Consider the following 72,089-nt stretch of genomic DNA (forward strand, 5'->3'; position numbering starts at 1 on the left):
GGTCCAAGGATAGATCCCTGAGACACTCCCGCATTTATATCATATTGTTTAGATGTACGACCATCGAGGACAACCTGGATTTTTCTCTTATCTAAGAAGGATTTAATTATGTTAAGTATTCTACCAGTGATACCATATGATCTAATTTTCCTGAGGAGACCCTCATGCCATACCCTGTCAAAAGCCTCAGATATATCTAGAGCTACCGCTCTGCCTTCACCCGCTTTGTCCAGTGAATAGTATATACGTTCAGAGATTACAGTTAGGATGCCTAAATCCATATTGTTGGTCAGTCAGAAGTTTAGCATCTGTAAGGTGATGGACTAGATCATGGTTAATTAAGGTCTCAAATATTTTGGCAAAACGTGGGAGGAGGCTAATGGGGTGATAATTTGATGGGTCAGTTCTTTCACTAGAATTCTTGAATACTGGTACCACAGAAGCAGTTTTCCAACAGCCTGGAAAGCAAGATTCATTAAGGCATTTGTCGTAGAGTTTGGAGAGAACTGGAGCTACTTCGGCTGAGCACTTTTTTAATAGCCCAGCTGGGATGAGATCCGGTCCACATGCTTTTGAAGTGTCAAGGTTTTTTATGATAGCATGCACCTGGGCAGGGGTGATTTGTAGATCGTCTAGCATGGCATCAGTCCGCAAAGGAAATTCAGGTAGGACGTGTTTGGAAGGGTCCAGTGTGGAGTTTGAGGCAAACCAATTGGCAAGCATGTTAGCCTTCTCGGTTGCTGAGCTAACAACCTCTTGATTTTTGGTTAGTGAAGGAATTGTTGATTGCCCATTATTTACTACACTGTTGTAGATTTTCCAGAAGTCACGAGTTTCTAGTTTTTGTGCTTCGATGCGTTTTTTAGTGGTTTCCGTAAATTCTCTCTTAGCTGTCGCTATTTCTTCCTTAATGTTACTTCTAGCTTCTATGTACTTCTGTCTGTTTGAACTGGACTTATGTCGGTTAAATCTGCGGTATGCATGCTGCCTTTGAGCAATGGCAGTTGCGCAAGTCGAAGTAAACCATTAGGGAGAGTGGGGCTTGCTATAAAATTTCTGCATGGGAACATGCGCTTTGATTTCAGTTTTGAACCATTTAGTGGTCTTGTTTGCGCACTGTTCAGCAGGAAGAGAAAAAATATTTTCCCATGGGGCATCTCTGATAAGTCAGCCTTTTTATAATATCTCGTTGTTTTGAGCACTGGCTCTTCAGTTTTGGCTCTAGAGTTTAGGGCGATTTCAGCCATTATCACTGTATGATCAGCGTTCCCAAGTGGGCTGTCGGCATTCGTTATACAATCATCGGGAACTGTGGTCAAAAACAGATCTAGAAGTGATGCTTGTTGTTCTTGTTGGTCAGAGAAACGGGTTGGAAACAAAACAATTTGTGATAGGGAGTGAGATATAGAAAAGCTATGAGTTGTTCTGCCCACTGCATCTGTGTGAGTAGAGAATCCAAGCCAGTTTTTGTGGTGGACATTAAAGTCACCAAATACATGTACTTGTGCGCTAGTGTCGAGGGAGAGTGCTATGTCTATGCTGTCAGAGACTTTGTTTTTTTATGGTGCAGTCCTGAGTCGAGTAGAGAAAATAAAAGTAACTAATGTTGTGTTGCATGTTTAGTCTAAAGCACATAAAGGCTTGATCATCCGATTCTAGGTTTGTTTCTCTAGTCAAGGGAAGGGTATTACGAATGTATACTCCAAGTCCATATATGTGTCTGTCAGAGTCCTTACAGCAGAGTGGGAGATATCCAGGCATGTTAACGTAGTTAGAGGGGATGGAGGAGTGTAGGTTAGTCTCACTTAGTGCTAAGATATCCGAGGTATTTGTTAGGAGAAATGCTTCAACATCAGCTAAATTAGTTCTAAGCTCATGGATATTTGTGAATGCAAGCTTCAAGGGAGGAGGCAAGTTGGTTTTGTTTGACCCTAAGCCTGGTTTAAGCATAATTTTAGATTGTACTGTCGTCATATTTTTTAAAGAGTTTCAGTGTAGGTAAGGGGGAGCTGAACAAGAGGTTATGCAGAGCATCAGACATGCATCACAAGTAGACTATCAACTGACCTTTCTTCAATTAGGATTGTGGCCTCAGGAAAGCCCACCGAGGATGAGTGCAGGGTCCCTTTCCATGCACGACATCCCAATATTTTACAACTGTTGATGGAGCAGCCGCTCCAAGCGCTACCAAAGAGTTAGGGCTCCTGTACAATCAGTTGGAAACAGCAGCCAGGAGCTGTCAATCCGGTATCTTCAACCCATCAGAGGAAGGTCAACCCAATCTAATTGCTCAGGCATATATGGTACTCAAGCACTCTTAAGTGCCCAGTTTTAGGGGTGAGGTGTGTCGGGAGTGGGGAAAACGGCGTTCATTGCCCTAGACAAGAAACAAGATCTACCACTGGGTGTTTCTGTCGAATCACTGTGATAGTGTCTCTGGCTGACTAATATGCAAAGAAGGAGTATGGAAGCCAGGCGATAGACAGAGCCTATCTACTCCTTAAGCAGTTTAGGTTTGCACACCGGTAATTTGTTTGAGTCACCAGCTCTAGGAAGGTTGTCATCCAAGACTGAAGAGGCCTCCCTCCCCTTTGGTTTAGCTTCAGAGTTTTCCTTCTCCTAGACCGATGATCTGGGAAGATCTACTAGGTCCGTCAGCACTGAGAGAGTTTGCTCCGCACCTGGGTTCTAATCCAGGTATTTCTGTGACCCCGCGGGGTTAGTTAATATTAGTGGGTTAGTTTGTAGAGGTTATATATCTGCTGAATAGTTACACTCCTCAAAGTGAATTAGGGGCATTGCTATTTCATTGGTACTGAATAGAGGGGGTAAGTAGAGTCATGCAGTGTAAGCAACTATGATTGTAAGAAGGCTTGTTAGAAAGGAGATAATGTGGTTTGAGGCTTTCCCTTTATATATTTTTTTTATTTTATTCATGTTAGCTTAGGTCTAGGATAACGTTACAGTATGAGTAAGCATTAAGAATTGAACTACGAGTTGTGCCCAAACTATATTTTAGATGACAGGAGGGTTGAGATGTGAGTGCAATATAGTACGGATAAAACAGTAAGTTTTGAGTCATGTATAATTAGGTAAATAGATATATGGGCAAGTTTTCAGTAGATGCGAATAAAGTTGAAGTTGTAGGTATAAAATGTGTTTCTATTATTGAAGGAAGATAATTTCGGCTTTCAAGTAAGAGTCATGAACATTTAGCATAACAAGGAGTATCGGTTCAGTTTCGTATTAATCGTTGCAAAACTATCTAGGAGGAGACATAGTTATGTAATGCAGATCGCTTTGCTTCCGAGTACATACTTTGGTTGTTAAATACCTAACTGGATAGGAATGAACTCCAACGCATGTCTAAAGGGTAGAAATGTATAGATGTTTAGTGATGACTAAGCAGTTAGCATGTGAGGGTTAGGGGCTGGAAGTTAAAGATTCCACTACAAATGGTGTGCAATATAAAAGTTAAGTGGCGGCTTGGTGAGAAGGAGCAGATTGTTAGCGTTCAAGAGACAGGGTTTATTTACTTACAAATAACAGTAGATCTCCATTAGGATTAGGGTTTCAGGTAAGGTTAAGTTTGAAGAAAAAAGGAAAAAAATTTTTTTTTTTTTTTTTTGGCATGCAGGTTAGACAGAAGTAGTCGTCTTGGAGGTAAAATGTATATTGGGATTTCGGTGCTAGCTGTTAGGTAGTTTTTTTTCCAGTTATAAAAATGGGCGAATGGTGGCTTTGTAGAGGTACAGGATACTTTCAGGCGTAAGTAACTTCCTAGCACGGTAGAGAGAGCCCACCTTCTTTGCAGCAGCCTTAGTAATGATCTCAATGTATCTATTCCAACTCATGTTTCCTGTGAACGTTAAGCCAAAGAGCTTGAAAGAAGTGCTCTCAGGTAAAATATCTCTAGCCATAGCTATTGGTGGTTGGTAAGGTTTCATGTAATTATTAAAGGAAATGAGCTTTGTCTTGGCAGCGTTGAACGTTACCATCCATTTTTTTTTATCCCATTCCACTACAGACTGAAGATCTTCCTCTAGGGTTTCAGCCATTACCTTAGATAGGTGCTCATTAGTTTTCCCCACGTGCCTGCTATAGAGCATAGTGTCGTCGGCAAATATATCCATCTCAGAGACAATTTTATCAGGTAAATCATTTATGAATATCAGAAATAATAAAGGTCCCAGGATCGATCCCTGAGGTACACCCGCATTTATATCAAATCTTTTGGACGTATGCCCATCGAGGACAACCTGGATTCTTCTCTCATTTAAGAAGCATCTAATTATGCTAAGTATTCGTCCAGTAATACCATAGGATTTTATTTTAATGAGAAGACCATCATGCCATACCCTGTCAAAAGCCTTAGACATATCTAGGGCTACTGCCCCCCCCCCTCCCGTGCCTTATCCAGTGCTTGGTATAAACGTCCAGAGATTACAGTTAGAATATCTGCAGTAGAACGGCTTGCCTAAATCCATATTGGTGGTCTGACAGAAGTTTAGCAGCTGTAAGGTGATGGACTAGTGCTTATTAAATAAGGACTCAAATATTTTGGCAAAAAGAGGGAGGAGGCTAATTGGGGGATAGTTTAATGGGTCAGTTCTTTCGCCAGAGTTTTTGTAAACTGGTACCATAGAAGCAGTTTTCCAGCAGCCAGGAAAGCAAGAATCGTTAGGGAATGGCTTGCTGAGTCCAAGGTAGAGTTTGAGGCAAACTGACGGGCAAGCATGTTAGCTTTCTCAGTTGCTGTGCAAACAACCTCGTGATTGTTTGATAGTGGGGGTATTGTTGATTGCCCATTATTTACTACACTGTTGTAAAATTTCCAGAAATCATGAATTCCTAATTGTTGCACTTCAATGCATTTCCTGGTGGTTTCAGCATATTTACTCTTAGCTGTTGCTATTTCTTTCTTGCAATTATTTCTAGCTTCTATATCTTTTGTCTGTTTGTACAGGACTTATACTAGATAAATCTACGGTATGCATGTTGCCTCTGAGCAATGGCAGCTGCGTATGTAGAAGTAAACCATTGAAACTTTTCACTAAGTGACCCTACCCCTAAATCAGCCCGCCCTGCTCCCTCCTAAATAGATTAGCATCTCGGTATCACAAACGCCATTCGACCGGGTCAGGGGAATCGACCAGCATGCTTTATGTCCAAGCCATAAAAAGCTAAGTAAAAATTTAATCCGTTTCGCATTAAGCAAATCTGTTTCTTGTTTCCTTATGTTTTTTATTCTTCTCAAGTTTCTATCTTAATTCTTTACAGTCCCAGGCATATTTTACTGATAATTTTCTCCACTTAAAATAGAATTATAAACAGCAAAATAGTCTATTCACCGTGCTTAAATAATAAACCATGGCTATAGTAAAAGAAGAATCGCTAAAAAAAGGTTATGCTAATTTAGTTAGAAGACAGTAGAACATTATTTCAAAACCATTTCCTCCTTGGTATAGATTCAGACTTGTTGCGTGTCGAAATATGCATATATTAAAAAAACCAAAAAAAAACCCTTTAAATATGAATTAGACTGATTGAAATTGCCAATTTATCGCAGTCCTTCCTTAAAGGCGGTTAAAACTAATTTTCACGGTGAATATCACTCAAATTCTTTCTTCAAGCTATACTCATATTAACGAAATTTTGGGTGCGTCACCAAAATCCGTTTTTCAAGGAAAAATAAAAGGGGGGGAAAAGCATTTATGGCAAATTTCTCGGAAAGAGTAACTAGTGGAAATGAGCAAAAGAAATACAAAAAACCCGAATAAGTTTAAAATGATCCAAGTTTATTAAAACAAAAAGTTATCGATTGCCTTTATTTCCCAAGGCTGGGGTTAAAAAACCCTTAAGGAAACATTTAAAAATACATTTAAAAAAAATGCAAAAAAAAGACGTCAATCCTTACTTGCAAGAAAGACTGAAAGAAAAGAACATATAAAAAACGGAAAACAGTCCTTGTTTAGAATTCAATCCTTTTCACAAAATTTTCAGTCTTTCTTTGACAAAATGTTCTTTTTTTTTCTTTTCTGAAAGGACAAACAAAAAGTTTCTTTGACCTAAAATGGGAGAAAGAAGTAATTTCCCTTTGTGAAGGCCCATGTGCCTTTTAATTCAAAGAGGAGAGAAGACCATAAAGCCGCTTTGGTAGGCTTTATGTGTACAAATACGGAGTAAATTCTTGAATTATGGAAGATTTCCTTTCTGTAGGAAACTTCGGTTGAAAAATCTTTCAAAGAGGGGATTTCCTTTCTAGGGGCGATATTCTGCTCGTCTCGTCGGCGAAATTAAATTTTGTTCTTCTTAGAAAAGAACTCCTCAACACACGGTAGTTTCCTTCGTTAGTCCTTTTAGAATAATAATTTACCAGTTGTAAGACTCGATTGTCTTTTAATAACCGGTATTAATCTTCCAGTCGTAAGACCTTGCTGTCTTATAATGACTGAGAATAAAATAACGTTAATAGTTTAGTACCAATCTATGGAGTTCTAAACAAACGTTTTTCTCTAAAGCAGAAAAATTAGGAAAATTAATTTGAACGTCAAGACCCTTTGACGGAGAATGAAAATAGCCTCCTTCTTCTTGGCCGGCTCGGTTCGAACATACGAAAACGGGCAAAAACCCTTTCCTCCTCCTCCCCTCCAGAGGGTAGGAGTGGGGCTGGCTGCTAGAAAGCGAACTATACCGATGCTGATGGTAATGGAAGTGACCTGCCGGTCAAGGAAAACGATATATGCATGTAAAGAAAGCAAAATTTAGTAAAAATATGTCATTGTGAATAGTCGTACAAAATACGCCTTTTTTCCTAGTACTAAGCCTAAGTCTGGGCGGTAATATGGAAAAGCGATGACGAGTGGTTTTATGACATAGTCGGTCAGACTTAAGATTAGTGGTAAAATATTTGCTTATCTAAAAGTTAAAATGATCCTTTTATGCTTAATTTATATGTACAACTCAAGCCACTCTAAATTCTACAATGATTATTTGTTTTATTTTTCGGTGTATTCACACAGAAAGGTAAAAACTCAGTGAGGAGGTGACTTTAAATATCTTTTTTTTTTTAATTTGATAAATTTCTAAACGTTCATCCTTTTATGTATCTTATCCCCAGTTTTAATTAATTGATTATGAGATTTTTTTTTTCATTTGTGGCATATAAAAAAATAAAAAAATAAATAAATGCAATAAAATGTACGATTATTTTAAAGATGGCCATTCCAGACAACACAGACCAGGTCAGCACAAGAAAAATTAAAAATAGAGCTTTCAGGGGTGGCTTAACTCTTTTCATTTAATTGTGAACTTTGAGGGGTAACGTATCGACTTTTATCACCTAGGTGCTAAAATAAGTGTGAGCATTTCAAAAGGTTTCCTAACGCAATAAAAGTAAGCGAACACTTTATCATTTACTTTGTATGTCATAATTTAACACTAAAATAATTAAATTGGACATAGAAATCCTGGTTCAGTGTCTCTTATTTTCATGTTAAAAATAAATACATCTGTGTTTGTTTCCTTATAATTTACGGAGTTGAGTTAGTGCTTTTTGGGCACTCCCTAATAAAATAAATAATTCATCACAAGCTACTAGATAAACGAACAAACAGCTTCGTAAAACTTAACAAGGAAAAGGTTGATTGAAGCGAGTCAGCGTAAGATGCCAAAAAGATATAACTCGGGTAAAACTTGTCTGCCTTTGCCCGGTAATTATTCCCAAGTGTGAATCGTCGATACAGGTGTAGGCAGAGAGGGAGAGTGAGGAAACAGGTACGCTCTCTTTGGCGTCTGGCTGGAAAAGGAGGAGTTTTTCTTGTCCGGGACGGAAGCAGTTATAGTTCCTTAAGGGGTAAGGAAGATCCCTGCGCTATGCCTCTGATTGGTCAGTATGTGCCATATCGCACAGTCAGGGGAGGCACTGACGCACAAGAAAAGAGTTCTATTTGTTTCTGCTACATAACCCCCTGCTTAGGTTGAAAGCCGACAGAGAAAAAGGTCGCAGAATAAATAGCAAAAAAAAAAAATTAAATAAAAATGTCAATTTATTTAAGTTATTCTTTTGTTTATATGAAAAAAAAATGTTCTCAGTTTTCTGTAAAAAGTTGGGGAATATTTGCGTTTTTTTTATTTTTTATTTTTTTTTAAATAAAACGTTCTTTTTTGTAGAAAGGAGATAAAGAAAAGTTTCTTTTTTAACAGAAATATACAGTTTTACATAGTTTCTTTGGCCAATGTACTCGTCGGCCACTACATGTAGTGGTCACATAACTGTTCTCACGTGGAGCATTTACCTCAGGTATATGATGATGCTGTGTGTATGTTGGAGGAATGTGTGGCTCATGTATTAATGTGTCCAGAAAGGCTCTTTTTACCCTATCTATGGAAACTGTTTCTTTTTTACTACTAATGTCAAAGATAAAAGTTTTATCAGTGCGTGAAAGCATGCGATAAGGGCCAGTGTAGGGTAAAGTTAGGGGAGCTTTTACTGCATCCTTTCTAAGGAACACGTGAGTTCATGTTGATGTCTCCTTCGGGACCAAAGATTTTATCGTCTGTTCCCTAGGGTGCATCAGTGGAAGTTTACTGAGATAGGCTCATAGTCTGTTGACATACAGAGTTGAGTCAGTTGTTGTTTCCTCTATCGGGGTCAGCATCTGACTTGGCAACAATAGAGGTGCTCCATAGACTAGTTCGGCTGCAGAATATTCAAGTCCTCTTTGATTGAGGCATGAAAGCCAAGAAGGATGACCGGTAAGTACTCGCTCCATCGCTGTTGGTCAGAGTAAGCACGTAATGCTGCTTTCAATTGGCGATGGAAGTGTTCTATCATCCCGTTGGAAGCTGGGTGATAGCTCGTTGTCCGAATGCATGTGATCCCTAGGATTCTGGACAGTTCCCGGAATAGGTGGGATTCGAATTGTACACCACAATCAGTGGTGATGGTGGTGGGAACTCTGTAATGTGATATCCAGCCTGATATAAGGGCTCGTGCTACAGATTCAGCCGAAATGTCATTTAGGGAAATAGCTTCAGGCCACTGTGTGAAACGGTCTATGCAGGTCAGGAGATAAGTAAATCCCTGACTGACCGGCGATGGTCCAACCAAGTCTATGTGAACATGGCTAAACCGAGCATCTGGGGTGCCGAATGTTCCCAGAGGTACACGGATATGCTCGTGCACCTTTGACTTTTGGCAGGATACTCAGGAACGTGTCCAGGCAGTGATATCACGCCTCATATTTGGCCAGAAAAATCTAGCTGTAATCAGCTTCACTGTGGCTTTGCATCCGGGGTGTGCCAGGTTGTGTAAAATGTCAAAAACAACTCAACGATGAGTCTTTGGAACAAATGGTCGAGGTGAATCCGTTGAGGTGTAACAGATGATCTGCATGTCCGAGGTAGGTACGGGCAGATATGTGAAAACTGGGCATCGGGTACAGGATGTGCAAGTAGAGATGTTGTCGCTAGTTTTGTTTTCACTTCATTGAAAGCTTTGAGCTGGACCTCATTAAGTGAGATTTCCTCATTTTTCTTCTTTCTGTTACGTAACAGGTCGGAAAGAGGAGCTAGAAGACCCGCACAGAAGACCCGTACAGTGTGGGATAAAGCATCTGTAGTAGTTCAACAGACCGAGGAAGTGCCTTAGTTGGCGAAGTAAAGTAGGTGGTTGAAGGTCTTGCAAAGCCTTCACCTTTTCCGGTAATGGAGACATACCGTCTGAGCTGATAATGTGGCCCAGGAAAACTAGTGACGAAGCACCGAAAACGCATTTACCAGGGTTAATCCTCACCTGGTATTGCTGAAACCGTTCGAACAGTAGGCGGAGGTGAGTGATGTGTTCCTCAGGTGAGGCACCTGCCACAAGAATGTTGTCTATATAGTTATAAACGAAGTCCAAATCACGCACTACTTTGTCCATGAAGCGCTGAAATGTACTAGCGGCATTACGTAAACCGAAAGGCATAGTTAAAAATTCAAACGCTCCGAATGGGGTTTTTACTGCCGTCTTTGGTATGTGAGCCGGAATTATTGGGATTTGATGGAAAGCCTTGACCAAATCTAGTTTGGAAAAGGTCTTACAACCATGCAACGAGGAAGCAAAATCCTGTATATGTGGGATTGGGTAATGATCAGGTACTGTCATGGCATTGAGTCGTCGGTAGTCCCCAGTTGGACGCCAATCTCCGTCACATTTTGGGACCATATGCAAAGGGGAAGCCCATGGACTGGACGAGGGGCGTATTATTCCCAACTGTAGCATATGATTGAATTCAGCCTTCGCTGCTTTAAGTTTATCAGCAGGGAGGCGACGAGGACGTGAGAACACAGGAGCACCTGTGATCTCGATGTGGTGTTTTGTGGTGTGTGTGGGTTTGCTCACCACAAAATTTAGGTTTGTTAATTCCGTAGGAGTGTAGCAACTCGTGTTAAGGATCATTTGAAGCGGCAATGAAAAGTACCGGGCTGATAGATGGGACATTTGGTATTATGCCAGGGATGGAAAGTTCCGTACTAGCATCTATCAGCCGGTGTCTGCGCATGTCTACCATTAAATTAAAATGATGCAGGAAGTCCATGCCTAGGATGGGATAAGGTAAATCCGCTACAATAAACACGCATGTAAAATCTCTCCGTAATTCCAAGTCCAGAAAACGTTAAATTTGACCGTACATTGGAATGGGAGAATGATTTACCGCTTGCAGTGTGATAAGCGACACTAGTGGCATCTCTTTAATGAGTTTCAGTGGCCAGATACTGCAAGCTGCACCTGTACCAACCAAACAACGTGCTTGGGATTGAGTGTCCATAACAAAATAGGCATGGTTGTTAGAATTTTGGGGAAAGCTTGTCGTGTTCGTCTTCCCACCATCTAGTTTCCCTGGTTAGGAAAAGAACAGGGCATTTTGCATTTTCGTGCCTCAGCGCCATAACGACTATGGTAAAAACATAGTCCTGGCATGTTTGAACGGCGATGGTGGTGTGGAGAAGGTGAGCGGCTTTTGAAGTGGCGTCAGGGCGAATGTGACCTGCCCATGTTCAGCTTACTCACCTCTCTGGTGAGGCGTTCGATGGCTGTAAGTATAGCCACCGATGTTACTTCCTGTGTTAAATTTCTATCCGCCGCAGGGCCGTGGGTACTTCAACCTGTTACTGAGGGATCGCTGCGGTGGTAGGCCCTCTCACAAAATCCATTACTTTATCCACCGACGCTGCTACTACGTTGACGGAATGCTTCTCAATCATAGGCGCTAGTATTGCCTTTACTTGCGCTGGCAGCCTTGAAAAGAAAAGCTGCTTCATTAGGGTACTGTCAGGGGGGACATCTTCTACCAGTTCCCTCATTCTGTGGAGTAACTCTGTTGGCCTGCAGTCCCCTAAATGTTCATCATGGACCAACGTTTCAAAACGTTTTTCTGCCGAGATTGACGTCCGAAGCAGTACCTCCCGCTTTATGCTGTCATATGTAGCGTTAAGAGGGGTGTCAGTTATTAAGACAACAGGAGTCAAAGACGTGGGATTATTTACTATCTTTAAATTTCCTGTGATTACATGTTTTATCTCATTATTACAGAACGGAGAGGAATTACATTCACATTCTGGAATATTTATAATATTATACTTTATATTTATATGTTCTACCGTTTTTTTATAATTGAAAATCTTATTGCGTATTGTTGGCCCTAGTTTATATGTAACTATTGGTTTTTGATCTTTTGTCTGTAACTCATTTGGTAGTAATTGTATAGTTTTTTGTTTATTAAATATTTTAGGTAAATTTACATCATCAAAACCAATCTAGTTTTTGTGACCATATTTAAAAGTTATTTGATAATTATTTTTGTATTTTATCAGAAAAAAAACTTTAGTACCTTTGGTACCAGAAAAGTATCTAAATAAGAGGAAGGGAACCTAGCCATACATATATATATATATATATATATATATACGTTATATATATATATATATATATATATATATATATATATACGTTATATATATATATATATATATATATATATACGTTATATATATATATATATATACGTTATATATATATATATATATATATACGTTATATATATATATATATATATACGTTATATATATATATATATATACGTTATATATATATATATATATATATATACGTTATATATATATATATATATATATACGTTATATATATATATATATATACGTTATATATATATATATATATATATATATATACGTTATATATATATATATATATATACGTTATATATATATATATATATACGTTATATATATATATATATATATATATACGTTATATATATATATATATATATATACGTTATATATATATATATATATATATATATATACGTTATATATATATATATATATATATACGTTATATATATATATATATATATATATATATATATACGTTATATATATATATATATATATATACGTTATATATATATATATACGTTATATATATATATATATATATACGTTATATATATATATATACGTTATATATATATATATATATACGTTATATATATATATATATACGTTATATATATATATATATATATACGTTATATATATATATATATACGTTATATATATATATATATATACGTTATATATATATATATATATATACGTTATATATATATATATATATATATATATATATATATATATATATATATATGGTACCAGAAAAGTATCTAGATAAGAGGAAGGGAACCTAGCCATACATATATATATATATATATATATATATATATATATATATATATATATATACACACACGTTATATATATATATATATATATATATATATACGTTATATATATATATATATACGTTATAAGTATATATACGTTATATATATATATATATATATATATATATATACGTTATATATATATATATATATATATATACGTTATATTTTTTTATTTATTTTTTTTTATTAAATTTTCACCCCAAACAAGGCACAGTGCCACTTTGAAGCAGGGGGCTACCATTAGGGACTTAATTAGCGGGGTCATTATGAAGGGAGATGAGTAGAAAGATGTTTGTTAACATTACACTTGAACTTCTGCATATCATTGCAGTTGGGAAAGCAGAATCCTGGAAGGGAGTTCCAAAGACCCGCAGTTCTGGGGAAGAAACTATTGGAGTAAAAGGCTTTCTTGCACCTAGGGATATCTACTGTAAAGGGATGAGACTTAGTAGCTTGTCGGGTTTGTCGGGGGTTGTTACATCGGGGAGGTGCAAGTGTTTGCAGTTCGTCAGAGCATTCACCATTAAAGTATTTGTAGAACAGGCAGAGGGATGCAACATCTCGTCGATGGGACAGAGGCTGAAGCCTAGATGACAGTTCAGGACCTATCAGGTTGGCGACTCTCTTTTGAACCCTGTCCAGGAGCGAGAGACAAGCAGCAGATGCACCAGCCCAAATGTGACAACAGTACTCCATACATGGGCGAATGGTTGCCTTATAGAGGTATAGGATACTGTCAGGCGTAAGTAGTTTTCTAGCACGGTAGAAGGAGCCAAACTTCCTTGCAGTAGCCTTGGCAATGCTCTCAATGTATCTATTCCAGTTCATATTCCTTGTAAACGTTAGGCCGAGGAGTTTAAAGGAAGTACCTTCAGGCAATGTGTTCTTGGCCATTGCTATTGGTGGTAGAAAAGGTTTCTTGTAGTTATTGAAGGAAACAAGCTTAGTCTTAGCAGCATTGAATGTGACCAACCATTTTTGTCCCCATTCCACTACGGATTGGAGGTCATCCTCTAGTGTTTCTGCCATTTCCTTGGATATGTGTTCATTTGTTTTCCCCTCATATCTGTTATAGAGAGTGGTGTCATTGGCAAATATACCCATCTCCGAAACAATTTTATCAGGGAGGTCATTTATGAATATCAGGAATAATAGAGGTCCAAGGATAGACCCCTGAGGCACTCCCGCATTTATGTCATATTGTTTGGATGTACGACCGTCAAAGACAACTTTGATTTTTCTATTACTTAAGAAGGATTTAATTACATTATGAATTCTTCCAGTGATTCTATATGATCTAATTTTCCTTAGAAGACCATCGTGCCATACCCTGTCAAAAGCCTTAGATATATCAAGGGCCACCGCTCTACCCTCCCCTGTTTTATCCAATGAACGGTATATACGTTCAGAAACTACAGTTAAGATATCTGCTGTTGAACGGGCTTGCCTGAATCCATATTGTTTGTCAGTCAGGAGTTTAGCAGCTGTTAGATGCTGGACTAGGGCTTGATTAACTATGGACTCAAATATTTTGGTGAAAAGCAGGAGGAGGCTTATGGGGCGATAATTTAGTGGGTCAGTTCTTTCACCAGAATTCTTGAAGACTAGTACCACAGAGGCGGTTTTCCAGCAGTCGGGAAAACAAGATTCGTTAAGGCATTTATTGTAAAGTTTGGAGAGAACTGGAGCAACCTCGGCAGAGCATTTTTTTAATAGCACAGCCGGGATGAGATCTGGTCCACATGCTTTTGAGGTGTCTAGGTTTTTTATAATAGCATGTGTCGAGAATAGGAACGACTATTAAGACAGGACACACAAAAGAGTGACACCGTCGTCTGATTAGTAGTATATATAGAGCACGCACACACGCACCGAAAGAAGAACGACGACTACGACGATAGTCGACTCGGAAACCTTACATGGCGCTACGAACAGGATTTATTTTTCAACATAATTTCTTTTGCACGATTTTTGGAGTATAATGGCGTCAGGACAACACGAGGACGGCCAATACATGCAGTTGACTTAACAAATAATAAATCTGCAAAGAGAAAACAATGAGCTTCGCGGAGGGAGTGCCTCGAGTCGGTCTAACACCAAGAAACCAGACCGGCCACGTATCGAACATGGATTCACCGATGCGGACTGGGCGCTTTTCATCAACTCGTGGGCCCGATACAAGCAAATGTGCGGCCTTACCGACCCCGTGGAAATCCGCAATGAACTAAGGACAGCCTGCTCAAATGAGGTAAATAAACTTTTATTTGACTTAGTTGGGCCTGAAACCCTCAATTCTGTCACAGAGGAACAACTCTTAAGGCATATACAGTTCATTGCGGTGAAAGGTCTACACCCGGAGGTGCATAGACATAAATTTCATAACATCAGACAACAGACGGGGGAGGGACCCGCACAGTTCTTGGAAAAGCTTCGGTCCCAGGCACGGTTTTGCAATTTCACGGTTCTGTGCCCCAACGAGAACTGCCGGCAAGCCGTAAACTATTCGGAGGACATCGTAGCTGGCCAACTCGTAGCCGGTCTGGCAAATGCGGAGTACCAGTGTAAATTGCTGGCCGAAGCAAATATTCTAACCACTGTGGAGCAGAAGCTTCACAGGCTGGTTAGTTTAGAAACTACAGAGACGTCTGCTCCTCAGTTGCAACGAGACTCAGAGGGACACTCAACTTTTGGCCTACTAACAACCGAAAAAAAACCATCTCGGAAGGAGCAGCCGCTCAAAACCCCTCAGAATAGTCCTTGTGAAGGGTGTGGGAGGACCTCACTCCCCAGTGGGTTAAAAGGGCAGAAGAACTGCCCGGCGAGGGGGCTAAAATGTTTTAATTGTGGCGTCACAGGCCACTTACAAAGAGTGTGCCGGAAACAGGAGAGGTCAATGGCGGAGTCAACAAACGATGCCACACGTCAATCGAATATTTTCGGCAGCAGAATGGAGGGGGCACCGGCATGTTACAATCAAAAAGGTAGAATAGCAGCAGTGCCACACCTTGCATGGAGCAGTGGTGGGTTCAGGAGAAGTCCCCCTGAGCCACCACCCTCATTTATGGTCGATGTGTCCCTGATACCAGAGTCCCAGGCTAAATTCGGGTGCGCTTTGGATAAGGGAGTAAGCCGTCGAAAACACCGCATCCAGGCCATTGCAGATACCGGTGCCCAGACGTGTTCGAGTGGCCCAGAAATATTGAAAATATTAGGGTGCACCAGCAGGATTCTGATACCTACCATCCACAGGATACGGGGAATCACAGACGAACCCCTAGATATCAAGGGGGTGGTCCTGACTCAGATTAAGCTCGGTCAGAAGGAAACGCGACAAGTGGTCTACGTTTCAGAAAACACGTCAGGATTCTACTTGTCAGAATCGGCCCTCAAAGACCTAGGAGTAATCAATCGCGACTTCCCGCATCGAGTATCAAAGGCCGATTTATCGGCTTCAGAAAGTGGGACAGCACCGTGTGGATGTCCGAAAAGAGAATCCGTCCCGGACAAGCCAGCGAGGATCCCGTTCACCCCCACTGGAGATAATAGGGAACGGTTAGAGAAGTGGTTACGTGAACACTTTAAGTCCAGCGCATTCAACACCTGCCCCCATCAACCGTTACAAGTCATGTTAGGGAGGCCGCTGGATATAACTTTTACCCCGGGGGCGAAACCATCGGCCATACACACACCCATTCCAGTCCCTCATCACTGGAAGAAAAGGGTAAAGGATGATTTGGATCGAGATGTTGCATTGGGTATTATCGAACCGGTACCAGCAGGCACACCTACGATCTGGTGTTCGAGGATGGTAGTCGCTCCAAAGAAAGACGGGTCACCAAGAAGGACGGTAGACCTACAAAAATTGAATGCAGCAACGATGAGAGAGACTCATCACACACCGTCCCCTTTTAATCAGGTGTCCGTGGTGCCTGCCCAAACCAAAAAGACTGTCTTGGACGCATGGAATGGGTACCATAGTCTGCCACTCTCCCCAAAAGCCCTGGACGCAACCACGTTCATAACGGAATGGGGTCGTTATCGGTATCTCGGGGCTCCCCAGGGTTTTCACGCATCCGGGGACGGGTACATGCGCCGGTTCGATGACATCACAGTTGACAGGCCTCGAAAGACCCGGTGTATAGACGACACACTCCTATGGGACAGGTCCTTAGAATTGGCTTTCTGGCATACTGTGGACTATATTACCCATTGTGGTAAAAGTGGGATAGTCTTTAACCCTGACAAATTTCAATTTGCTGACGATGAAGTTGAATTTGCCGGCTTTGTGATAACCTTGGACGGCGTGAAGCCAACTAAAAAAATGACGGAGGCTATTCTCAATTTCCCGACCCCAACGAGCATTACTGGTATCAGGTCCTGGTTTGGTTTAGTTAACCAGGTGTCGTATACATTTGCACAGGCCGATATAATGGCCCCTTTTCGAGAGTTGCTGCGGACAAAGAACCGTAAATTTTACTGGGATGACACATTGAATAGACTTTTCGAAGAGTCGAAGAGGAATATCGTTCAGAAAATCGAAGAAGGGGTGAAAACCTTCGATATGAACAGAGCGACCTGCCTTTCAACCGACTTCAGTAAGGTTGGCATTGGGTATTTTCTGTTCCAGAAGCATTGCCAATGCCCAACGGAATTAGGTCCCAACTGTGGTAAGGACCACTGGAAGATGATTTTGGCCGGGTCTCGCTTCACGAAAGATGCAGAATCTCGTTATTCCCCTATAAAGGGGGAGGCTCTAGCGCTGATTTATGGCTTGGAGTCTTGTAGGATGTTCATCCTGGGATCCCCAGACCTATTGGTCACCGTGGACCACCAGCCCCTAGTGAAAATTTTCTCGGATCAGATCCTGGAGAATATAAAAAATCCCCGCCTGTTCTCATTCAAGGAGCGGTCGTTGATGTACAGGTTCCAGATTAGGCATGTTCCTGGGAAACTCAACGCAGCACCGGACTGCACATCCCGATACCCGGCGCCGTCAAGACACAGCAGACTAAAGGGCACTGACACTTCCCAGCAAATCGAGGGGAGTATACAAGCATCCATCATAGCTGCATACGCACATGACCCCAAGTTCCGAGCGATCACCTGGGATAGGATAGTCGCAGCTGCAGCCACCGATGAGGAGTGCCGAACGTTGGCGTCATACATTCAAGACGGGTTCCCAAGGTCACGCCACGAACTACCACCAGAAATCCGGCAATTCTGGCCGATGGCAGACCAACTATATTGTCTGGAAGGGGTACCCATAAAAGGGGACAAAATTTTGATACCAAAACGGCTTAGAGCCGAGGTGTTAGAGGCATTACTCTCCGCCCATCAAGGGGCGAATGGTATGTTGGCTAACGCCAGACAACGGTTATTTTGGCCTGGTTTAGACGCCAGCATCCGACAAACAAGGGCGCAATGTCGGAGTTGCAATTTGATCGCCCCATCCCAGCCTAGGGAACCACTAATGCCACCCATAAACCCGGAATTCCCATTTCAAAAGACAGTCACTGACTTGCTAGATATGCACGGGAAAAGTTACATGGTATACGCGGACCGATATACCGGTTGGATTGAGGTTGCACCACTACCATCAGGAAGGGCTGCAGCGGTGTGTAACGCCCTGAGGGTTTGGTTTTGCACGTATGGTGCGCCGGAGGAAATATCATCCGATGGAGGGCCACCATTCGATTCACTAGAATACAAATCGTTCCTAGAAGACTGGGGCGTAAAAAGGCGCATATCATCTGCACATTACCCCCAGAGTAATGGCCGAGCTGAACTGGCCATAAAAACGGCCAAAAGAATGCTGATGGACTGCGTTGATGGCTACGGACACCTACATCATGATCGGGCAGCACGGGCGATGATAACTCATAGGAATACGCCCAGTCAGAACCTTGGATTGTCGCCGGCGGGAATACTATATGGTCGAACAGTAAGGGGCCATCTCCCCGCACTTCGCAAAAAATACTGCATCCACAAGCGTTGGACGGAGACCAAAGATTTGAGAGAGAGGGCGATGGCGAAAAGGCACGTACTTAACAAAGAACAGTACGACATACACAGCCGCCCCCTCCAACAGCTCCGAGTCGGCGAGTCTGTGCAGGTACAGAATCAGGAGGGACCAAATCCATGACGATGGGCGAAAACTGGGAGAGTCGTCGAGACAATGGGTAACAGGCAGTACAGGATACGGTTGGATGGTAGCGGCAGGATCATATTACGCAATCGCCGTTTCCTCAGGAAAATCAAACCGGTCATGGATACGCCGGAGTATCCACCCACTCAACAACCCCATCAACCACCTCCCCAAACACCAAGAAGGGAGGACAGCAAACCACCGTGCAACATGCATGAGATGATGAAGGTGGAAGAAGCTGATTGTGACACATCAGAAACAGATATGGAGGTGGACCAAGATCCGATCAACCACAAGCCAATGCAGACGAGTCCGGTTCCACGACGCAGCATGAGGGTAACACGAGCACCAAGGCCACTTTCCCCTCAAATGCAAGGACCAACTCACTACTACATGGAATTCTCCAGTCAAATGACCACAAAACGACGGTAGTGTGGTCACATGGTGGGGGGAGGGCATGTAGAGAATAGGAACGACCATTAAGACGGGACACACAAAAGAGTGACACCGTCGTCTGATTAGCAGTATATATAGAGCACGCACGCACGCACCGGAAGAAGAACGACGACTACGACGATAGTCGACTCGGAAACCTTACAGCATGTACCTGAGAAGGGGTGATTTTCAAACCGTCTAGCGTGGCGTCTGTTCGCAGAGGAAAATCAGGGAGTGAGTGGTGTACCGAGTTCAGTGTGGAGTTTGAGGCAAACCGACTGGCAACCAGATTAACCTTGTCAGTTGCCGTGCAAGCAACCTCATGATTGTCTGTTAGTGGGGGAATAGTTGACTGTCCATTATTAACTACGCTGTTGTAGATTTTCCAAAAATCTCGGGTTCCTAATTTCTGTGCTTCGATGCGCTTTCTGGTGGTTTCAGAGTAACCTGTCTTAGCTGTCTCTATCACTCTCTTACAATTATTTCTAGCTTCTATAAACTTCTGTTTATTTGAGCTGGACTTATGTTGGTTGAATCTGCGGAATGCATGCTGCCTTTGACATATGGCAGCTGCACAAGCAGAAGTAAACCGTTGGGGAGAGTGGGGCTTGCTATAGAATTTCCGTGCGGGAACATGTGCTTCAATAGCAGTTTTGAACCATTCAGTGGTTTCATTTGCACACTGTTCCGCTGGAAGAGTAAAGATATTTTGCCATGGGGCATCTCTGATGAGCTCCCTAATGGCTTCCCAATCAGCTTTTTTGTAATACCTTGTTGTTTTGAGTAGTGGGTCTTCAGTTTTAGAGCGAGAATTTAGGCTGATTTCTACCATTATCACAGCGTGATCAGCATTCCCGAGTGGGCTGTGGGCATTTGTTGTACAGTCATTAGGAACCGTTGTCAGAAAGAAATCAAGAAGTGAGGCATGTTGATCGTGCTGGTCTGGGAAACGTGTCGGAAATGTAACCAGCTGAGATAGGGAATGGGATATAGAGAAGCTATGTGTTGCGCTACCAGCTACGTCTGTGTGATTAGAGAATCCTAGCCAGTTACTGTGGTGGACATTGAAGTCACCAAATACATGTATTTGTGCGCTAGTATCGAGGGAGAGTGCTATATCTATGCTGTCTGAGACTTTGTTTATTAGGGTACAGTCTTGGTTTGAGGGAGAGCGGTAGAGAAAATACAAGTAGCTAATATTGTGTTGCATATTTAGTCTGAAGCACATAAAGGCCTGGTCCTCTGATTCTAGTTTTATTTCTCTAGTCAGGGGGAGGGTGTTTCGAATATAGACTCCAAGTCCATGCATATGTCTGTCCGAGTCCTTACGGTAGAGTGAGAGATAACCAGGCATGTTAAAGTGGTTAGAGGGAATGGAGGAGTGAAGGTTAGTTTCACTTAATGCTAAGATATCCGGGGTATTTACAAGGAGAAATGACTCAACATCATCTAAGTTAGTTCTAAGCCTGCGGATATTAGTAAATTCAAGCCTCAAGGGAGGAGGCAGGTTGGTTTTCTTGGAGTTTGGCTCTGGTTTAAACGTAACTTTTGCTTGAGCTGTCATTTCATTTATTTTATTTAAAAGTTTCAGTTAGGGTGAGTGAGTGAGGGGGTGCTGGACAAGTAGTTGTGCAGAATACCAGACATGCAATACAAGTAGACCATCAGCTGTCCTCACCCACAGGATTGGAAAATTCAAAATGGCGGCCGACTGTCTCTTTAACACGGTAAGTTTGGGAAAAGATGTTATAAATAATAAACTAGACAAAATACTATTAAAAAACAACCGAATATATGTCAACTTATGTCACGGTAACATATATTGAGCGAATTTCTAACAGTATTTTTTCTAGTTTATTATTTATAATACCTTTTCCCAAACTTACCCTCTCCGAGAGAGAGTCGGCCGCCATTTTGAATTTTCCAATACAGCGGTAAACACTGCATGTTTTTCGAGCTGAATAAACATGTTACACTGAATAAAAACACAAAAAATATATCCAGTTAGGTAGAAAAGTAACTTATCTTGCTTTTGATAACTTTTATTCGTCATATATTTGTTTTTTGACAACTTTTTCGAATCTATGTGTACAGTAATACAAACCAAATATTTGTTTTTCTTGTGAGAAACATGACTTTTCTGTGTAGCTTACTTGGCAAACTACTCCTATACTCTACCCATGTATTAACCACTGTTGAAGTAAATGCATATTTCTGAGTTTATATAAAAAAATATTTTTTAGGTATATATATGTATACTAGCATTTCAGCTCGGCGTTGCCCGGGTGTTTGGAAGTGTGTGTTGGCCAAAAAAAAAAAAAAATTTTTAAAGTATGGTCTTTAACATAGTGTTGAGTTTAAGGGGTATATGTTTTAGGGTTGAATTGGGGGTGTATTGTTGCTGCGTGGTAATTTATTTTAACAGTTTGTGGGGTGTCTATTATCTATGGAGTGGTATTTTTGACAGATGCAACCTAAACGGCAAATGGCCGCTATAAAATCGCTTATAATTGTTTTTGGGAGGGGGGGGGGTTATGCAAGGTTGTAATATTGATTAGGTAATATGCGGCAATATTTTGAAGTTTCTTCTGTTATGATATAGGAAGAAGGCAGGCTTGAACCCGTACCACGAAGGAGGAAAGGAACGGGAAAAAAAACATGACGTCTTTGCTGTTACGACAAACGCCAAACTGGAAGTGACATAGGTTTTAATTAAGGGTAGACAATCGAAAAGAGGGAATGACTTTCGAAAATATCGGCGAAAAAAGCGACCCCTTCCTGTTGAAAAGTGCCCGTTCAGGGTGAAGAAATTAATGTTTTTAGCCAATTTTTCGGTATTTGTCGTCTGAAGGGTTAAGCTTCAATACGATACTGATCTTGTGAACATCTGCCGCATCGGGCGAAAGTTTTAGGCAGGCATGCAAACAGACATACATACATTTATATATTGGTAACTAAACATTTTCGACCCAAACCGATTAAAAAGCTTGCCCTATCTCTGAATACCCTTTATGTGAAATTTCAAATGTTTAGACCAGAAATTGTCTGAGTAATTTGGTAGAGATCGCAGAGGTCAAATTTTATTTTTTAACTTTGACCCCTATTATGACCCCTTAACATTTATTGTTTGGGGCTCAAATAAAGTTATAAAGTTAGATCCATGTCCAAGGAACCTATATCTAAGATTTCAAGTGTTTAGACCCCAAATTGTCGGAAGAATTTGGTAGAGTTCTCAAAGGTAAAATCGTTGAACTTTGACCCCTTAACAGCCAAATTTCTGGCCGAAAACCGATCACATTGATTTTCCCAAATCTCAGTATCCTGTATATTAAATTTAGAGTCTGTAGACTAAAAATTGACAGAGTTATTGCATAGGGAAACGTACACAGATAGACAGACACACACACAGACACGTTCACTTTTATAGATATACTAGCATTTCAGCCCGGCGTTGCCCGGGTGTTTAGATGTATATGTTGAGCAAAAAAAAAAAGTGGTAGTAGGAAGACAGGCTCGAACTGTACCGCAAAGGAGGAAAAGAACGGGGAAGAAAACCTGACGTCTTTGCGGTTACGACCATCGCCAAAGCTGAATGACATGTTTACATTAAGGCTAAACAATCTAAAGGAGAGGATATCTTTCAAAAATATCGGCGAAAAAAGCGCCCCCCCCCCGTAAAAAATAGTGCTTAGTTGATGGTGAAGATGTTAACGTTTTTAGCCAATTTTTCGATATTTGTCGTATGAAAGGTCGAACTTCAAAACGATACTGATCTTGGTAAAATCCGTCCCGTCTGTCGAAAGTTTTAGGCAGACATGCAAACATACATACATTTATATATTGGTACCTAAAAATTTTCGACCCAAACCGATTAAAAAGCTTGCCCTATCTCTGAATACCCTTTATGTAAAATTTCAAATGTTTAGATCAGAAATTGTCTGAGTAATTAGGTAGAGACCGCAAAGGTCATTTTTTTTTTTTTTTTAACTTTGACCCCTATTATGACCCCCTTAACATTTATTGTTTTGGGCTCAAATCAAGTTATTAAGTTAGATACATGTCCAAGTAACCTATATCTAAATATTTAGACCAAAAATTGTCGGAGTTTGTGTTACATGATAAAAGGCTGTCCCCTTTTCATGGAAGTAAAAAAATAGGGAATTAGTTAAATGTAAATATGAAATAGGATAGTCAAGGATTCGAACGTGTGAAGCTAGATTTGGAATTGAGAATTCCAATCATAAGTTAAAATAAATACAGAATGTTATTGAAATAAGGAATTGCAATTGTTTAGCTTACATATCTGTTTATTGGGAAAGGAATGTAATGATGAAATTTGTTCCGTTATAAAAATGGAAATTAAAATAAGGAATTTGATCATCAAATGAAATTGTAAACATATTATTTGAAAAATAAGTTAGTGAAATCAGGGTCATGTCAAGTTTGGCAACGTGACGCATGTCATCCAACACGCTTTATGAGCATATGTTTAATCATGCGATGATGTGACGAGTTCTCAAAATAGGGAGTTTTAGATGCAGTCTGGAAGAAGATTCGGAGAGAAGCAGAGAGGTTCAGACCGATTCTCCGTTAGAATGAAGGCACCCTCTAGAAGTGAGAGGGTTTTAGAAATAACTATGTAACAACTTTGAATCCCGAGATAAAATCATGTCCCACCGGTCGAGGATGAAATAAAGGACGTCAACATGTGTTTTTGTATCTGCGTCTCCGTGTTGTTATTCAACAGAAAAGGTATTGTCCATTTATATTAGAAGAACTTTGTGAAAATCATCATCTCAAAAATAGGTAAGAAATATATGTATCAATATTTATAGAAACACTCCCGTTCATATAAGAACTGTCAAACGTATAAATGCCAAACGCACAAACTCTCGGTCTATCTATCTATATATCAAATCTCCTCTCATTGTGTATTACAAGCCATCAGCTCTCGAGTATTAACATGTGCCACAAACAGGAACATCTTAAGACATATAAACACTAAACACATGAACACTCGCTCCTAAGACTCTAATCTCTCACTAACTCTCCTAAGATGAACAAGAACAACAATACAGAATATACGTTATAAAAATAACACAAATATGTAATATATCTAAATATGTCGTCTGGAGAATGGAGGAGAACATGACCAAGAACCCAACATCAGGACGGTATTCAAGAGCGAGTCAACACTCAGACGATACCTGGTACGAGTGAAGCCCCGCATGGAGGAGAACATGACCAAGACCTGCATATACTCCATCCCATGCAGTTGCAGAAAGGTCTACAAGGGTGAAACATACCGCCTCCTCAAAGTATGGGTGGAAGAACACCGAAAAGCGGTAACTAAAGGGGAGACAGAAAAATTGGGTATAGCCAACCATTTCTGGATGGAGAGGGGGGACCATCGCCCCCTATGGGATGAAGTAAAAATAATAAACAGAGACCCACTGGAAAGTGAGAAAATTTAAAGAAACAACTCACATGCTCGGACATAACAACCTACTGAGCAAACTAAGCATAGAGCTGAATGCAATTTGGACACCTCTAATAGAGAGAGAAAACCTTGAATAACAACATAGGTTTAACATTAACAAAAACCAACTAAGAAATGGCCGAGTGGTCCTAGACGTTGTATCAAAGTTTACAGTTACCCAAAGGCGCTGAGTTCAATCCTGAATGAAGGCAGTGAAAAGTAACATTCAAAGAGGTACCCCCGTAATAATAATAAAGGGTTGGGTTTGAGACTCCTAACAAACGGTTCCCCAGTTCAATACAAAACACCTGATGAAGGCCGGAGGGCAAAACGGCCGAAATGTTGTGACTATAACAACCAAGATGGGGAAGTCAGTCCGACAGTCTCAATAAAGGTTTCTGGTTGTAGTTGTACTCCCCAAACCATTTCACAATCAGTTTATCTCGCTGCCCAGAGAAGCGATGTTGCAAGTGCCACTTAATTGATCCCAATGAACTGTATACGATATTTGAATGTGAACTCCACGTTAAAAAACGACCCTGGTGTCTCACTCTGTCCCGTGGGGAGGTATTGTATATAGGTACCATCAAAATGGCTTTTTGATAATGTTGCACCACAACAGCAGTATGAAGTAAAGGAAGCAACAATTCAACTCTTTTGTGTTCGATGTAGTAAAACAATTTAACGTCATTGTCGTAACAAATATAGAATATGTCTAAGTAGTATGATTGAGATTGTTGGACTGACTTCCTCATCTTGGTTGTTATAGTCACAACGTTTCGGCCGTTTTGCCCTCCGACCTTCATCAGGTGTTTTGTATCGAACTGGGGAACCGTTTGTTAGGAGTCTCGAACCCAACCCTTTATTATTATTACGGGGGTACCGTGTTCGGACTCCAGCTAGGCTCTGGGACATAGTTGCTGATTCTCTGTTTTGAATGATACTTTTCACTGCCTTCGTTCAGGATTGAACTCAGCACCTTTGAGTAACTGTAAACTTTGATACAACGTCTAGGACCACTCGGCCATATGTCACTAAAATACAGACAATTACAGTTTAAGTATTATATACTGTGGGTATTTCCCAGAGTTTCAATTCTGTGATTGTGTACTTTGGGTACATTGTTTTGGACATAATTCCAAGGGTTTCCAGCATTTTCATAGCATAAACACCATGAAAAGTGCACTTTTCAGAAAATTTGACCTGGATGATAAATTAATGTGTAGTGTGAATTTCAATCTTAATAAAATAAAAAATGGCTCAAATAAATTGTCATAAATATCGGTAAGAAACTTTTCTATGAGTTGGATTTTTTTATTTAAACTTATTTAGAGCCTGTGATTTAATTTATCAAAAAAAAAAAATTATTTTTGGCTTCAAAAGTCAACATTCTCTGTGGGCCTTTAGAGCTAAAAAATGTCAAATTTGGAAAAAATTGGAAAAAAATTTGTCACAGACGAAAATGGGCATTCTTGTATAAAGCAGTTTATTTATTTTTATTTTTTTGCTGAATTCAATCTACATATAGTACTTTCTTGCTTGAATGCCTTATTTTGTGTCTTGAGTAAGTGAAATTTGAAATAAGACTTTTTTCCTGACAGCCTTTAAAATTTTTGTCACAAATTTAAGCCCATTTTTTGCTCATTTTTTCACACAAATGCTGCTCTAGCGCGAAAAATGTAAGTTAAAATTAGGTAAACCCTCTATGATTTTGAAAGCTAAACTTATTGGCTACAGACCTAACCACATGCCAAGGTCTGTGCTTGTGAAGGGTGGCTGAAAATAATTTTGGCTTCATGTGAGAAAAACTTCTACATGGAGACTTGAATAGTGTTCTAGATATGTGTAAGGTGGGTAGAGGTGAATATTTTTAAATATAGATAAAGAATAACAACAACAACAGCCACTCCTGAGGATGATCAGAAGTACTGATGGAAAGCACTAGAAAATATGGCTGAACAACAACCACTGGGCGCCATACTATATAACATACTAGCAGAAACAAAAAAGATTGCTCGGCCAATAAAAAATATTACCAGCAAAATTGGAAAAAAGATGAACTCAGTCATGTTTAATCAGACATGCATAAATAATGACTTGCTGCCAAAGTATACAAAGTAAAGTACATATATATTTTTTCACAGTTGAATTTCGGCGCGGTTTTCTTGATCTGTGTTGGTTAATAGAAATTCTTGTGTGCGGGACGTTTGCTCAGTTGGTAGAGTGCTTACCTCGCATGCAAGAGGCTCGGGCTTCGAATCCTAAGTTCGGATGTGTCTAACTGATGAGCCCAAATGAGGGCGAAACTCGAGTCTTGGACTTCCGGTTCTTTGACTGTCATGGCTCTTGTGGGCTGCAACGTTGTTTGGCTGTGGAATTTATTATATACAAAGTCTCACATTCTGAAAATCATATGTATATATACTTGCAAAAGTACCTGTCGTTGACTGGGTTCAAAAACAGCCTACAAAAAATGGACTCTGATTTATGAAAGTATGATAGCTTATGAAAAGGAAGGGTTGTAAAGAGATAGCTTCGAATTTGGGAGTTTCAAAACTAAAGCAAAATATGATGGAAGTAAAAATAAAATAGATAAACCCCATAATTTATTATATCATACCTGTTCACACTGAAACGCTTATCACAATATTCTGTGGATCTATATTAAAAAACCTTGTTAAACTTTGTGACATATTTCCATTCTATTGAGGTCAGGCGCGAATAAACACCCCATAGTTTTATTATACCATATTTCTTCAAACTGAAACATAATTATCAAAGTATACTTACGCATATAGATATGAAAAGTCTTTATTAAAGTTTGTGTCTATTTCCATTCTATAGAGGCCAGGCGCGAACGCAGACCCCGCAATTTTATTATACCATCCCTATATTTAAGTTGAAACATACTTATAAATGTACATAAGAATACTTTGATATCAAAAACACTTGTAAATGTTTTTTTTTAATTTAAAAATTTTTTATTTCCATACTTTGGGGGCCATGCGCGTATGCAGACCCCACAGTTTTTATGAACCACCGTTCAGCCAGATCAAACATACCCATACCTGTGTCTCGATCTATCATTATATGTAATCACTTTTTTAAAATAGTCAACCATATAGGAGCCTATTCGTGACCACACACACACATTCAAATTTATATTATAGAAAATTATATATATATATATATATATATATAAACAAATGATTAATAAAACATGTTAAAAGACATCTTGAAAAAGACTTAAAAACATATTTAATTTTAAAAAAGGAAACACAAGATAAGTGGATAGTCCTTAATCCGCGGAGTTTCGAAGAAATACTCTCCTTCTCATCAGAGGGCAGGAATTAGCAAAATGCAGCATCGGATTTTGCATATAAAAGTATTTAATGAAACTACAAGTAAGTCACAGATTTTACTTGGTTAAAAAAAAGGTGAGGTAAGGGGAACAGGAGGTAAAAGAAAAATGATAAAAAGATTTCACATGAATGGACAGTCCGGTGGAGGGTAAAAATCCAAAAATGGTAAAATCCAAAACGGTCGAATTTAATACATATATATAAACAATTATTTTTAATACCTGCAGACATTTTTCATTTTCATGTTTCATTTTTCCAGATTCATCATTACCGTAATAGTAGTATTATTAATAATCTGAAAAAAATGTGACTGTTGGCTTGGACACTAAGATTGGCCTCAGAGAGAATTGCTAACCAAGTGCTCCAAGATAGAAAAAGAAGAGTAAGACGAAAAATTAACTTTAAGCAGACAATCAAGAAAGATTTGTTTGCAATGGGAATAAGCTGGATGTATGCTGTGAATTTTCAGATCAAAAACGATGCTATAGTTAGACTGTCTAATCTATCATAAATTTTAAATCTGATTCCTTTTTTCAAGTTTTCCAATAAGTGTTTTGAAGTGTGTATTTCATTGAGTCATAATTACATTATTAATTTTAAATTAATTCTAAACAGTTGCGATCAAGTGTAAAATTAGTCCTCGTGCGAAAGACACAAAATGTTTTAAATAATAATAGAATAAGAAAGACTTTCGTTGGCGAGGACTACTATTGAGCGTAACCAGTTATACAATCCTTTTGAAATTTTCATCTCTATTTTTCTCCTTATGTACTGAATATTTGTTAATGAAACCGATATGAAATATGTTCCTTATTAAATTTTAAATATTTTCTATTCTGAAAGATGTTTAAAAGATTTAATCCAAAAAATTTATTTTAAAGTTTTTGTTAAGAAAAATTCAGATTTTCTCATTATTCAGACCTGTATTACAAAGAGGGGGCTGCAAAAATGCGTTGTGGTGTGAGGAGAAATACAAACTGAAACACAGAGAATATTCAGACCTGTAATAATACAAAGAGGGGGTTGCAAAAATGAGTTGTGTGAGGAGAAATACAAACTGAAATAGAGAGGAGAGTTTTAAAATATAATCTTAAAAAGATAAGATACAGGTTAGAAAAGCATTTCATCCAAGGCATGAAAACTGTTAAACAAAATGTTTTTATAATAGGCTTTAAAAATAAAGGTACAAGATTCAATTTAAAATTTATTTATCTTCAAAGTGCACTTTTATAAATTTTACATAGTAAGGTATAAAAATTTAAATTAAATTGAATCAAAATATTACGTTGGATTTATTTTATGTAATGTACATTTTGTTGCACTTTAAAAACATTATCTTTCATCTAGCAATTAATGATATAGATATAAAATTTTCATTGATTTTTTTTTTAAAGTGCAAGATTAGGATTTTTATCTGATTTGGATTCACATGATTCACATGCCTGAGTATAATCACATACAAATTAAGGCTTTTGGTTTCTCGATTTTCTATCTTTTAATTTTTGCTGAGGATAAAGCGTCCTATCAGATACCAAACATTCATCCAGTATTTAAGAAACTGGGACCGAGAGATCTAGAAATAAAACTGTACCTTTATGATCAATTGTTTGTATGTTTTGCATTTGGTATATTCACCAGATGGTTCCTAAATTATTTTTCATGAGTGCCGATGATTACTGGAATGGAGATCTTCTTGAGATGCCAGGTTCTTTACATTTCATGTCATTGGATGTAACAATAATGATGATGATGTTGATGATGATGAAAAAACATTAAGAAAGGTGTCCTAGTATTGATTTAACACACAATTATTTGTGAATAAAATTAATTGATAAAAGAGAAATCAGTCTTCTTCCATGGTAATTAGGGTTGACACCAACAACTATTAAAAACACACCAGTTGAAAAAGTGGACGTTTTGGATTATAAAGATATCTCAAAAAAAAAAAAAAAAAAAAAAAAATGTCAGAGATGGTGCCTTTTGGTGATTTGACAAGTTCCATCTCAATACCACCCTTGTTAAGAAAAGCAGTTATCCTTGTTTCTTGAGTGGTCAAGTTATCACCCAAAATATATGTCAGATGTTGTGTGTTTCCTTGGATAGGAAAAATAAGATGGTGGACATGAATTTAAGTGGGTTTTTTTTTTATACAATCAGCCCAGTTATCAATTTGTCATACTTTTCTTCTTTTGGTTTGAATTGACCTCTACTTTCCAGTGATGTTGAGAGACCAGAGCTGAACGGATTGCACACTATCAAAAGAAATGTGAGATCTTTTTATCAACCAGGACCCTTGTCAAAGAAACAGCCTAACCCAGCGACCAAACGAGACCCAGAGCAGACAAACCTGATGACATCACTCACTGGATGTTGTTTGGAGAGAAAGGGGCACACAAATCCATACAATCTTGATATTTCGTTATCTTCTCTCAACCTCAACCAGCATTAGTTCTTTTCTCCTGCATGTGTATGCGCATGCCTAACTGGACTTGAATTCCGAGAACAAGAATATCCACATAGTTTACAAGAATATGGTTTTTCTTTTTTTTATTTTATCAAGGGGCTCCAACCTGGAGCTAACACTTAATTTCATTATGATATGAATCTATATTCAAGGGCACTTTTAAGAATAGAAGCTCTTCCCTTTATAGCTGCTGTCCGTATTTCGTAATAGCTTGATCTTCCAGGGATTATTTCCAAGTATTTTTTAAGTTGCTCCTATCATTACCGCTATAATGTGTATTTCTTTCAGAAATCATGTTTTTTAAATCAATTTTTAGGTCTAATATTTTTTTATTTTTTGCATTCAGCTCTATTAAAGGCCATGGTCATTTGGGATGGTGACATCAAGAATGAGCACAGTTCTTTCAGGCTTGTTCCATATTACAATTTGGACAGAATTTTGAATGGAACTCTTTTTTTCCACATGGAGGTAGCATACTCTTGTTTCATCAGCCATGACTAGATAAAGGTCTTAAGTAATTTGCAATCGTATTTTTTGGTTGACTACACTGGGAATTGAACCTTCAACTTTCAGGAGAATATCGCTCATGCAAGAACCCGGGGTGAAGTGGTTAGAGTAATCAGAAAAATTAATTGTAAAAGGGATATTCTCATGAATGTTGAAGGTTCAATTTTCAGTGTGGGTGACTGAAAAATCTATCCTGAAGAAGGTTGGAGGTTACATCGACTGAAATGTTGTGAAAATGACACTCAAGATGAGAACAGTAGTCCGATGAATTCACATATGGTATGTTTACAAGAGTGTGTATTTCTAAAAGTACAAAACAGTATGTTACCAAAAGACTGCACTCAAATGGTGTTATAATCTCCATGCAAAAGTTCATATATTCAGAAAATAGAAGAAATCTCATCACACCACACTTTTAGTCTTGCTCCGTATGAAGTCAATATTTTTTCTTTTAGGGTCAATTTCAGTGCAGTCAATAATCTTATGCTTTCTTTTTGATCTTTTTTGTTCAGAAGCTGTGGGATTGTTATCTCAAGTCAAATACAACATGTATGAATTTGTTCTGTGAACTCTTATTGTTTCCTCATCTGATACATGCATCTTGTGCGCATAATGTTGGCTTCTTTTACCATGTAAATCATGTTTCCAATTTCTTTACTATCCCTATTTATCAGTAAGATTTATTGTTTTCAAACATCTGATAACATCTTTTTCTCCAACTTTGAAGCATCTCTTCATAACTTTTTTCATGTATCAGTAGCTAGACAATAGTCTGTCAATCAATTTTAATCTGTATTGCAAACATTGCTTTTGCTGGCATCATAAAAGCTGGAAAATTAACCCAATTTAGCTGTGAAATGAGTTCCAGCAGTTATCCAAGTCTAAGTTATGTAAACGCCATAATTTTACTGATCTTTAAGATAGAGCAAAGTTACAAAACAATTAACAGAGCAACGAGAATGTGAATACCATGCAATCAAAGTACAGAGCAAACCAGAAGATGTGAGCTACATATAAAGTTCATGTAAGTGTTATATAAATGTTTAGAGATACAGAATTTATATATAGTTTAAAATATAATGGGCGGAAGTCTCTCGAGAGCTCTTTCAGCTATCATCTCATCAGGAGAAAATCAATAGCGTAAAATAATAATGTCGAAATGTCGATAATATATATAAAATTCATGTAAATGTTAATATGAACAAGTCTAACCAAGTGAATTGAATAAAGGATTCAGTTTGAAATTCACAAATTTTAATTAATTTTGAAAAGATGTTGAATTATTTTATGCTTGTTGTAGTAGTGAAGGAAGTATTTTTTCCGCAAATTTTTGTAAAAAAAAAAAAAAAAAAAAAAAAGAAATCAGTTAAAACTATAACCTGAAGCAAGGTTACAAAAAATACTTCCTTTCTATCTCTCTTCTCAGGTCTTTTAACAACATGTAACAAAGTGGATAGTAACTTTCCACTAGTGAGGAACCTTCCTCCACTAGTGGAACCTTCCTCTACTAGTGGAATCCATTGTTCAGCTTGGACGTTAGAAGAGTCTCCTCTACCCCAGCAGCTACAATTTGTATGCTGTTTTATTTGTATTTCAGATGTTTCTGTTTATTATTGAATATTTTTATATTTCTATATGTTATTGGATTTGTATATGTTATTGGATTGCTGTGCTAAAGCCAACATTTTCTCTTCGAATTTACCCTATGTACCAATGTGATGAGCTGGCTATAATGGCTTCATATCCAGCATAACCATTTTTGGTATTTCCTGTAAGTTTAGTTTTATATTTTAATGATTAGAGTATTGTCCAATTTTAATGATTAGAGTACTGACCCGATGTTATCCAGGAAAGAATGATGATCAACAAAACTTCCATAATTTTATTGTTTTCAAAATCGGTGAAAGCATCCATTTTTAATCGAATCAATTTCAACTTAACACATAAACTAGTTAATAGACTGTTCGTGAAACTTAATTAAATTTAATTTTTAATTAGAAGATGTATATTTCAAGCAACAGTCTTTCCTTTAACATGTTTCATTAAATAACACAGGCAATTTCTTGTCTACATATTTTGGTTTTGATCCTCTAATTTTTTTTTAATTTTCTTGTTTCAAGCAAGAAATGGCTGATGTACGTACCATAGTCACTGTCTGAATTCATCATCACCAAACTGATTTTAGAATATTATAGTAGTGTTAGATGTATATATAGCTCCCACTCTTCACACACACAATTTACTTTTTTCATCGTTCTAGTTAATGCATATCGGATTACCAAGCTTAATCATCAATACATTTGAAAAGATGAAAAACAATGATTTTTTACTTCCCCAAGGAATTGTTAAATATTTTAGGTGGAAACTTGATAGCTTTAATAAAAAAGACCAAAATATTTTTACATTTGAAACACAAATGTAACTTTGTTAATTGCCAAATAACTTGTGAAATTTTTTCTGATAAGTATGTGGCACGTATTTTCATAATTTACTAACTCTAATCATGTATTGAGCACTGTTGATGTAAATACTGAAAATTGATACACAAAACATCTCCTTATAAAATTTTATATGAATACATAAACACACAAATACATATGTTACTTTTTCCTGCTTACGGTAGCAACAAAAAATAAATAAATAAGTCAGAAAATGTCATATTTATTTTTAATTTAATGAAAAACAACTAAATTTTGAATCAAGAAATTTCGAAGGACTCTCCATAAACTTGGAACATGTCCAAGAATTAAAATTGTCCTAATTGTAGTTCAACTGCTGCTTCTAAAATTTTTATAAAGCCGATGTAGATTTGCCAGTTCTATTTTACAAAATAAATTTGGAAAAAAAAAGTCATATTTCACATTTTCAGGTGTTCAAAGAAAAATTCCATTTTTACTTGCTGTTAAACACTAACATAATGGATAAAAGCACTTAAAAGTTATGTGTTTAGCAAGATTATTTCCTTGTCTTTTTAACAATCTAAGTAGTTTTAGGATTAATACTTACTTGTTGGGGTATGAAAAAAATTAAAAAGAAAAATGTTTGAAACTAAAATTGAAATCTTATTTCGAACACAACAACAAAAAGGAATGGGATAGTTTATTTTGTATCCCAAACAAGATTAAAGGCAACGTTTCTAATTGGTTTCCAAATTTCATCATAAAATTACTCATAGAAGAGTGATAACAAACTTTTAAAAGAACAGAGATGTCCTTAAACATGTAACAAAAATGGTTGTTTAGTGGCAATAACATTTTTTTTGCTTAAAACTCTTCCAATGAACCATGGATATTATTACTGATTAATCCATGTGGAAGGATATTCATTTCTGAACAAATGCTGATATTTAAAAAAACTTAAGGTGGCTTGGTTTTTAAAATGTTTTAGTAGAACACCCTTGAAATTTGCACTCATCCAAAGTGCTTTACAGCCAGTGAATATTGTTATTAACATAACTCTGATTTTATTTGTGTTTTGTAATGCAAGATTTTTCAAACTGCTTTGCTTCTTGAATATGTAAAAATATGACAACCATGGAAGTCACCTTGGCTCAAAGTCCTGTATGGAAAAATCATAATAATCAAAAAAAAAAAAATATATATTATGGTCTTGATTAACTAATTCTTTTTGTCAAAATTGCTGCTTCATCCTGCTTGTTCTTTTTCAGGGTACGCTCCAAATGAGATGTTTAAAGATGCTGTCTGTAATCAGATTAATGAAGAATTTGTAGTGAGCAGATTCATCTCTATTTATTAGGATATTGTCGTGTTTTGTCTGAGGGTTGTAGCGTCTTTTACTAAGATTTTAATTTTTTTCATACTTTACTGTTCTTATACATAAGAATAAAGTTCATTTAGACGAGAATATTATAAGAATGCAACTATTCTTCTTTATTTTAATTCTGTTTGTCTTAACAGATCCAGGTACTCCCTCCTGAGGCAACCACTTGATTTCTTCAAGAGTTAAATTTAAATCTAAGTTTTCTTTTATGAATAGTTGTTGCTTTTAGGATTGCTATCTGTATTTTGTGACTGCTTGGTCTTCCCAAGTATTTAAACAAAATTTATTTGTTAGGTCATTCCTCTCTACTACATTCGATATAATGGTTATTTTCTATAGAGACCATGTTGTTTAAAAGTCTTTCTTGATGTCCTTATATTTTGTTATATTTTCACATTCGTCTCTATTAAAGCCATGCAGACATAGGTGACTTTACCAATGCGGCTGCATATGCTCCCCACTAACCTTAACCTGTCTCTATTAAAGCCATTCAGATTCAGGCAGTTTCATCAATGCAATTGCATATGTTTGGTTAAACTTGCTTGAACAGAACAAGAATATTCACATAACTTACAAGCATATGGTTTTTCTGTAGTATGCAATCGCATATGTTTGAGTAAATTTGCTTTTTGCGAACACGAATATAAACATAAATTACAAGAATATGGTTTTTCTCCTGTGTGTATTGGCAAATGTTTCATTAGATTCGATTTCTGAGAAAACGAATGATTACAGATTTTACAAGTATATGGTTTTTCACCTGTGTGCGTTCGAATATGGCTGACTAAATGCGAATGCCGAGAAAAAGAATTTGCACATACATTGCAAGAATATGGTTTCACACCCGTGTGTATTCGCAAATGTTGAACCAAACATGATTGCACAGAACATGAATAGCCACAAACGTTGCACTCATACGGCTTTTCACCCGTATGAGTTCGAATATGTTTGATTAAATCTGATTTTCGAGCACAAGAATATTCACAGATTTGACAAGAAAATGACTTTTCCCCAGTGTGTGTTTTCATATGTATTGCAAGGTTTGCCTTTAACGAACAGGAATAATTACAGATTTCACAGTGATACGGATTATTTTTTATCTGTTTTTTCATGGGTTGTGCTAAAGTTGATTCAAACAAAAAAGAATCACCTTCACAAGAATATGACTCCGCTTCTGTGTGTGTTTTCATGTGTGTTGCAAGGTTTGCCTTATACGAACAAGAATAATCACACATTTCACATTTATATGACTTATCTTTGATTGGTGTTGCTATGGGCTGTGCTAAAGTTGAATCATATGAAATAGAATCACCTTCACAAATATATGGCTCCTTTTTGGTGTGTGTTTTCATGTGGGTTGCAAGGCTTGCCTTATGTGAACAAGAATAATCACACATTTCACATTTATATGAATTATCTTTGATTGGTGTTGCTATGGGTTGTGCCAAAGTTGAATCATATGACAAAGAATCACCTTCACAAACATATGGCTCCTTTTTGGTGTGTGTTTTCATGTGGGTTGCAAGGCTTGCCTTATGTGAACAAGAATAATCACATATTTCACATTTATATGAATTATCTTCGATCGGTGTTTCTATGGGTTGTGCCAAAGTTGAATCATATGAAAAAGAATCACCTTCTTCACATGAATATGCCTCATCTTCAGTGTGTGTTTTCATGTGTGTTGTAAGGTTTGCCTTATACAAACAAGAATAATCACATATTTCACATTTATACGAATTATCTTTGATCCCTGTTTCTATGGGTTGTGCCAAAGTTGATTCATATGAAAAAGAATCACCTTCTTCACATGAATATGATTCCTCTTCAGTGTGTGTTTTCATGTGTGCTGCAAGGTTTGCCTTATATGAACAAGAATAATCACATATTTCACATTTATACGAATTATCTTTGATCTCTGTTTCTATGGGTTGTGTCAAAGTTGATTCATATGAAAAAGAATCTTCTTCATATGAATATGATTCCTCTTTAGTTTGTATTTCCATCACTTGTTTCGAGTTTGTTGCAAATGAATCAGATTTGTTATAAAAATATTTTTTTCCACGGCGGAGGTTCAAACCTTTAAGTATGCTTGAAGATCAGATATTTTTAATGATGGAGTTTGATCTTGTATTCAAATATAAGAAAATATGTAAATCACAAAGAAAATGGTGAACCATCCAAATTCATGAAACGCTTTAAAGCAGGAACATCTGAAAATAAAAAAAATTTTAGTTATTACTTTACACTTCAATTTGATTATCCTCATTATTGCATTGAATTCACAATTTCTCACTAGAATTCATTAGGATATACATATTAAAAAATGATAAAAATGTGTCTACTTTTTTACAATAGCTTAAAAACAGATATTCTAAAATTCTTTCATTTGAGAAGAATTGTTCAGAAATCAAAGATGATAGGGTCTGTTAGAAGTTGGATTTCTAGAAAGCTTTCCTTTAAATGTAGAACTTAAATGTGCACTACATATGTCTTTCTTTTTATTCTTTACTGATGGGCTGTACTTTCTCTGCCTGCAATCTGCCAGTCAACTCACACATGTCTGCTCTTCTCACTTCTGTGGTAAATGAAAGAGTCACTAGTCCATACTCAATATACAAATAAAGACATGCCAAGAGACTACAGGTGAAAATGATCTTTCTTAACATCACTCCTGACCACTTGGCTGAATGTTGACAGAGACCAATGGGTCAAACACTGTTCTTCAATGAATGCTGCACTGTGCACAGCTTGCCACTGATGTCCAGTAATCATGCATAATCTAAAAAAACTTGTATCCACTCTGGGTTAGAAAACACTGGATCCACTCAGAAAGTGGCTGATATTGTCAGAGAAGGAAAGGATTTACTCTAAATGAAGTTAGGTGAGAAGCCAAAGTCATCTCAATAATTCTAAGTTTTGTCTGACATGTGTTACTCCCACCTGACAGATTTTTCTTAGAGCTGGATAAGTTAACAACTCTTTGTCCAGGTGATAAGTTAACTCTGAGCCCACCTTCTTCAACTGTACTAAGTTTTATGACTTCTCAAAATGTCACCTTGCTGACAGCTCACCCCATCCAAAGTTTGGTATGTCTGGCTGTAGTATTCATTGTCTGTAATTCATATCATTTGTGGCTCAGAGAATTGAATAGTATTTCTCCTTTGATTTGACTTTTGGCAGTATTCACCCAAGATAGGTAGAGCTGGCTTCTCCCAAAGAACACACAGCATCCTGAATGAATGCAGACTATGCACGGCAGTCCAGTCATCACGATAGTTATAGGCAGCCAGTTTTGTCAAACATCCTTAGTGGATTGCTCATCCATATTGGAATAAGCAAGGCTTCTGAAACCTATTTGATAGTCTAATGCAATATTGTTCGGATGTTTGTGGTTGCTTAAGCCTTGAAATATCAAACTGTGTGTGGCTCCAAATTTGCTTTTTGATTTTGAATTACAGGTGTAATTTTGTACGAACCATGCATGGTCAGAGCCAGTTCTATTGCCAGTTTCTATAAGTACAGCAGTCAAAAGACACTGTAGGACAATCTGGTTTTAACAAGGATGCATTGCTAATGTAAATACAAGTTTTTGTTTGTTGAAACTTTTTAAAAAAATTCTTACAGTTTATTTTAGGATTCTTTTGAATGGTACAAAAATGATAAAATTAACCTATAGCATTAAAGTTACATTGTATTATATACAGAAGGGGAAATTCTAGAATGGACTTTGGCCATAACATCAAATGTTTTTCTGCTGACTACCAGCTACCAATGACGTCAGTATCACCAGTTTCCTTGTTTTTTCATTTTCTTTTTGTATCATTGGTGCAATAAATACAATCTGCATCCTTTACAGCATCCATCCAAGTTTGTCATCTATTCTTTGACATAGGCAGTCAGTTTTATCCGTGTTTTCTTAGTTTCTTTTCATTAACCCATTACCACCAAATTGTACTTTCAGTTGCTTTTTGAAAAAAAAACAAAAAAACAATAATTCTTACTCTTATGTCCTGTCAGCCCAACCGGTCTTCAAAGTACATGTTTATGCAGGGTTCAATAAGTGAATGAGGGGTTTGTTTATGTTTGTGCATCAGTTGCACGTTAACTTCTGTTACATGTGAGTTTCGTGATGAAAACATTTATTTACTGCATAAAACAAATTCTAGTGGTTAAGGGTTAATCGGCACCTACAACAGATGTACTCAGTAATTCAGTGTGAGGGGAAGTATATGACATTTATATTCAACTAAATTTTAGTACGAGAGATGTTCAACAAGTAATGCTGAAATTTTACATGTGCAATGGTTTATATCTCTATGGGTTATTTGCAAATTACAGCTCTGAATTGTAGTTTCTGATTGCATATGAATTAAGTCACATGTGAAATGGAGTCTATTGTGCAATGATCTGGTTTTTGCATTTAAAGATGCACATCACAGACTTCATGCTCTATAATATGACCTTGTAAAACGTTGGCACTGTGTGGAAACAATTCCAAGAGCTGATCACCCTCCCCCCAACTTCTTCCATCAATGAGGCATCTGTCAGTCAATTGAGGCTGCCATTTTAGAAGATTGATGCATCATAATTCACTAAATAGCCCAAGAGTTCAAGATTAGTACAAGAGTATCATTAAAGACTATATACAGATAGTGTCTATCAGATTCTTGGGTTGCTGAAACCTTTCTAGAAATGAAAACATATTGAGTGCAAGAGAATGAATTTGATGTGCCCAGAAGATGAGTTAAAGGTTTTGCAAGATTGATTAGACAGGATGAAACGTGGGATAACCCACTATGATCCAGAGATCAAAGTGCAATTGATGCAGTGGAAGCACTTGGACTCACCATCTCTAAAGAAGGTAAGGGTGTAGTCCTCTGCTGGCAAGGTGATGCACACAATCTTTTGGTACGAGAAGGGAGTAGTGATGATAGATTTTCTGGCAAAAAGGCACCACAATTACAGGAACTTATTATGCTTCACTTTTGAGGAAATTAAGAGAAGTTATTAATCAAAAGGCGGGGTAAGATCAGAAAAAGTATTTTCCTTCTGCAAGACAATGCCCCGGTCCACAATGTACATATCAACAAATGAGAAGCACGGATGTGTGGTTATGTAATCCTTCCCAATCCATCCTACACTCCTCACCTTGCACCCTGTACCTTCACCCCTTCTCAGCCATGAACTTGTTTTTGAAAGGAAAGAGTTTCCTAGATGATGCAGCCTTGATTTTCCAGATCACGTGATTAGAGGACCAACCTTAGGTGTTCTCCAAAAACGGTCTCCAAAGTTGCAGAGAAATGTTTAACTGTGTTGTTCCTATGTAGAGAAAGACTAATAACTATGCCAAGTTTCGACATTCAGTTATGAGAAGTGCATCAGGGGCATTACTTATTGAATGCCGCTCGTATATGGATTTAAGTTTAGGAGCACAGATGAACAATAATACTTGACTTTTATGTTTAAACTTTAATTTAATCAAGAAACCAATCCCCTTTTACCAGTTTGACAATATAAAAATTACTTCTCAAATTTTGTAGTCATAATACACAATTTATATAAATAAAGCAGATGTATGTGCATGTGTGTGACAATATTTAACTGATAAACTCTTAAACTACTGGTCACATAACACTGAAATTAAGAAATAGTAATCATACACCAAAGATGGTTTATAGCTAGTAAAATCTTTGTTTGGATCAATGGATAATGCGTACAGAAATGTCTACAAGCTGAAATGCAAAAATTTCAACTTACCAATAAATTTCTATTACTTTTGCACATGTGCAAATTCATTCATAGCTTAAAGTGGTTTGGTTTTAAATCTTTTTTACCTATCTGCCAATAGTTCCAACAGTAGAGAACGTGGTTGGAATGCTAAATGTTTTGGTTTTGATAATGATGATACCAAAGTCATTTTTTTTAAAAATTCGAAATCAGTACTATATATTAGGTAGAAAATAATATTCAATATAGAATTGGCTCTGTAATAATAAATACAAAATTTGCATAAATTAAAATATATTTAATTCAGGTTATAAAATTAGGAAATAATTTTTAATCATCTACATCATAATTCAGATTATAAAATTAAAAATAAATATTTTTTAATCATCTACATCATAATTCAGGTTATAAAATTAACAATAAATATTTTTTAATCATCTACATCATAATTCAGGTTATAAAATTAAGAAATAAATATTTTTTAATCATCAACATCAAAATTGAGGTTATAAAATTAAAAATAAATATTTTTAATCATCTACATCAAAATTGAGGTTATAAAATTAAAAATAAATATTTTTAATCATCTACATAATAATTCAGATTATAAAATTAAAAATAAATATTTTTTAATCATCTACATCCTAATTCAGGTTATAAAATTAAAAATAAATATTTTTTAATAATCTACATCCTAATTCAGGTTATAAAATTAATAAATATTTTTTAATCCTCTACATCATAATTCAGATAATAAAATTAAAGATGAATATTTTTTAATCCTCTACATCATAATTCAGATTATAAAATTAAAAATAAATATTTTTTAATCATCTACATCTTAATTCAGGTTATAAAATTAACAATAAATATTTTTAATCCTCTACATCATAATTCAGATTATAAAATTAAAGATAAATAATTTTTAATCCTCTACATCATAATTCAGGTGATAAAATTAAGAAATATTTTAAAATCCTCTACATCATAATTCAGATTATAAAATTAAAAATAAATATTTTTAATCCTCTACATCATAATTCAGGTTATAACAATAAAAATGAATATTTTTTTAATCATCTACATCATAATTCAGGTTATAAAATTAAAAAATAAATATTTTTTAATAATATACATCATAATTAAGGTTATAAAATTAAAAATAAATATTTTTTAATCATCTACATCATAATTCAGGTTATAAAATTAAACATAAATATTTTTTAATCCTCTACATCATAATTCAGGTTATAAAATTAAAAATAAATATTTTTTAATCATCTACATCATAATTCAGATTATAAAATTAAGAAATAAATATTTTTTAATCCTCTACATCATAATTCAGGTTATAAAATTAAAAATAAATATTTTTTAATAATCTACATCATGATTCAGGTTATAAAATTAAAAATAAATATTTTTAATCATCAACATCATAATTCAGATTATAAAATTAAGAAATAAATAATTTTGTAATCCCCTACATCAAAATTGAGGTTATAAAATTAAAAATAAATATTTTTAATCATCTACATCAAAATTGAGGTTATAAAATTAAAAATAAATATTTTTAATCATCTACATCATAATTCAGATTATAAAATTAAAAATAAATATTTTTTAATCCTCTACATCAAAATTGAGGTTATAAAATTAAAAATAAATATTTTTAATCATCTACATCATAATTCAGGTTATAAAATTAAAAATAAATATTTTTAATCATCTACATAATAATTCAGATTATAAAATTAAAAATAAATATTTTTTAATCATCTACATCTTAATTCAGGTTATAAAATTAAAAATAAATATTTTTAATCCTCTACATCATAATTCAGATTATAAAATTAAAGATAAATAATTTTTAATCCTCTACATCATAATTCAGGTGATAAAATTAAGAAATATTTTTAAATCCTCTACATCATAATTCAGATAAAATTAAAGATAAATATTTTTTAATAATCAACATCATAATTCAGGTTATAAAATTATAAATGAATATTTTTTAATCATCTAAATCATAATTCAGGTTATAAAATTAAAAAATAAATATTTTTTAATCATCTACATCATAATTCAGATTATAAAATTAAAAATAAATATTTTTAATCATCTACATCATAATTCAGGTTATAAAATTAAGAATAAATATTTTTAATCATCTACATCATAATTCAGGTTATAAAAATAAAAATGAATATTTTTTAATCATCTACATCATAATTCAGGTTATAAAATTAAAAAATAAATATTTTTTAATAATATACATCATAATTCAGGTTATAAAATTAAAAATAAATATTTTTTAATCATCTACATCATAATTCAGGTTATAAAATTAAAAATAAATATTTTTTAATCATCTACATCATAATTCAGGTTATAAAATTAAACATAAATATTTTTTAATCCTCTACATCATAATTCAGGTTATAAAATTAAAAATAAATATTTTTTAATCCTGTACATCATAATTCAGGTTATAAAATTAAAAATAAATATTTTTTAATAATCTACATCATGATTCAGGTTATAAAATTAAAAATAAATATTTTTAATCATCAACATCATAATTCAGATTATAAAATTAAGAAATAAATATTTTTGTAATCCCCTACATCAAAATTGAGGTTATAAAATTAAAAATAAATATTTTTAATCATCTACATCAAAATTGAGGTTATAAAATGAAAAATAAATATTTTTAATCATCTACATCATAATTCAGATTATAAAATTAAAAATAAATATTTTTTAATCCTCTACATCATAATTCAGATTATAAAATTAAAAATAAATATTTTTTAATAATCTACATCATAATTCAGATTATAAAATTAAAAATAAATAATTTTTAATCCTCTACATCATAATTCAGATTATAAAATTAAAAATAAATATTTTTAATCATCTACATCATAATTCAGGTTATAAAATTAAAAATAAATATTTTTTAATCATCTACATCATAATTCAGGTTATAAAATTGAAAATAAATAATTTTTAATCCTCTACATCATAATTCAGATTATAAAATTAAAAATAAATATTTTTAATCATCTACATCATAATTCAGGTTATAAAATTAAAAATAAATATTTTTTAATCATCTACATCATAATTCAGGTTATAAAATTGAAAATAAATAATTTTTAATCCTCTACATCATAATTCAGATTATAAAATTAAAAATAAATATTTTTAATCCTCTACATCATAATTCAGGTTATAAAATTAAAAATAAATATTTTTTAATCATCTACATCATAATTCAAATCATAAAATTAAAAATAAATATTTTTTAATCATCTACCTAATTATTCAGGTCATACAATTAACAATAAATATTTTCTGTACCTGGAGAAAGAAAGACTGGGAAGTATAATGGGTAGAAAGAGACTAATTTTGGAATTATATCTGATTTTGAAAAATCATTGTACAAAAAGACAAAAGTAGCAATCTTAGTAGAAGTTAGGGTAAATAATCAGATACGTTACAACAGAACCCCGACCACTCTGATTTGTTTCTTTAGGGGTAATCGAGGTCGTTGACAACGAATCTGATACCCAAACCAGGGGGGGGGGGGGCAAATTTACCGTTTGTATGGTATTAACCCCTGAACCCACGAAGTACTTTCCGTCATTTTACAGCTTCCGGTCACGGACGGCTTGCTTCACCTAGCAAACTGCCTTCTCACATGGCATACCAATCTTTCAGGGAAAATTTTAAATTAGATGAAAAACAAATAAAGCAAAAAAAGAAAAGCATATCAAGTTGTGGGGTGGAGGATGTAATTTAATTTTTTTTTTTCCCCCCAGAACATAGAATTTTATAATTTAAAAAAATTTCTTTTTTTTTATTACAATTTCACCCCAAATTGCCACTTTGGTGTAGGGGGCTACTATCAGGGACATAGGCATCAGGGGTACTGTGTAGGGAGTTGGGTAGCAAGATGTCGGTTCACGTTGCACTTAAACTTCTGCATGTCAGTACAGTTGGAGAAGCAGGGACCCGGTAGGGAATTCCAAAGTCTAGCTGTCCTGTGGAAGAAACTACTGGAGTAGAAGGCTCTCTTACATTAAGGGATCTCTACTGTGAAGGGGTGGGATTTAGCTGCCTGTCAGGTTTGTCAGGGTATTTACGTCGAGGGGGCACAAGTACTTGCAGTTTGTCAGAGCATTCACCGTTAAAGTACTTGTAGAAAAGGCAGAGGGATGCAACATTTCGTCGATGGGACAGGGGTTGAAGTTTAGATGACAGTTCAGGACCTATCAGATTGGCGACTCTCTTTTGAACCTTATCTAGGAGTGAGAGACTAGTGGCAGATGCACCAGCCCAAATATGACAGCAATACTCCATACATGGGCGAATGGTGGCCTTATAGAAGTATATATAAGACACTTTCGGGCGTTAATATCTTTCTAGCACGGTAGAGAGAACCTACCTTCTTTGCAGCGGTCCTGGCGATACTCTCAATGTAATTGTTCCAACTCATGTTTCCTGAGAGCATTAGGCCGAGGAGTTTAAAGGATGTACTTTCAGATAAAGAGTCATTGGCCATTGCTATTTGTGGTAGAGAAGGTTTCTTGTAATTATTGAAGGAAACAAGTTTAGTCTTTGCAGCATTGAATGTGACCATCCATTTATGTTCCCATTCCACTACAGATCGGAGGTCATCCTCTAGTGCTTCTGCCATTTCTTTAGATATGTGTTCATTTGTTTTCCTGTTGTGTCTGTTATAGAGTGTGGTGTCGTCAGCATATATACCCATCTCACAGGCAATTTTGTCAGGGAGGTCATTTATGAATATTAGGAATAACAGAGGTCCTAGGATAGACCCCTGAGGCACTCCCGCATTTATATCGTATTGTTTAGATGTACGACAATCGAGGAGAACCTGGATTCTTCTCTTATCTAAGAAGGATTTAAATTTTCAAAAATACATTATAGCACTTTTTGGGTGGAAAATTTAAAATTAGCTGAAAAAGAAATAAAACAAGAAAAGGAAAGCACTCGAAGTTGAGGAGAGGGAGGGGGGTAATTTAATTGTTTTTTATCCTGGAACATAGAATTTTCAAATTTTCAAAAAGTAACACACCGACATTTTCCAATTAGAACACCATTTAACATTTTTCGAAGATTTTACTGTTTACATTGGGGCGCGAGCGGGGGAGGGGGCGCCCCAACACCACAACCGCCCCGAATAATGTTAAAAGGTAAATAATCAGTAAATGTTGGTGCGTTACTACCAGAAAAACGGTTAACTAAACTGCAGAAGCACCTATTAAGCCATATAAGTTCTATAATCCCCCTCCCACAAAAAAAAGAATGAAAAACATAAAAATGTTTGGTGCTTATGTTTTTGTAAACCGCATTAAAAACTACAGGAGACAAAAAAAAAAAAGGTCCCCCAATTTGTTGTACTTTTCTTTAATTATAAGTCATTAAAAACTGTCAGTCCGTAATTTTTTCCACCCAAAAAGTTCTAATGTACTTTTTGAAAATTTGAAAATTCTATGTTCCAGGAAAAAAAAAAAAAACAATTAAATCACCCCCGTCTCCTCCTCCCCAACTTGGAGTGCTTTCCTTTTCTTGTTTTATTTCTTTTTCAGCTTATTTTAAATTTTCCACCCAAAAAGTGGTATAATGTATTTCTGAAAATTAGAAAATTCTATGTTCTGGAAAAAAAAATAATAAATAAATTAAAAATTACCCCCCCCCTCAACACTTGGTGTGTTTTCTTTTCTTGCTTTATTTCTTTTTCATCTAATTAAAAATTTTCTGCGGAAGATTGGTATGCCATGTGAGAAGGCACTTGGCTAGATGAAGCAAGCTGTCGTTTATGCGGCCACCCGCATGCACGCGTAGCATAAACGGAAGCTGTAAAATGGTGGAAAGTAGTTTGTGGATTTAGGGGTTAATACCATGCAAATGGTAAAATTGCCCCTAGTTTGAGTATCAGATTCGTTGTCAGCGACCTCGATTAGCCCTAAAAAAACAAATTAGAGTGGTCGGTGTTCTGTTGTAACGTATCTGAATATTTACCCAAGTTAGTATCACCAAATGATGCTGAGTTAAACAGAGCTGAAAGGGAAAATTAACGAAACACCAATATTTTATGTACAACATAAAAAGAAATCGCCAGTAATTATACCGGTGGCCCACTTAAAAGTAGCCCAATCTAATCTTTCTCTAATCATTTTTTTCTCAGATTAAGCGGCTCATTTAATAGTAGCCCGATCTCTAATCTTTCTCTTAATGACCAACTGACACCACAAGACAAAAAGCAATACTTTTTCCAACAAGATGGCGCTACATGCCACACATCTCACAAATCACTGACACGAGTTCAGAAGAGAGAACAATAAGCAAAGGGTTATGTCAACCACGTTCCTCGGACTTGTCATCATGTGATATTTATCTTTGGGGGACTTTAAAACACATTGCGAGCCTGTCTTTGTTTTATCGTTATTTCCATGGCAAGTGCTCGTCCGAGCTCCAATCTCTGGTCCCCTCCTCTCGCTAATCTTTCATGAAAAACACCTGTCTAGCTGAAACCACTGTCAGTAATTTTCCCCACTCTTTAACTGTGCCTAAATCAAAACATAGATTCCATGAACAAAGCTTCTTTCTTAGAACTGCACACCTGTGAAATTCTCTTCCGTTTGCCTGTTTCCCACCTGACTACAACTTGGATATCTTCAAATCCAACATAAACAAATTCCTGATGAATCGCCCCCTCAAGTAAGACACTTTATCAAATCTCCAATACTATTACTACGATACTATCCTATTGATTACTGTACACTCAACTCTTATCCCTGAGTGGCTTTCGAGCCTTGATAAGGTGATCTCCATGTAAAAAAAAATAAAATGAATAAAATAAAAATAATCCTCACAATCTAGACCAACTAAAGGAGAACATTACCAATGCTATCAGGAGAATCACCAGAGAAGATCTACAGGCAGTATCTGTAAACGTTTAACAACGTTTACAGAAATGCGTAGATGTCCACGGGGAGCACTTCCATCATCTTTTATAACAATACAATTAATTTAAACAATAAAAGAATGTTCCTCCTCCCTACTACATTTTCTGGGCTACTTTTAAGTGGACCACCCTGTAGAAGCAAAATTTCAAAATTTACCTGGCAAATATACTTGGTGAACCAAGTGCAAGAGAGATTCAAACAATTACACTTGTTAGAATTTTAAAAAGATCTCTCAGTTGGAAAGTATGAGATAGTGGGTAAATGTCTAGCATCTGGTAGGATGCCCCATCACCAGCTTGAACAAAATTGGAAAATTGCAAATAATAGCATCAATAATACGATCCATAATATCTATTTTCATTCGTTAAAACCTTTACCATTTTTAACAATTGGGGTGACTCAGCAATTCAGTTTGAGATGATTTAAGTATGTGATGATTGTTGCAATAAATTTTAGTAAATTTATGCTTTTATGTTTAGGAGCACGAATAAACAATAATACTGGACTTTCACCTTTAATTTAAAACATAAATTACTTTTCACGAGTTTCTTTCCTTCATACTTTTTTCCTATATACTTTAATAACAGAAAATACCTCTGTTCTGGGATTGAGATATGTTTAAGCAAAAAGATCTATTTTAATTTGTCTAAGTAATAGAACTCCCTATTAGTTGATTCTAAAATATTATTAAAAGAATTTTTTTAAAATGAAACGAAAAATTATGTAAAAGGATTATCATTGCTTCTTCATTACTAGAAATTCGAAAATCGAAATATTGAATTTCTGATAAAACCAATGTTATCTACTTGTCATGTAACAGTAATGAACATATTTAAAAAAATTACGAAAAACGAGAAGATAGAAAATTAATTATTAATGCAAGAGGTTTTTGAAGACAATTAGTGAAAATTGAATTTTGCTCAATTGGCTTAATACTTTCAAAATTTGCAGAAAATAAGTACCTCCCTTGTTACGATTCAAACTCCGCCGTTTATTATTTTTTTTTTTTTAGCAAAATTAGTTTTTGCTAATTTTCTTAAAAAACTGAGTACTTATGCATTTATTGCACCGCGCTGAAATTATAACGTTATTTAGAAAGCCATTCTTAATATGAGGAGGGAAGGCTGTTTTGTAACTATTCTGTACTTTCACCCAACAATTTAATAATAAAGAAAGACATCATAAAAGTTGACTTCAACTTTTTTTTTTTTTTTTTTTACATGGAGGTCACCACGCCACTTATCAAGGCCCAGAAGCCACTCGGGGATAAAGGTTATTGTGTGTACAGTAATCAGTGGAGTGGGATAGTATCGTAGTGATAGTTAGTATTGGAGAATTGATAAAGTGTCATTACTTAAGGGGGTGGTTTATCAGGAATTTGTTTGTGTTGGACTTGAAGACATCCAAGTTGAAGTCAGGAGGGAAACAGGCAAGCGGCAAAGAGTTCCATAGGCGTGCAGAAGCTTTGTTCATGGAATGTACGTTTTGATTTAGGCACGGATAAAGAGTGGGGAAAATTATTGACAGTGGTTTCAGCTAGTCGGTTTGAAAATATTAAAAAAAAAAAAAAAAAAAAAAAAAAAAAAATAGTGCGATACAATAAATGTATAAGCAACGAAAACTATTTTCATTAATAATTTTCGATAAATTTTTACGACGTGCCCTAGCATATTATAAACACCCCAACCTCCCCATGTTAATAACGGCTTTCGGAACACTCAACCTCGAAAGCCGTGCTTAACATGGGGTGGTTGGGGAGGTGTTTATTCCGAAAGCCGTTCTTAATATGGGGTGGTTTGGTTGGATGGGTTTATACTACGCTGGGCGGGGGCAGGTCGTAAAAAAAATACCTAATTTTCTATCTTATCGTTTTTCGTGATTTTTGGATATGTTCATTACTGTGACATGACAATTAAGTAGAATCAATCAGGTTTACTTGAAATCCAATATTTTGATTTCCGCTCTAATAACGAAGAAACACTAAAAAAATGTATTCTTATTATTTTATTTATTTATTTTCACAAACTCAAATATATAACTTTTTCAGCCCGACGGATGTACTCAGTAAGGAGCATAGGGTGGAGGTGGGCAAGTATTTATTAGAATAAATTTGAGTAAATTTAGAGTTTAAGATGATTTAGCGGAGAAACCAACGAACGAAAAATCCACCTAATAAGTGTCAATAAATGTCACGATGACAATTATTGGATGAAATTTTAGCAGTATTTTGGTTTAGTTTTCTAGACTTTTGAGCCATTATTGCGTCTATGAAGACGACATGTCTGGGGTCGGCCATGTTATCGGTTTAACTAACCAACTCGACACGTTCTTTATCGAACCGAATAAAACCTTTAAAGTACGTTAAAAACATACAAAACTTATCCAGGTAGGTAGAAGAGTAACTTATCTTGCCTTTGGTAACATTTATTTATAAATCTGTAATATATTTGAATTATTTTACCTTTTTTTCGGTTGTTGGCTTCTCTGCTAAATCCGCAAAAGTTTAAGCCACAAACTTTTTTTCTTTCGCCTTTTTAAAGATTGTGAAAATCATTTTATCGAATTTTCAACACTCATGTGATACACATTTAGATTTTGAAAAAAAAAAGAAAAAAAAAGGCTTATGACGAGGCAGTTTGTAAAAGGGAATTTTAAAGCCTTTAAACTGACGAATACCACGTGCTTTTGGTTTAAGATAAAAGTTTTAGGGTGCCTGCGCAATTATGGCGGAAATTAATAACTTAAAAAAAAAATTGGGTTTGTATTACTGTACACATAGATTGGAAAAAGTTGTCAAAAAACAAATATTTAACTGTACAAATAAATGTTATCAAAGGCAAGATAAGTTACTTTTCTACCAAACTGGATATATTTTTGTGTTTTTATTCAATGTAACATATTTATTCAGCTCGAAACATACAGTGTTTACCGGTGTATTCGAAAATTCAAGATGGCGTCTCACACCCTCTTTAACACCGTAAGTATGGAAAAAGGTGTTATAAATAAAAAAAAAAACTATACAAAATACTATTAAAAACCCGCCGAATATATGTCAACCTATGTCACGGTAACATATATTGAGCGAGTTTTTAACAGTATTTTATCCGGTTTTTTATTTATAACATCTTTTCCCACACTTACCGTGTTAAAGAGAGAATAAGACGCCATCTTGAATGTTTCAATACATCGGTAAACACTGTATGCTTTTCGAGCTGAATAAACATGTTACATTGAATAAAAACACGAAAAATATATCCAGTTTGGTAGAAAAGTAACTTATCTTGCCTTTGATAACATTTATTTGTTATATATTTGTTTTTTGACAACTTTTTCGAATCTATGTGTACAGTAGTACAAACCCAAAAAATTATATATTTACACAAAATACGATACTTATGCACATACGTTACCGTGTTAAAATAACATTGAGAAAGCCATTCTTAACATGGAGAGTACTTTCACCTAACAACGTAATAAAAAAAAAAATTTGTAAAACTCCAATTTAACTTGAAAATATGAGTTTTAAAAACAGCAGAGCAACCAAAATACTGTCAGAAACTCAATAATGTTATCGTGACATATATTGGGTGGCTTTCAGAGAGGATTTTTGGTGCTTGTTAATGTTAAGATAAGTCGACAGATTGAATTCTTTTTAAAAAATATGTCGTTTTAAACAAAAAAAAATATTACGTACTTAATTGCCATGCCGAAAATAGTAATATATTCAGCAATAATTACGAAAAATCATTGAGTAGAAAGTTGTCTATAGTTAAAAGACATTTTTACGGAAAATTTAGTAAAATTGCATTTTTCATAGACGTTAAAAAGTAGACAGTAGTAGTCTATACGCAAGGGACATAAGTCTGAAACGAATATTTTAGATTACTTGTTCATGGCTGATCAGAATTTTTGTAGGAATTTTTGACACCCCTAACACGAAATTGCGAATAAAATATAAAAATCTCGTAATTTCTCTGTTAAAAGTGGGTTATTTATTTTCTTTATGGATTATACTTCCAAAATAAACTATTAAAGTTGTTTTAAAAGTAATAGAATTTTTTTTTTTTTTAAACAGTAATGAATTTTCCGAACTCAATATTTTTCAATTTTTAAACTTTAAAAATCTATCAAAATTTTTCTATTGATTCTATTTTTACGATATTTTCAGGGTCAATGTGAAATGTTATGTTCTTTCCAATAAACCGAATATAATATTTTAGACAAACGTTTTTTTTTTAATTCACGCCCCCCCCCCCATTTTCAAGTTTCTATTAAAAAGTAAATAATTAATTTATGTTTCTAAGTTTTATATATCACAAATTGAAGAGAAAAGGTCAATAAATAATATATTCAAATTTAAAACAAAAAAAAAACCCGTTTTTTAGAAATTTACCTGTAAAGTCCGAAGTTTAAAACCTTTTTTTTTTTTAAAAAAAACACATTGTTTTTTGTTTTTTTTTTAATGAAACCTTTGTCCTTGCTCCTTTAATTGAAAAAAAAAATTAGGGCTTGAATTACATTTTTCGAGGAGTTATAAGCTTGGAAAGATGGGGTGGAATTATTCACTATTTTCACGAAATTTCTGATACACCTATGGCTGCAGTTGTCTATAGGGACATACTTCGATGACGCTATCTTAACAAGCACCGTATTTTGTTTGATTTTTAAGTCATTTTCAAAGCTTCAAATATTTAGGTGTCAATTCGCAGCCATTTTTCCTGCTCGACACATGTTTTTCGAACCGAATAAACATTTTAAAGTGAGTAAAACCACTAAAAACTTTTCCAAGTTTGCCTTTGAGGTTGATAACAATTCACATTTCTTGGCCTTCAAGCCAACAGAAAATAAATTATAAAAACAAGATCACAGTGTAGTATCTGTTCTGATGCTACACTTCACCTTTTGTCCTCAGTCAGTGGAGGAGAAACCTTCATGATTGAGACAATTATTTTTGTCCCTATACAGAGTGTCCCTTTTTAGGGGAGCTATTTCCCCCCACATTAAAAACCGACCTTGTGTCTATATACTGCCCTCGTGGGATAAAGCAATAGGAACATTTGTTATATTTGAATTTTTGAACACTGTCTGTGGATTTAAAACATACGGGAAAGCCATTCTTAACATGGGGAGGATGTTTTGTAACTATTCTATACTTTTTCATCTAACAGTCTAATAAACAAAAATATCGTAAAAATTAAAAGGTGCTAAAGTACTTACTGATCCGTGATCCGATCCGCGCTATTTTTTAAATCGTATTTCCAAGTTTAATTAAAGTTTAATGATATGATTTTTATTCAATTGTAAGGTTAAAGTACAGAATAGGTACAAAACACCCTCCCCCTCCTCCCCATGTTAAGAATGGCTTTTTAAATAATGGCGTTATTATTTCAGTACGGATGAGTACCAAATTAAATTTAACTTGAAAATACTGTATATAAAAAAAAATTTGCACCAGACAAATGACGGAACGAAGATGTCATACTCCAAAAACCACGTAATTTGATCAAGTATTTTTTCTTTTTAGATATTTATGTAGAATATGGACCGTATAATTAATTAGATTATATTTTAGGATTAAAGTCAATTTTTACGCTATCTTTTGTGGAGTAATTTTTATTTTATCAAATTGTTAGGTGAAAGCATACAATAGTTTTTGTTTAAATCTCACCCCCTCTCCACATATTAAGAATGCGTTTCTAACTGATAACGTTATTATTTCAGTACGGTCCGTATTCTGCAGAACAAGTTTTGGTGCTTGTTTGCACTTCTGCCACCGTACTATTAAATATTTTTTCGGGATAAATTCAAGCGTCTCTTTTTTGCTGAAATAATAACGCTATTGTTTAAAGGGTTTGTAGATTCGAAAAAGTTGTCAAAAAACAAATATATAACAAATAAATGTTATCAAAAGCAAGATAAGTTACTTTTCTACCAAACTGGATATATTTTTTGTGTTTTTATTCAATGTAACATGTTTATTCAGCTCGAAAAACATACATTGTTTACCGATGTATTGGAAAATTCAAAATGGCGCCCCACTCTCTCTTTAACACGGTAATTTCGGGAAAAGGTGTTATAAATAATAAACTAGACAATATACTATTAAAAACCACTGAATATATGTCAACCTATGCCACAGTAATATATATTGAGCGTGTTTCTAACAGTATTTTGTCTAGTTTTATATTTATATCACCTTTTCCCAAACTTACTGTGTTAAAGAGAGAGTCGGGCGCCATTTTAAATTTTCCAATACATCGGTAAACACAGTATGTTTTTCGAGCGGAATAAACATGTTACAGTAAATAAAAACACTGAAAACATATCCAGTTAGGTAGAAAAGTGACTTATCTTGCCTTTGATAACATTTGTTATATATTTGTTTTTCGAATCTATGTGTACAGTAATACAAACTCAATCATATCATAAAACTTTAATTAAACTTGAAAATACGATTTAAAAAATAGCACGGATCACTCTTTGCATTAGCACCCAAAATAATAACGTTATCATATCAGCACGGTGGCAGAAATGCACAAATACCCAAGTTTTGGTGTTAATGCAGTTACTGATCTGCGCTATTTTTTAAATCGTCTTTCCAAGTTTGATTAAAGTTTTATGTTTTTTTATTCAATTGTAAGGTTAAAGTACAGAATAGGTACAAAACACCCTCCCCATGTTAAAAATGGCTTTTTAAATAATAACGTTATTTCAGTACGGATCAATAAGTATGAGTACCCAAGTTTTAAATGAGTAAAATATTGGGTACTTTGTTAACGTTCTGAAATAATAACGTTATTATTTTGAAAGTCATTCTTTACATGGGGAGGGTGTTTTGTAAGTGTTGTTGTGTACTTTAACCTAACAATTTAATAAAAAAAAAAAAACGATACGGTAAAACTTGAATTTAACTGGAAAATACTATTTAAAAAAGAAGAAAATAAAAAGCACGGTATCATAACTGCATAAGCACCAAATATTTGCTAAACCAACAATAAAACTAATTTTTGCATGCGCCCCTGCCATATAAAATAACCGGTCTTTTTTTTCTCGTATGAATTTAAAAATATATCAGCCAAAATTGAAATGTAAGACGAAATAAAAATATGGTCGAACAAACATTTACACCTGATGATGTAGTTTGATGTAATAAAAACAAAATCACAAAACTTACCAATATTTATGCTGTGATTATTCGATTTGTTTTAAACATTTTTTTTATTTCCTTTCTTTTAATTTTTTTTTCATCAAATAATTTTATTTCTTTTGTGTTTACGGACTGAAAATTTTCTCTTCTCTGATTGGATAATAATCTTCGTTTCCCCGGACCCTTTGTTTTTACCCCCTAAAAAATTACACTAGTTCTGGAATTGAGTTATGTTTGAAAATAAAATGTTTTAATTTTTCTAATTAACAATAATCTATAATTAACTTAACGTGCCCTTTTATTTCTCTCTTGCGCGCATGCGCTCGTTTTATTTCTGTTAGTGACGTTGTACATTACAATGACTGATCACTGACAACGTATCCATTTTGTTCCACAAAAATCACTTTCACTTAAGATGTTGGCAACCTTCACGTGATCCTCAATCCCCCACACCCCACCGTAATCTCCGATGCCTTTTTATAAAGAATCCTGACTAGAAAATATCATGGCAAGTGCTCTCTGCTTGTCTGAGCTACAACCTATGATCCCCCCCCCTCGTCAAACTTCACAAAAAACACTCGTCTAATTGCAACCACTATCAATAATTTTCTCCACTCTTTATCTGTGTCTAAACCTAAACGTAGATTCCATGAACAAAGTTTCTTTCTTAGAACTGCACGTTTCCCTGCTTTCCAGCTGACTACAATATGGTCGTCTTCAAGTCCAACGTAAACAAATTCTTGATGAGCCGTTCCCCTTAAGTAATTCAATTTACCAAATTTCCGCTACTAACGATTACTACGATATTGTCCCATTAATTATTGTAGTCATCAACCCCGTCCTCGAGTGGCCTCTGGACTCCTTTGTAAAAAAAAACAAAAAACAAACAACAAAAAAAGGCAACAATAGAATCTTCGGATTTGATGACTTTGTGATAGATATTGAAAAATGGCTGAGCGGCGGACGTTGTCGAGAGTATCTCCCCCCTCCCCCACCTCTAAATTCCACAATTTACATTTTTTGTTTTTTTTACTTTTTTCCTGTTAATATCATCGATTACAGACTTAAGCTTCAGATTATAAAAAAAATTAAAAAAAAAATTTTTTTCAGAAGTTTTCACGTGGGGGTTCAGTTATCAATTATAACGTTGAAGTAAATTGAATATGAACTTTGTGACCACGATGAATAGATAGTTAGATACATTTTTTTTTTTTTTTTTTACATGGAAGTCACCACTTATCAAGGCCCCGGAGGCCACTCGGGAATAAGGGTTATTGCGTGTACAGTAATCAATGAGATAGTATTGTAGTTCATATCTTGTCGCTCCATCTCTTGAACCAGTGGCGTGCAGTTTCATTACCACCACTGAGGTCTTCGTCCGTGCAGTTGGGCCCCAGTGGGCAAGATGTTAAAATGTGCTCGATGGTCTGAACTTGGGCACCACAGGGGCATTCAGCAGTTGTAGAGTAACCCCACATGAGGAGGTTGTCGCCAGTTTTTGCAACTTTTGCCCTTGCCCTATTCAGAGTGACCCACTCCGAACAGGACAGGTGTGTGCCAGGTGGTAAGGTTTCACTGGGCTCTGGCAGTGCTATATTTGTAGACTGAGGGTCTACCTCTCTCCACATCTGCAGCCGATAAAAGGATGTAGGAGTGTCCAGTAGTTCCTCCACCGTGGCAAAGCACCATATGATGCTTTCGACACCATATGATGCTTTTGACACCATATGATGCTTTCGACATCATATGATGCTTTCAACACCATATGATGCTTTCGACACCATATGATGCTTTCAACATCATATGATGCTTTCAACACCATATGATGCTTTCGACACCATATGATGCTTTCAACACCATATGATGCTTTCGACACCATATGATGCTTTCGACATTATATGATGCTTTCAACATCATATGATGCTTTCGACATCATATGATGCTTTCAACACCATATGATGCTTTCAACATCATATGATGCTTTCAACATCATATGATGCTTTCAACATCATATGATGCTTTCGACACCATATGATGCTTTAAACACCATATGATGCTTTCAACATCATATGATGATTTCGACATCATATGATTCTTTCGACATCATATGATGCTTTCAACACCATATGATGCTTTCGACATCATATGATGCTTTCGACATCATATGATGCTTTCAACATCATATGATGCTTTCGACACCATATGATGCTTTCAACATCATATGATGATTTCGACATCATATGATGCTTTCGACATCATATGGTGCTTTCAATATCATATGATGCTTTCAACACCATATGATGCTTTCGACATCATATGATGCTTTCAACATCATATGATGCTTTCAACACCATATGATGCTTTCGACATCATATGATGCTTTCGACATCATATGATGCTTTCAACATCATATGATGCTTTCGACACCATATGATGCTTTCAACATCATATGATGATTTCGACATCATATGATGCTTTCGACACCATATGATGCTTTCGACATCATATGATGCTTTCAACATCATATGATGCTTTCGACACCATATGATGCTTTCGACATCATATGATGCTTTCAACATCATATGATGCTTTCAACATCATATGATGCTTTAAACATCATATGATGCTTTCGACATCATATGATGCTTTCGACACCATATGATGCTTTCAACATCATATGATGCTTTCGACACCATATGATGCTTTCGACATCATATGATGCTTTCGACATCATATGATGCTTTCAACATCATATGATGCTTTTGACATCATATGATGCTTTCAACATCATATGATGCTTTCGACATCATATGATGCTTTTGACATCGTGTGATGCTTTCAACACCATATGATGCTTTCAACATCATATGATGCTTTCAACATCATATGATGCTTTCGACATCATATGATGCTTTCGACATCATATGATGCATTCGACACCATATGATGCTTTCGACATCATATGATTCTTTCGACATCATATGATGCTTTCGACACCATATGATGCTTTCGACACCATATGATGCTTTCGACATCATATGATGCTTTCGACATCATATGATGCTTTCAACATAATATGATGCTTTCGACACCATATGATGCTTTAAACATCATATGATGCTTTCGACACCATATGATGCTTTCGACATCATATGATGCTTTCAACATAATATGATGCTTTCAACATCATATGATGCTTTAAACATCATATGATGCTTTCAACATCATATGATGCTTTCGACACCATATGATGCTTTCGACATCATATGATGCTTTCGACATCATATGATGTTTTCAACATAATATGATGCTTTCAACATCATATGATGCTTTAAACATCATATGATGCTTTCAACATCATATGATGCTTTCAACATCATATGATGCTTTCAACATAATATGATGCTTTCAACATCATATGATGCTTTAAACATCATATGATGCTTTCAACATCATATGATGCTTTCGACACCATATGATGCTTTCGACATCATATGATGCTTTCGACACCATATGATGCTTTCGACATCATATGATTCTTTCGACATCATATGATGCTTTCAACATAATATGATGCTTTCGACACCATATGATGCTTTCGACATCATATGATTCTTTCGACACCATATGATGCTTTCGACATCATATGATGCTTTCAACATAATATGATGCTTTCGACACCATATGATGCTTTCAACATCATATGATGCTTTCGACACCATATGATGCTTTCGACATCATATGGTGCTTTCAATATCATATGATGCTTTCGACACCATATGATGCTTTCGACACCATATGATGCTTTCAACATCATATGATGCTTTCGACACCATATGATGCTTTCGACATCATATGATTCTTTCGACATCATATGATGCTTTCGACATCATATGATGCTTTCGACACCATATGATTCTTTCAACACCATATGATGCTTTCAACATAATATGATGCTTTCGACACCATATGATGCTTTCAACATCATATGATGCTTTCAACACCATATGATGCTTTCAACATCATATGATGCTTTCGACACCATATGATGCTTTCGACATCATATGGTGCTTTCAATATCATATGATGCTTTCGACACCATATGATGCTTTCGACACCATATGATGCTTTCAACATCATATGATGCTTTCAACACCATATGATGCTTTCAACATCATATGATGCTTTCAACATAATATGATGCTTTCGACACCATATGATGCTTTCAACATCATATGATGCTTTCGACACCATATGATGCTTTCGACATCATATGATGCTTTCGACACCATATGATGCTTTCAACATAATATGATGCTTTCGACACCATATGATGCTTTCAACATAATATGATGCTTTCGACACCATATGATGATTTCGACATCATATGATGCTTTCGACATCATATGATGCTTTCAACACCATATGATGCTTTCGACACCATATGATGCTTTCAACATCATATGATGCTTTCGACACCATATGATGCTTTCGACATCATATGATGCTTTCGACATCATATGATGCTTTCAACATCATATGATGATTTCGACATCATATGATGCTTTCGACATCATATGATGATTTCGACATCATATGATGCTTTCGACATCATATGATTCTTTCAACATCATATGATGCTTTCAACATCATATGATGATTTCGACATCATATGATGCTTTCGACATCATATGATGATTTCGACACCATATGATGCTTTCGACATCATATGATGCTTTCGACATCATATGATGCTTTCAACATCATATGATGCTTTAAACATCATATGATGCTTTCAACATCATATGATGATTTCGACATCATATGATGCTTTCGACATCATATGATGCTTTCAACACCATATGATGCTTTCAACATCATATGATGCTTTCGACACCATATGATGCTTTCGACATCATATGATGCTTTCGACACCATATGATGCTTTCAACATCATATGATGCTTTCGACACCATATGATGCTTTCAACACCATATGATGCTTTCGACATCATATGATGCTTTCGACATCATATGATTCTTTCGACATCATATGATGCTTTTGACACCATATGATGCTTTCGACACCATATGATGATTTCGACATCATATGATGCTTTCGACACCATATGATGCTTTCAACATCATATGATGCTTTCGACACCATATGATGCTTTCAACATCATATGATGCTTTCGACACCATATGATGCTTTCAACATCATATGATACTTTCAACATCATATGATGCTTTCGACATCATATGATGCTTTCAACATCATATGATGCTTTCGACATCATATGATGCTTTCTGGAACGAACTCTAAACAAAATCAAAACATTACAATATAACCAATATACTGACCAAATAGCAGAAATGAAAAGTCTTTATTGCTGGAATTGACCAGCTCACCAGCTCGGATGCTGAAAACAGAAAAATATATAATATTAACAAATGCAGGAAGTGTGGGAACAGTAGTACAAGCCACAAGCCTTGACAATGTTCAGTATACAGTGACGAGCGCTCTGCATATGGAAGCAAGCGATATTGGGTGAGCTGCTGCAGAAAGACTCAATTAAAGGAACACAGAAAGAAAAGTAGACACTTGAGCAAGCGTCACAACCACCAACATCAAACACCAAGTCGAAATCATCATATGATGTTGAAAGCATCATATGATGTTGAAAGCATCATATGGTGTCGAAAGCATCATATGATGCTTTCGACATCATATGATGCTTTCAACATCATATGATGCTTTCAACATCATATGATGCTTTCAACATCATATGATGATTTCGACATCATATGATGCTTTCGACATCCTATGATGCTTTCGACATCATATGATGCTTTCAACACCATATGATGCTTTCAACATCATATGATGCTTTCGACACCATATGATGCTTTCAACATCATATGATGCTTTCAACACCATATGATGCTTTCGACATCATATGATGCTTTCGACATCATATGATGCTTTCGACATCATATGATGCTTTCGACACCATATGATGCTTTCAACACCATATGATGCTTTCGACATCATATGATGCTTTCAATATCATATGATGCTTTCGACATCATATGATGCTTTCGACACCATATGATGCTTTCGACATCATATGATGCTTTCTGGAACGAACTCTAAACAAAATCAAAACATTACAATATAACCAATATACTGACCAAAGAGCAGAAATGAAAAGTCTTTATTGCTGGAATTGACCAGCTCACCAGCTCGGATGCTGAAAACAGAAAAATATATAATATTAACAAATGCAGGAAGTGTGGGAACAGTAGTACAAGCCACAAGCCTTGACAATGTTCAGTATACAGTGATGAGCGCTCTGCATATGGAAGCAAGGGATATTGGGTGAGCTGCTGCAGAAAGACTCAATTAAAGGAACACAGAAAGAAAAGTAGACACTTGAGCAAGCGTCACAACCACCAACATCAAACACCAAGTAGGATTAAATGCAGGAGACAAAAGGAAAATATCAACCACATCAATACAGGAAGTGACAAAGATTTTTGCTTACAGAATTTCCACTCCCTATTAGTGTTAAATACATGGATAGTATAACCAAGAAACCCAGGAATAAAGCCTACACGACTCTGAATATCAGACCACCCCACCTGAAATATAGAACACAGAACACACTCCACATGAAAATCGATTCCAAGACAACACCCTTTCACTGAGAATGTTCCAACAGATGTATGGAACATCACTCAATGCCTCCATTCTGTGACCTTGCCCTCATGCGGGGCTTGGCTTTCTATGCCAGTATAGGGGCTTAGAATGAACAAATACAACATTTTATGTTATAGAAGCTCAGTCATAGGGCCCCAATACTTGAATAGCTGAAGCTAGTCACCATATATTTGAACATTTTTAAAAAGTGTTTTACTATGCTTGTCTCCTCTGTCAGACAACTTATGTCGAAGTACTCCAAATAGTTCTTTTTTTTTTTTTTTTACACAGTGATCACCACTTATCAAGGCCCGGAAGCCACTCAGGGATAAGGGTTATTGCAAGTACATTACGTTAGTGTGGAGATTTGATGAAGTGTTTAATTAAGGGGACGGTTCATTAGGAATTTGTTAACGTTGGACTTGAAGTTTGATATGATTAGAAATTTAAGTTGGGAGTTTGGTCATAATGCTTGGAAGCATATCTGCTGTGGTACAATAAATGATCTCAATGTTGTTGTTATTTAGGGCATCCCTTATGAAGTGATATTTTATGCCTATATGTTTGCACCTTTGTTGGTGTATAGGGTTCTTGGGAAGTGCTATAACACTTTGATTATCCTCAAATATTTTAATGGGAGCATAATTTCACTGTGCCTCCATTTCTTTAAATAACTGTGTGAGGTACGTATCTTCTTGGGTAGTTTTTGGCATCACTGTATGCAGTTAACTGGATTCGGTCATTTGCATAGCATAAGTGGTATAACATAGTACCCTTTATGTACCTCAGTAGGCTATGGAACCTCATCCAGAAAGAAAAGGCGTACTAGTGGACACGATAGGGCAAGTGTCTACCTCACTGAGATTACTTTTAGCCAGAAGCTGCGGCCTGCTCTGCGGCCAGTCGTCGCGGCTTCGCTCCACTGGACATGAGCACTGGAGGTTCAGAAGGTGTCTATCTGATGCGCAACAGATACTACACCTAAACTGCGCAAGCAAGTTAGGAGCCAAGGTGAAAAATCCAACACCAAAGGATAAAGCACTGAGACCCTGGCTAGTCATCGTCAAGACTGACGAACTGCATGATGATGATGATTATGTACCTCAGTACATGCTTGGCTGCCGTCCAGTGCTGTTCATATGGTTCAGATAAATGTTCTGATAATTTTCCGACAGTATAACTTAGATCTGATAGACTACAGATCGTCATGTAAATTAAACTACCAACAACTTTGTGATATTTTCTAGGGTCAGTAAGGTCATGTGAGTATTGTCAATTAAATCCAAATTTTGTTCACATAATGTTGTCCTGGGTTTACAGTCAGGCATGACAAACCTTTCTAGTATTTTTATTACATACTTTTCTTGGCTCATTTGTATATAATCTTTGGCTATGTTGAAATATATTCCTAGCAAATGGAGTTTCCCAGGGCTTTCATTTTGAACTCTGACATTGGCATCTGTTTGGTGATGCTTAGTGAATCAATATTATCAGCAGCGATAATTAAATTAATTACTTATGATAATGACTCTTTCTTTATCATTGTAGCGTATATAAATGCAGTGATCAACTTGGTTCTGGGTAAAGTTATTTTTGGTGAGGCGATTATGTAGGGTCTAATTACAGTTTCTGGCAATTGTTTTAATCCATAAATGGATTTGTTTAGCATACAAACTGGTTTTTCAACTGTTTTTGATTTTACTTCAAATCCCTCTGGTTACTCAATGTAAATTTCATGATTGATTGGGCATAAAGGTTCGCTGTTTTCACATCCATTTTATGTATGATGATATTGTACTGGGTAGCCATTTGCATTAATATGAAAATTGATGTCATGTCGGCTGTGTGTGAGAAAGTTTCCATGTAATTTACTCCTTTCAGAATTTATTTTTAAATGGCCTTATATCATTTGAAATAAAAAGCTCAGGATAAAATAAAGTTTTTAAAATTTGTTTTTTTAATGATTTCAAAACATTATTGAATTTTGTATGAAAATTGTAGAATAAAAGTGTCATCAAATGTTGTATGTTTGTCATCACGTTGGAAGTCGGCAAAACGCTGAATATAAAGAAGACGTGAAACCTTTATTCTTACATTTAAAAACAACTTTATTGATTATTGTTATATTTTCATTTAAATTATTTGGTTCTTACTGTTTAAAATATTTTCATTTAAATTTTTTTGTTCTTACTATTAAAAAAATAAAAAGATATGCAAATTCAGTTTCTTAACACGTGATTTTGCACGCGTTCCTTTTTCTTTAAAAGACTGAGTTCTTTCTCTCTTGCTTCAATAGCTGTGAATTTTGTTCAATAAAGCCTTGAAAAGAGGTTTGTTTTACGTCTTCATTCATTTACAACACTACAGTTATCTTTGTTAGTAAGAATAAGGGAACGGGTTAGCCGTTAAAAGAGTTTCTGTGTAGAGACGTTGATGATTATGCAGGCCTGTTAAAGTGAAAAATGTTTAGTGGATATGTGTTACGGAGCTTGCATCCATGTATGGACGGGGGGCAAAAGATTAGATAGTCTTGTGGTGAAAAGAGAGTACATATGTGTACCGCATGTGGAGATAACCATTTTGGTTTGTTTGCATTCATGTCATAGTCCAAACTTAGGACCAAAGGCCAGGTGATTTTTGTTGATTCCCAAGAGAGAAGTTGGGGGTGACAGGTCCGTTCCACGTGGTGTTGTTGTCAGTGTCTTATCTAGGAAGAAAGAGAGAGAGAGTGTTGCTGGTTTAACTTTTTACAAACTCAGTCATGTGACTGAGAGCTAGCTTCTGATTGGACAAGCAAGGAAAGAAGTGTATTTCAAAATCTCCAGCCATGACAATTTGCTCCTGCTAGTGTTTGTTGCAAATCCGTCTGCTACAAAATAATGACCAGACGATCTCTTTTGTTCATGTTTGAATGATGGCCTCCGTGAGATCGTTTCATTGTCTGATTGGAGTCATATGAGAGTTTTAGATTGTAAACACTGGCAGATAACAATTTGAAATTTTTAGCATTTTTTTTTCTTCAAATAAAATTTTGATTTTGTCTCGACAGCATCTTAATTTTTCATCTCTGTGAATACAGTTTTCATCTATTAGGAAAATGGTATTCACATAAATTTATTATTCTCCTTTCATGGTAATTTGATATCAGAATGTAAAGACGAAATTTAAATGCACTTTATTTCTACATACTTTTCAAATATAGAGAAGTTGAGACATTGGCTGCTTTAATCATACATACAGAACTTAACTCCCACCACAAAATCAACAGGGACCGGATCATTACAGGAATGCTTTAATCTCTGTTGATTTTGAGGCCAAGAATAAAAATCCCTAATCCACTCGACAAGAAACTGCCCGATTACCCAAGATTTCTCATTAGGCCTCCACATCGCTGGAAGATTACCCTTTAGCACTTTGTGGAACGAAGATTCTTTGAATAATACACGAATAGAGGCTTAATTTTACAATGACTGTTGGCATTACCACAGAGATCAAAGGTAATTCTATCTTTCATAGATTTATGCCCAGGCAGCTTCTTCTCTTCTTCCATCATATAGGTCCGATGAGGCAACTTTTTTCTAAAAGACCCATTCAACATTTTAAGTTACTTTTGCGGTTACAAACATTTTTCTGAAGACCAAGACACATTTATTTTCTTGTAAAAAATTGAGAATTATATAAAAAAAAGATGTTGACAGAATTATAAAAAAAAGTTGACAGAATTAAAAAAAAAAGTTGTTGACAGAATTATAAAAAAGATGTTAACAAATCATAAAAAAGATGTTGACAGAATTATATAAAAAAGATGTTGACAGAATTATAAAACAAGATGTTGACAGAATTATAAAACAAGATGTTGACAGAATTATAAAACAAGATGTTGACAGAATTATAAAAAAAAATGTTTAAAAAATTATAAAAAAAAAGATGTTGACAGAATTATAAAAAAAGATGTTCACAGAATTATAAAACAGATGACGTTGACAGAATTAAAAAAAAATGTTGAAAGAATTATAAAAAAGATGTTGATAAAATTATAAAAAAAGATGTAAACAAAATCATAAAAAAAGATGTTGACAGGATTATAAAAAAAGATGTTCACAGAATTATAAAAAAAGAAGATGTTGACAGAATTATAAAAAAAGATGTTGACAGAATTATAAAAAAAGATGTTGACAGAATTATATAAAAAGATGTTGACAGAATTATAAAAAAAGATGTTGATAGAATTATAAAAAAAAAGATGTTGACAGAATTATAAAATAAGATGTTGACAGAATTATTAAAAAAAAAGATGTTGACAGAATAAAAAAAAAGATGTTGACAGAATCATAAAAGAAGATGTTGACAGAATTATAAAAAAAGATGTTGACAGAATTATAAAAAAAATATGTTGACAGAATTATAAAAAAAGATGTTGACAGAATTATAAAAAAAGATGTTGACAGAATTATAAAAAAAAGATGTTGACAGAATTATATAAAAAGATGTTGACAGAATTATAAAAAAAAGGTGTTGACAGAATTATAAAAAAAAGATGTTGACAGAATTATAAAAAACATGTTGACAGAATTATAAAAAAAGATGTTGACAGAATTATAAAAAAAGAGATGTTGACAGAATTATAAAAAAAGATGTTGACAGAATTATAAAAAAAGATGTTGACAGAATTATATAAAAAGATGTTGACAGAATCATAAAAAAAGATGTTGACAGAATTATAAAAAAAATATGTTGACAGAATTATAAAAAAAGATGTTGACAGAATTATAAAAAAAGATGTTGACAGAATTATAAAAAAAGATGTTGACAGAATTATATAAAAAGATGTTGACAGAATTATAAAAAAGATGTTGACAGAATTATAAAAAAAAGGTGTTGACAGAATTATAAAAAAAGATGTTGACAGAATTATAAATAAAAGATGTTGACAGAATTATAAAAAAAGATGTTGACAGAATTATAAAAAAGAGATGTTGACAGAATCATAAAAAAAGATGTTGACAGAATTATAAAAAAAAGATGTTGACAGAATCATAAAAAAAGATGTTGACAGAATTATAAAAAAAAAATATGTTGACAGAATTAAAAAAAAGATGTTGACAGAATTATATAAAAAGATGTTGACAGAATTATAAAAAAAGATGTTGACAGAATTATTAAAAAAAAGATGTTGACAGAATTATAAATAAAAGATGTTGACAGTATTATAAAAAAGATGTTGACAGAATTATAAAAAAGATGTTGACAGAATTATATAAAAAAGGTGTTGACAGAATTATAAAAAAAGATGTTGACAGAATTATAAAAAAAGATGTTGACAGAATTATAAAAAAGATGTTGACAGAATTATAAAAAAAAGAGATGTTGACAGAATCATAAAAAAGATGTTGACAGAATTATATAAAAAGATGTTTACAGAATCATAAAAAAAGATGTTGACAGAATTATAAAAAAAATATGTTGACAGAATTATAAAAAAGATGTTGACAGAATTATATAAAAAGATGTTGACAGAATTATAAAAAAAAGATGCTGACAGAATTATTAAAAAAAAGATGTTGACAGAATTATAAATAAAAGATGTTGACAGTATTATAAAAAAGATGTTGACAGAATTATATAAAAAAAGATGTTGACAGAATCATAAAAAAGATGTTGACAGAATTATAAAAAAAAAGATGTTGACAGAATTATAAAAAAAAGATGTTGACAGAATCATAAAAAAAAGATGTTGACAAAATTATATAAAAAAAAGATGTTGACAGAATCCTAAAAAAGATGTTGACAGAATTATAAAAAAAGACGTTGACAGAATTATAAAAAAAGATGTTGACAGTATTATGAAAAAAAAAGATGTTTACAGAATCATAAAAAAAGATGTTGACAGAATTATAAAAAAAGATGTTGACAGAATCATAAAAAAGATGTTGACAGAATTATAAAAAAGATTTTGACAGAATTATAAAAAAAGATGTTGACAGAATCATAAAAAAGATGTTGACAGAATTATAAAAAAAGATGTTGACAAAGAGTCAATGTTTAATTTGGATTAATTGAGGACACTTAATTTATTGAGTTTATTTTCTTTTAAAAAATCTTAGAATTTTTTACAATTGGAAATTTGTTTTTGAGTTTTTATTGTTTTATAAGAAAAATTGTCAACTGAACTGTTTTCCTTTAAGTGATTTTGTGGTTGTCTATTTAAATAATTTCTATCGTATGACAGAATTGTAATAAAAATTCTGTGACTTCATGTATGCTCAGGCAGAAGACAACCAGGCAAAGGGATATCGTAAGATTTGCAGCAGACACCCCTTGCAATATGAGGAAACTGTCAGCTTGGACGTGATAGCAGTTGAAGCCTTCATTAAGAAATCTAATGAGTTGATTCTATAGGAAGGCTACATTCCACAGAAGATTTTTAACTGTAATAAAATGGGTCTTTTTTAGAAAAAAGTTGCCTCGTCGGACCTATATGATGGAAGAAGAGAAGAAGCTGCCTGAGCATAAATCTATGAAAGATAGAATTACCTTTGATCTCTGTGGTAATGCCAACAGTCATTGTAAACTTAAGCCTCTATTCGTGTATTATTCAGAGAATCTTCGAGTTCCACAAAGTGCTAAAGGGTAATCTTCCAGCGATGTGGAGGCCTAATGAGAAATCTTGGGTAATCGGGCAGTTTCTTGTCGAGTGGATTAGGGATTTTTATTCTTGGCCTCAAAATCAACAGAGATTAAAGCATTCCTGTAATGATTTTGTGGTGGGAGTTAAGTTCTGTGTAATTCTAGGAGGTCCACCCTCTCAGGCTCAACCTTATCTCTTTGAGAAGAAGTTAGTTTATTACTAATCGCCTGAGGTGCGACTTACCGGGGAATACTGACAGGGATGCCCAAGCACTTTTTTGCAGATCAGTGCCCGTCTTTGGGGGCGCTAACTTCTCAATCCCACTTTCTGACCCTGGTGTCTAAATTCTTGCAGTGGGAGAGAAATAAATACCATACCTTAAAGAAAACTGTGATATGGTTGTGGCCCAGGGGGAATGGAATCACTCAGTGTGGTATTCTGGGTGACTTGGTGCTAAACATAATCCAGGGTCACAAGGATCGCGTGCATTCCTACTGGCTGCTCTGCCTATCGCTCTATGCTCACATGGTGTTTGAAGATCAATGGAACTTCAGTGTGCATTAAGCTTTCTTACGTAGGTAGGAGTTGGTTTTGTTGACAACTCAAAACAAGAAAAACTCAGTGTGAACAATAACAATATTTATCAGAACACAAATGTGTAACAACAATAATAATTAAAAAAAAAACATTAATAAAATAATAATAAAAAACAATAGGTATAGACCGTTTCATACCTCAAAAAAGTTCCAGCAAAAACCTAACAGACAGCCATGGTTCTCTCGAGAATGTGCTGCTGCCATTGCGCACAGAAATCACTTTTTCCATTGCTTCCAACATAATAGATGTATGGAGACTAAAGCCGCTTTCAGGACTGCCAGCAACCATTGTAAGAAAGTGATAAAGAACGCAAGAGAGTTGTATGCTCAGTCTGTCAAATCCAAAGTAGCTGAGCAGAGGCTTGGTTCCCACCAATTTTGCCAAACAGCAAACAGAATCCTGAACAGAATCCTGTGCTCTATCCCAACTCTCATCAATGGACCTGAGGTAATCTCGTCAGCATCAGACAAAGTCAAACGCTTTGCCAAAACTTTGCAGCTAATTCTACCCTTTGCGACCAAGGCCACCAACCCCCAATATTTCCTTCTGTATCAGAAAACACACTATGTGATATACAAATATCTGTACGTGATGTTGCCAAGCTAATCAAAAACCTTGATTCCAATAAAGCAACCAACCCTGACAGTATTCCAATTATAGTACTCAAAAAGCTCCAACCAGAACTTGTGCCCATACTTACAAAACTGTTTAAACGTTGTCTTAAAGAGAATTGCTTCCCATCACCCTGGAAAATCTCATCAGTATGCCCTGTATTTAAGAATTCAGGTGATCGCTCATCTCCCTCTCAGTACAGGCCAATATGTCTCCTGTGCATCATAAGTTGCTGGAATCTGTGTTAAATAGAGAAGTAATCAACCATCTCAGCAAAAATAACCTTCTTAGTGACACACAATATGGTTTCCGTTGTGCTAGATCTACAGCAGATGTGCTTATAGTTATATCTCATAGGATTAGTGAATCTCTCGACGGCGTCAACCTTTCTAGGGCAATTGCTCTTCGACATATCCAAGGCCTTTGATAAGGTATGGCATAAAGGTTTACTTCACAAGATCTCCAGCTATGGTATAGCTGGAAATGTCTTCTCAATTATTAAATTATTTCTCTCTGATAGGTTCATAAGAGTAGTAGTTGATGGGCAAAAATCAGAAGCTCACAGTATAAATGCTGGAGTCCCTCAGGGGTCCATCCTGAGCCCAACTCTTTTCCTGATCTACATTAATGATCTTCCAAATCACATCCTTACATCATTCATAAATATTTATGCTGATGACGCTACCATCATTCGTAGCACATCTAAGACCATAAACAACTAAGTTCTCTCTGATTCTCTCTCCTCTGATCTTGAGTATGTGGTACAATGGGGAATGGAGTGGCTGGTTACTTTTAATGCATCTAAAACCAAGCTTCTATCTTTACATCATCAACGTTCTGATCCCCATCTGGCATCAATTGAAATGAATGGTTCTCGTCTTGGGGAGGCCTCATATTTTGACAAGCTTCTGGGCTTGACCTTTACTCCTGATCTGAAATGGAACACGTACATCAAATCTGTTACCAAGGCTGCTGGAAAAATGGTAGGATCCTTCTATCGATCCAGTAGATATCTCACCACTGATGCAATTCTCTATCTATATAAGTGCCAGGTACATCCAAGGATGGAGTACTGTTGCCACATCTGAGCAGGAGCTGCTAGAAAGGACTTGTCCTGCCTTGATAGGGTTCAAAATAGACTTCGTAGTCTCGTAGGAGATGTCCTTTTCTCTTCCCTGCAACCTCCGTCTCACAGAAGAGATGTTGCGAGTTTGTCTCTGATGTATCATCATTTTCATGGCACGTGTTTGACTGAACTTCTATCTATGGTCCTCCTTGCCAAACTTTCATAAGAAACACTCGTTTAGCTGAAACCACTATCAATAATTTCCCCCACTCTTTATCTGTGCCTAAACCTAAACATAGATTCCATGAACAAAGCTTCTTTCTTGGAAGTGCACGCCTGTGGAACTATCTTCCGTTTTCCTGCTTTCCAGCAGACTACAATCCGATTGTCTTCAAGTCTTGATGAGCCGTTTGACTTAAGTTAACAAATTTACCGAATTTCCATTACTAACGATTACTAAGTCCAATTGACTAGTGTACACTCTTAACCCTCATCCTGGAGTGGTCTCTATGTAAAAAAAAAAAAAAAAAAATTATAAAAAATAATAATAAAAAATAATAATAATAAATAATAAAATAATTAAAAAAATAATAATAAAAATGATAAAAATAAAATAAAAAATAATAAGAATAATAATAAAATAATGATAAAAATAATAATAATTATAAAAAATAATAAAAATAAAATAAAAAAATAATAAAAATAGTAATAAAATAAAAAATAATAAAATAATAATAAAATAAAATAATAATTCAAAATAATAATAAAATAATAAAATAATAAAAAATAAAAATAAAACAATAATAAAATAATAAAAATAACTAAAAATAAAATAATAATATTAATAATAATAAATAGCAATAATAAAATAATAATAAAATAACAATAAAATAATAATAATAATAATAAATAAAAATAATAAAATAACAACAATAAAAATAATAATAATGATAAAATAATAAAATAATAATAATAATAATAATAATAATAATAATAATAATAATAATAAAATAAAATAAAATAAAAATAATAATGGGAAGAGAAACAATTCCACGGAAGATTCATAAGAATGACAAAAGATGAGAATAACGAAAACACCTGGACATGAATACAAAAATGGCATATAAGCCGAGAAACAGAATCTCTAATAACTGCAGCACAAGATAACTCGATAAGAACCAACCATATCAAAGCAAGGATCGATAAAACACAAGAAACAGCAAATGCAGACTCTGTGGACACAGAGACGAAACGATAAACCATATAGAAAGTGAATGCAGCAAACTGGCCTAAAAGGAATACAAAAACAGGCATGACCAAGTGGGGAGAGCGGTGCACTGGGAATTGTGCAAACGGCTGCATTTTGAGCATACAGATAAATGGTACAAGCATAAACCCGCAACAGCACTCGAAAATGAGAACCACAAAATCCTATGGGACATGGACATACAAACGGACAAACCCATCCAAGCAAGAAGACCAGATGTTATAATAATTAACAAAAAAGAGAAATCCTGTCAAATTGTAGACTTTGCTGTCCCAGCTGACCACAGGGTGAGTATGAAAGAAAAGGAGAAACGAAGCAAATACACAGAACTAGCCAGAGAGTTAAAAGAGATTTGGATGATGAAGAAAAT

At 35.1% G+C, this 72,089-nt stretch overlaps 1 protein-coding gene across 1 annotated transcript; it reads right to left on the reverse strand.

The window, feature by feature from the left end:
* Positions 1-33,842: 33,842 nt before the first annotated feature.
* On the reverse strand, positions 33,843-54,998 carry LOC145280150 (uncharacterized). The gene is made up of 2 exons (XM_080131922.1): positions 54,875-54,998; positions 33,843-37,182 (listed from the first exon to the last, which is right to left on the reverse strand). The coding sequence occupies exon 2, from the start codon at positions 36,973-36,975 to the stop codon at positions 35,479-35,481; it is 1,497 nt and encodes a 498-aa protein (XP_079988048.1). The 5' UTR covers positions 36,976-37,182; positions 54,875-54,998; the 3' UTR covers positions 33,843-35,478.
* Positions 54,999-72,089: the final 17,091 nt, after the last annotated feature.

This window comes from Euprymna scolopes, chromosome 7, assembly GCF_053919585.1.
Source record: "Euprymna scolopes isolate OS-2025 chromosome 7, ASM5391958v1, whole genome shotgun sequence".
NCBI lineage: Eukaryota > Metazoa > Mollusca > Cephalopoda > Sepiida > Sepiolidae > Euprymna > Euprymna scolopes.

Bases quoted from the DNA above. Each gene is read 5' to 3' on its own strand.
- LOC145280150 (XM_080131922.1), bottom strand. From the start codon at position 36,975: ATGGAAATACAAACTAAAGAGGAATCATATTCATATGAAGAAGATTCT.